The 71,690-nt window shown below is 37.3% G+C and overlaps 5 protein-coding genes and 2 long non-coding RNA genes across 9 annotated transcripts; 2 read left to right on the top strand and 5 right to left on the bottom strand.

Moving 5' to 3' along the window:
* Positions 1-6,597: 6,597 nt before the first annotated feature.
* On the bottom strand, positions 6,598-6,933 carry LOC147508179 (uncharacterized). The gene has a single exon (XM_086596930.1). The coding sequence runs from the start codon at positions 6,931-6,933 to the stop codon at positions 6,598-6,600; it is 336 nt and encodes a 111-aa protein (XP_086453056.1).
* An 8,228-nt stretch (positions 6,934-15,161) lies between these two features.
* LOC147508178 (temperature-induced lipocalin-1-like) lies at positions 15,162-16,702 on the bottom strand. Its single transcript, XM_086600740.1, has 2 exons — positions 16,255-16,702; positions 15,162-15,608 (listed from the first exon to the last, which is right to left on the bottom strand). The coding sequence occupies exons 1-2, from the start codon at positions 16,633-16,635 to the stop codon at positions 15,426-15,428; spliced, it is 564 nt and encodes a 187-aa protein (XP_086456866.1). The 5' UTR covers positions 16,636-16,702; the 3' UTR covers positions 15,162-15,425.
* Positions 16,703-37,136: 20,434 nt separating this feature from the next.
* LOC147508177 (uncharacterized) lies at positions 37,137-44,827 on the bottom strand. The gene is made up of 2 exons (XR_015217947.1): positions 44,506-44,827; positions 37,137-37,445 (listed from the first exon to the last, which is right to left on the bottom strand). It is a non-coding gene; the product is annotated as an uncharacterized LOC147508177 (long non-coding RNA).
* A 6,662-nt stretch (positions 44,828-51,489) lies between these two features.
* Positions 51,490-53,048, top strand: LOC147508176 (uncharacterized). The gene is made up of 4 exons (XM_086596925.1): positions 51,490-51,986; positions 52,090-52,144; positions 52,244-52,372; positions 52,917-53,048. Exons 1-4 carry the CDS (start codon positions 51,490-51,492, stop codon positions 53,046-53,048), a joined length of 813 nt encoding a protein of 270 aa, XP_086453051.1.
* A 947-nt stretch (positions 53,049-53,995) lies between these two features.
* LOC147508175 (uncharacterized) lies at positions 53,996-55,083 on the bottom strand. Its single transcript, XR_015217946.1, has 2 exons — positions 54,576-55,083; positions 53,996-54,423 (listed from the first exon to the last, which is right to left on the bottom strand). It is a non-coding gene; the product is annotated as an uncharacterized LOC147508175 (long non-coding RNA).
* Positions 54,958-59,928, top strand: LOC147508174 (uncharacterized). Of its 2 annotated transcripts, XM_086600738.1 has the most exons (4): positions 54,958-55,090; positions 56,957-57,374; positions 58,274-58,297; positions 59,440-59,928. In XM_086600738.1, exons 2-4 carry the CDS (start codon positions 57,167-57,169, stop codon positions 59,739-59,741), a joined length of 534 nt encoding a protein of 177 aa, XP_086456864.1. In that variant the 5' UTR covers positions 54,958-55,090; positions 56,957-57,166; the 3' UTR covers positions 59,742-59,928. The 2 variants fall into 2 exon arrangements, with proteins under 2 accessions (XP_086456864.1, XP_086456865.1); XM_086600739.1 differs by lacking the exons at positions 54,958-55,090; positions 58,274-58,297 and having other exon boundaries at positions 57,059-57,374.
* Positions 59,929-61,332: 1,404 nt separating this feature from the next.
* On the bottom strand, positions 61,333-68,368 carry RR12 (response regulator 12). Of its 2 annotated transcripts, none has more exons than XM_086600736.1 (6): positions 67,634-68,368; positions 66,901-67,053; positions 66,251-66,646; positions 66,086-66,162; positions 64,616-65,997; positions 61,333-61,560 (listed from the first exon to the last, which is right to left on the bottom strand). In XM_086600736.1, exons 1-5 carry the CDS (start codon positions 67,776-67,778, stop codon positions 64,648-64,650), a joined length of 2,121 nt encoding a protein of 706 aa, XP_086456862.1. In that variant the 5' UTR covers positions 67,779-68,368; the 3' UTR covers positions 61,333-61,560; positions 64,616-64,647. The 2 variants fall into 2 exon arrangements, with proteins under 2 accessions (XP_086456862.1, XP_086456861.1); XM_086600735.1 differs by having other exon boundaries at positions 64,657-65,997.
* Positions 68,369-71,690: the final 3,322 nt, after the last annotated feature.

Genomic DNA, 71,690 nt, shown 5'->3' with positions numbered 1-71,690 from the left:
GGGTCAAAACCTAAGGCACGTGTAAAATTAGAAAAGAATTAATGAGTAATTAATTAGCACAAATAATTCGGCTCCAATAAACCTACATTTCTTTATTCCAATAAACCCTTCGGGTTCTCCAAGTTACTTTTTATCTCTATACGTGTTTACCTTCTTCAACAAAATATCAATGCGCCACAATGTGAGCGAAATTAGCCTGACAATTAATTAATTAAATTCTGAAATGTGAAATAAACGGCAAACCCAATCGTTCTGCCTCTCCCCCTCACATTATATTAACAGTTAAAAAGTAAACCTTACGCTTCAAACTCTTTACATGCACAATGGTTGTCTCCTGATCGATTCTCCTTTAGCTCGAAAAATTATGTACCTTGCTTGGTGATTCATTTCTATTACATCCAATTACCAAACGCTATAGCTCAATCAAATATTAGGCGTTTCAATCGGCTCCTCTTCTTCTCCCATATTTTGGTTTCCTTCCATTAGTTCTATTTGGTACGTCAAGTATCTCTTTCATTATTTATTTTTAAACTTCGGATGTGCTTAGTTGTGAAAACCTCCGGCGTTTTGGTTCTTTACTTAAGTTACTCCTGCTATTTTGCTTACTTGATTGTCGTTATGGAAGATCGGTTGATATCTCGCTCAATTGATCAATTATCGAGTTGATTGTCGAAAGGGATATCGGTTGTTATCTTCTAAGTTCTAACAAAGGAATGTGAACCCTCCAATATTTTTCCTCTGATTTTGCAATTATATTACTAAAAAAAATTGGATAGTGAAATTCGTTTATCATAATTGTTACACAAGTTAAGTTCCTACTATGTCACTTACTTGATTGTCGGAAAGGAAGGTCGATTGATGTCTTGGTCTTTGGTTTTTGAAAAATAAAGAAATGAAAGTAAAATTACTTAATTTGGATTCTCAATTATTTCAAGCATTGACAGACTTGCGCAACTTAAGCCGCTCAGTGTGCTTATGTTATTGTGTGTGTGGTGATAACACCAGTTATTGTTAATTAGCTGTTAAAGACTCATTTATTTCGGGTTTGATTTCTCTTTTTTACTTATTTGTCAGCCCTCCTACATTTTTTTTTTTTTTAGAAGGAATGTGAAAGCTTCTCGACAAGTATCTTTGGAGCAAGTCCAAGCAAACAAGGTGACTGCGGTCGAGGTAATCATATAATTTTTTTTTTTTTATCAAAGTATGTATATTTACGGACAAATGTTAACTCGAGGTTCAAGTATGCATCATCCCTACTAATTCACTTCTTCTTCCTTGAATTCATGTTTAAAAGAAAAAACCCAAACTTATAAAGGAACATGCGGCACCCATAACGGTGTTGGTATGCTTCCAACACCCAATCTACCGAATGAGATTAGGAGTTATTTGTGTCCGAATTATTGAAACCGAATGGACACTCTAATTGTAATTTCAATCACAATACTCTCGAGCTTCATAGTCAAAGTAATTCTGATTTTGACGAAACGTTGACTCTGGAAAAGAGACGTCCACTAAATTCTCAAGGGTTATTCTCCTCATTCCGTTTTTTTTTTGGATTTCGCTCATAACTCAATTTCTTCCTATTTCGTTTTTCTATTTTTCTCAATTTATTTTGTGAAATGGAACTCCTTTCAAGTACACACAGTAGGTAATACAATTGTCATCTTCACCGAGTTATTTTGAACTTGCTCACCCAATTTAATCAATTATTTTCAAATTGGGGCTTCCCCAGTTTAAGTTTCTTTTTTTTTTTCTTTTTTTTGCAACTTTTATTATTTTCATTCCGAAAGTTCGCATAAGCTCATTGTATACTCAAAAAATTACAATCTCTCTCTCTCCTATCTTCCTTTTTCTCTCCCCTCTCTCCTCTTTTTATACTCTCCCTTTTTTTCCCAACTCCCCCTCTCATCAAGTTCGTTCATCTCCTCTCCATCCCTCGTCTTCTAGCTCTCCACCTGTCCCACTCCCTATATGGCAGTTCTCGGTAGTTAGGTTACCGCGGACTTGATCCGCTGTATCAAGTTTTCTCTTCACAATTCTGCGTACGACCCTTTTGTACCTCTGACTCCACATGTCATCAATAGGTCCTATACAGATGCCCCTCTCGGTCCCGTTGACATTTCGCGGTATCATTTATGGTCCGCGGACTGTCTACGGTTCCGAGAATCATCCCAAACCTCCCCCTCCAAATATTCCATCTCTGGCATGCACCCCCTTTGCATGTGCTCCCTCATCCACGTGGCCAAAGTGCACGTGTAGGAAAGCTATCTTTTCGGCGCACGCGCATCGAACCTGCCTTTTCGATTTTCAAGGACCCACGTGTCCTTTTTCCTCTGGTCCTTTTTCCTACTGATATTACGTTTTTACCCCTGCCGCTTAGTATCCCGCTCAAACATCTCTCTTTCTTCTAAACCCTCTCACTTTTCTCACTCTGCTCCTCCTTCTCACTGTTTATCATTTCCGGTGGATTTTTGGCCGCTCAAGGTTCGAGTTTCCTTCACCGTTCTTCATTTTCGTTGCTCTTTGCTGCTTGTTACCTTAGGTTTTTCTTCATCCTCTTTGCTCCTGTCCTTTGTACCCGATTACGCTTATTCGTGTAACTGTTCCTTTATTTCCCTTCGTTGGGGCTCTCCAACTTGTTGGATTCTATCATGTCGGAATCCGAATCTGTGAGTACCTCAGGCACTCACTCCGGGGGATCCGCGTCCTCCACCTCCAGATCTAGCGGTCATACCACGGAACGATCTGAATCCACGGCTTCTGACACTTCTGGACCTGCCGCGGAACCTTCCACTTCAGGAAGGAAAGCCACTCTTCCTCCCCCACCTTCATATCGCTGTAGACCTAACTTAGATGCCGTTAAAACTACTTACGGCATCCCAGCCGACGTGATCCTTGAGCACGTGCCGGGCGTTACCCATTTCCCACATCTAGTCACACTGCGGCTCGGTTGTCTCATCGCTACCATAAGCCCGGATAAGCGCGGTTTCGCGGTTTCCCTTAACTCCTCTAGATGTCGAGGTATGTAACCATTTCAACATCCCCCCATGCCAAGGCATTGACAACTTTTGGCGCATCTTATACGCTGCGAATTTCTACAACAAAACCAATTCCCCCAAAATCCAACTTTGCGACATAATAGCTCATTATTATATAAAGAAAAAGTACCAAATTTGGTAAATGGGATACCAATCCTTTTGTACCCGCCCACAGAAGAAGTCCTTTGTCCTCCACATTACTACTTCTGACAAAGTATGGCATTATTATCCATTATATGTGTCCAGTAGTTTTCTATCCGCGGATCTTTCCTCTGAAGTTTCTCTAAGGCATCTCAGTTTCCTTTCTAGTGGTACGTAACATCTTTTGGTTCGCAGTGCCTTTTCCTAACTTGCTTTTAACTCATCTTTCTTCTGCGGACCGCAGGTTGGAGCCCTGATTCGCGATCTAAAATTTACACCGGCGTCTCATCAGCAATTTTCCAAAGGCTCTGTGATTTGGGAAGTGCCCAGTGTGAAGTTCTTGGTATAGATTCAGACAAGGGCAACCCTCTTCTCCTTAATCCTTCATTGAAAATAATTGGTAACTATCAAGGTCCGCTCTACCGACCAGCACCGCCCAAAGAAAGACTTCCCAAATCATCCCCTCGCCCTAAAAGAAAGGCCTTCAAGTCCTTCAAGTACACCAACAAGTTATCTCACTCCAAAGCCGTTGCCCAACGAGCTGCCGCTCAATCTCATTCCGCTACTCATAATACCGCCCCCTCTTCCTACTCTGCCGCAGCGGATTGGGAAGACAAATTTATTCAACCTTCATCCGCGGTACCTGACGCTGCCATGGCCACTAATAAGCTCAAACTTTGGGAAAGTGACTCGGACGGGGAGGAGGCCCCCAAAGCTGCAGCCAAGAGTCCGCTAGCCAAAAAGGCTAGAACCGCTGCTCCTGTTTTCACTGAACCCACATCTGTACCGTTGCGACCAACTGGTCCTACACGACGTCTTGGTAAAGAACCCTACCTATCTGGGACTTTGCCATCTGGGGCCATTAACATATGGCGCCCTCAATTCAGGGCCAGGGAACGGGATATAACAACCCGTGACTCGGCCCTAGAAAACACCGCTGTTGCGGCCTCTCTTTTCTTCAGCTCGCATCTTCCGAAAGACCAAGCCTATGGAGATTCTAGCTCGTTTGCTTCGCATAGAGCTTCCATCTACCATGGCTGGGAAAAGGTATAAATTTTTCTCCTTGCAACTTATCTTTTCATTTGGATAGTTTAGTAACCAATCATTCTTTTCAGTTGAGTTTGGACATTGGCTACGTGGTTCGCGGCCTAACCAACACACTGGAATCACTGGAGACCGTGAAGCAAGAGATCGAAGGCCCTGATGGCTGGAAGGCCAAGTACGCCAAGTTGGAGAAAGATCGTAACGATCTTCGAATAATAGCCGTGAAGAATCAAAAGGCGCTCCAGCTGGCTGAAGAGAAGCATCGCGACTATGTGTCCGGTGTTACCTCCAAACTCGAGGGCCAAAAAGCGGCGGGTAAGATAGCAACTCAAGCCGCTGTAGACAAGGTTGTGGCGGAGGCTGCAAACCGATTTCGTAGTCTAGCCGAGAAGAAGATTAGCCATGAATTTAAACAACAGCTTGAAGCTCTCACTGCGTCTGGCTTCTTCCCGTTCCCACTCCAGCAGCAGATATTCCAGCCTCTGTTCCCCTGCCCGCTCCCATTCAGGTCCCTTCTCTCACTGATGCTGCTACTCAAGGGATGCCTCTACCCACATCCAGTGTGGTTGCCTCTTCCATTGACTTGGATAACGATCATCCTTCCTCTGGTGAAGGGGATTTGGCGTCCACTCCGAAGGATGCAACTGAAGGGCAGTAGTAACACATTTGAATTCATGTTGTTTTCTAAGCGAAACTTATGTTTTTGTGTTTGTTGTAATCCCTCTACTATGACTTATTGCACTTTTTGTATTATATACTTCGCCTGTATTTCTGGGTAAGCCCAAAGAGGTTTTTAATGTCACCGTTTTCACTTCCAAGTTTCTGTTAGCCAATCTAATTCCCCTTGAATGTACTTTTTACCTCTTTAGCGTTAGAGTTCTTTTCTTTTTTCTTTTTTTTTTTTTACCTAAGTTTGCTGCATTATTGATTTGGATATTCAGTCCGCAAAGGCTCCTCTCCCGCTGTCTTTGATAAGCCGTGGAGCCTAATGGGGCAGCTCATTTTGCCCCAAGCTTGATTCAGATGTTGCGTCCGCGAAGGGCTCGTCCCCCCCGCTTTTTTTTTTTTTTTTAAACGGTCGTGAAGCCTGATAGGGGCAGCTCAATTTGCCCCCAGTTTGATTCGGACGTTGCATCCGCGAAGGGCTCATCCCCACCGCTCTCTTTGAATGGCTGTGAAGCCTGATAGGGGCAGCTCAGTTTGCCCCCAGTTTGATTCGGACGTGGTGTCCGCGAAGGGCTCGTCCCCCCGCTCTCTTTTTTTGAACGGCCGTGAAGCCTGATAGGGGCATCTCAGTTTGCCCCCAGTTTGATTCGGATGTTGAGTCCCGCTGGCTGGCTCGTCCCCCGCTCTTTTTGAACGGCTGTGAAGCCTGATAGGGGTAGCTCAGTTTGCCCCCAGTTTGATTCAGGCGCGCAGGCGTCCGCGGGCGGCTCATCCCCCGCTCTCTTAATGGATGCAAAGCCTGATGGGGGCACTCATTTTACCCCCAGTTTGATTCGGACGTTTCGTCCGCAAAGGGCTCATCCCCCCCGATGTCTTTGAACGGCTGTGAAGCCTCATATGGGGCAGCTCATTTTGCCCTTGATTGATTCAGACGTGAAGTCCGCGAAGGGCTCGTCTCCCCCGCTCATTTTGAACGGCTGTGAAGCCTGATGGGGGCACTTATTTTTCCCCTAGTTTGATTTGAACGTTGTGTCCGCGAAGGGATCATCCCCCCCGCTGTCTTTGATTAACCAGTATTCATGCTATTGCGCCAGGAATGCATTCTTTGTTTCATTGACTTAGAATTCCACACACAATATATATACAAAAAACAAAATTTTCTTGCCCCACCGAAAGCTACACACTACTTCTTTCATGGAATTTCTTCAGCATTCTTATATTCCATTGTTTCTCAATCGTTACCCCTGCCAGCATTTCAATCTTGTAAGTGCGGTTCCTTTTCATTATCCACGACATACGGTCCTTCCCAGTTGGGTCCTAGTTTGCCGTCATGCTCCTTCTTAGTGGCTGGGGTAACCCTTCGCAGCACCAAGTCCCCAATCATGAATCCCCGCGGCTTTACTCGTTTATCATACTGTCTCTGTAGCCTTCTATGATACTCCTCCATTGTGCCATTATCGCGGTAGTATCTTTTCCTCAATTATATTCAACTCAATGGCTAATATCTTTTCATTAAGACCCATTTCCACGGCCCTGGTTCTTGTCGTTTTCTCTATCATTTCCACTGGTATGACAGCCTCTACTCCATATGCCATTCGCGAATGGTGATTCATTCGTCGAAGTCCAGCGATGTGGTGGTGCGATAAGCCCATAAAACATGATTCAATTCATCAGCCCACGCTCGCTTTTACGTCTTCCAACTTTCTCTTTAAATTGTCCATGATGATTTTGTTTGATGCCTCAAATTTTGACCCATTCCCTCCGGATTGTATGATGCCGAGAACCCTTGTTTCACTTTGTAGGCTTGAAGGAATTGATGTACCTTTCCCCCAATAAATTGTGTTCCATTATCTGCAATGATTGTATAGGGCAATCCGAATCTGCATATTATGTTCTCCCAAAGGAACTTCTTCACATTCTCTTCTTTGACTTGCTGTAGTGCCACTCCCTCCACCCACTTGGTGAAATAATCAGTGGCGGCCAACATAAATCTTCTTTTGCCACTTGCCATGGGCAAAGGCCTCACTATATCCAGTGCCCACATAGCGAATGGCCACGGACTAAACACATTATGCAGCGGCTCTGCTGGGGAATGGATGAGTTGTGCAAATCTCTGGCATTTCTCACAACATCGTGACCTGGTTATATCCCATGGATGCATCCATGAAAGAGAACACCTTGAAACCAGCAGTTCTATCTACTAACTCATCCACTCGCGGCATAGGATAATAGTCTTTAAGGCACTCTTTATTCACGTTTGTAAAGTCAACACACATTCTGACATTGCCGTTCTTTTTTGGAACAGTGACAACGTTGGACAGCCATTCCGTACATTCTACATCCCTGATTATCCCCGCACCCTTAAGCCATATAACCTCCTCGCGAATCCCTTCCGCGTATTTGGGTCTTACACTTCTCATCTTCTGTCTTACAGGCTTCGCACCTTCCTTCATATGCAAGTGATGCCAAGCGAACTCTGGATCTATCCCTGTGATATCTTCAATCGCCCATGCAAATATGTCAGCATTCTCGGTCAATAACTGTACCAGTTTGACTTTCCATTCCTCTGGCAAGTCCGATCCGACCGAAGTAAACTTCTCTTCCTCTCCCACCCCCAGGTTCACGATCTCAATCTCATCCAGAGTTTTCGGTCCCTGAGGAGACTCACATCCTTCAGTCAAGTCCGCCTCCTGTAATTGCTACGCTTCTTCTTTCTCGTGTGTCGGTTTTTCACCCCCTATTCCATGGACCATATTTTTTACCGTCACTTGGTGTATATTCTGCAGGCGGACTTGATCCCCCCTTATTTCGTACACTCCCCCCTTTCGCGGGGAAGTGGATCACCTGATAATAGGTCGACGGAATGGCCTTCATTTCATGAATCCATCTTCTCCCTAGAATGGCATTATATTGGGACCCCGTATCTACCACCATAAACCTGGTGAATACCGTCGTCGGACTTGCTGTTACTGGCAACGTTAACTCCCCCATAAGTTCTGTCATGCTACCATTGAAGCCATACAAATTGGTCTTAGAAACCTTCAATTGATCCTTATCTATGTTCATCTTTTCCATGGCCCCTTTAAACAATAGATCTACCGAACTTCCGCAGTCTATCAACACTTGGTTCACTAGATAATTACCCATTGCTATGGTAATCACCAAAGCATCCTCATGCGGCAAAATCACTGATTCCAAGTCTTTCGGTGTGAACATTATGTTTCCTTCGTCAATCGCGGTTCCTGAAACTAACCGCAGCATGCTTGCCACCTCATTTACCTGCTGTAAGCTCGCTGTTCTTCTTATCTTGTCTCGGTGGGCATTTCTTCCGAGTGTCTCTCCACTGTAAATGACATTTATTGTTCCCAAGATCCTAGCAGGAGCCTGCCCTCTCTCCGCATGACGAACCTCTGCGACATATTCTATGAGCATCCCCTTCTCAATCATTCTTTCCACCAGCCACTTCAAAGCATAACATTCGTTAGTGGCGTGGTTCCTAATCTGATGATAGGCACAAAAAGGTTTCCCCTCAATCTCTCCAGGTGTATTCCGCGGTCCTTCATAATGCTACAACCCCTTGATAAGTGGCAAGATTTCCTCTAATGGCCTATTAAGAGGTGTTTGTTTAATCTCACGGTACGGCTTTCTTTCGCGAATACCTCTCCTGTTCCAATCTCCAGTTCTTTTGGGTCCACGACTTTCCCCTCTGTAGGATCCCCCTTCTCTCTCTTCTCTCTTTCCCCTATCTCTTCGATCATCTTTATCCACCGCCTGCACTGCCTTCCCAGATCTCTTTTGTTCTCTCGCATTTCTTTGCATTATGTCCTCGTACCGAATATATTTTTCTACCTTTGGGTATAGAGCGTGCAGAGTGGTGATTTCGATTTTTGACACCGACTCGTGGACCCTAGTCCCCTGCCTCAAGTCGTGCTGAAATGCAATGACCGCGGTATGCTCATCCAGATTCTCCACCCTCAGGGTCTCTTCTTTGAATCTGCACAGAAATTCCCTTAATGATTCCGCTGACCTCTGTTTGATGTTAAATAATGCCGCGATATCCACTACCCTCCGTTTCTGGTGGATGAAATGGTCCACGAAGGCACGCTCTAGCTCTTCAAATCTACTGATGCTCCGCGAAGATAAGCGGTAGTACCAATCCGAGGCTCCCCCCTTAAGGCTTGCAGGGAACATCATGCAGCGCAGTCCATCATACTTATTTTCTTGCCACAATGGCATCTATTGTCTAAAATGATGCAAATGATCAGTTGGGTCACCCTTCCCATCATACCTTTCAAATCTTGGTTGACTAAATCTCTTAGGTACCTCCGAATTCCAAATCGAATCCGCCAGTGGATTCTTATTGAGGTTAGCAACCTCCTTTTGAGCAGCACTTTGGTTCACTTTTTCAACCGCACGGTTCATTTCTCTATCTTTCTTAATCATTGCCTGTACTACTTCCAGCGTGATGCCCTCTACTGGATCTACTCCCCAGGACTGGTATACCTCATTTTCCCCTTCCATCTCACTGCCCCGATGATCCCCCTGTTCCATGTCATCTTGTGCGGTGTCTCTTTCCTTTCTCAACTCGTCGTTCTCGTTCCTTAACCTAACTATTTCTTCTTGCATAAGTCTGGTGGCGTCTGCCGCCACATCAGATATCTCTTCCTCTCCACCCACCTCTCTTTCTTCGCTCACCACTTCCTCTACTACCTCTCGAATAATTTCTTTTCTAGGTCTTCCTACTCCTTTTTTTGTTATGGTGGCCATTTTATCTCACTCTCCCCACAGACGGCGCCAAAATGTATACTCAAAAAATTACAATCTCTCTCTCTCCTATCTTCCTTTTTCTCTCCCCTCTCTCCTCTTTTTATACTCTCCCTTTTTTTCCCAACTCCCCCTCTCATCAGGTTCGTTCATCTCCTATCCATCCCTCGCCTTCTAGCTCTCCACCTGTCCCACTCCCTATATGGCAGTTCTCGGCAGTTAGGTTACCGCGGACTTGATCCGCTGCATCAGGTTTTCTCTTCACAATTCTGCGTACAACCCTTTTGTACCTCTGACTCCACATGTCATCAATAGGTCCTATACACTCATTGAGTTTGAATTGTTACCTGATACTAAATATTCATCAGATAATCATTGATTATTCATACGAAAAAATATGCAGTTCCTCACTAATATTTGTTTTTTGTCGTTTCCAGTGAATTAGGTTCAGAAGCACGTTATAGATCTTTCCCAAATTGTTTTCATCTCTTGAAGTAAAAATTTATCTCCTTCCAATTTGGGATTGTCGGTGAGTCGGCTTTGCTTTTTCACTTGCTATTATCTTGCTTATTTTATATTATATGGATGAATTTGGTCGATTAGAATGTCAATTAAAATGACTCGAATGTAATCTATTCAAATAAAAATTAAAACTATTTGAAGGAGTGCATGTGTTTGCTTACTAATCCTAAGAAGCCACTAACTTTGTGAGTGCCCAAACACGGAGGGGATTTAAAAGGTTTGGCCTATGTGGGGATTATTATTTTATAGCCAACGGTTGGGATTTGATCTAACGGTGGATAAATCAAGGGTTACAATGCAACCAAATAGGATTAGAAATTAATTTGAGTTTTAATTGTGAAAATGAATAAAAAAAACTTTCATTCTCCAAAGCTCACAAAAGCCCTTCAATGCTCAAAGTTCTCAACGAAGAAAAAAAGCGATCTTACTTCTCCACTTTAAAATGGCGCATGATACAATGGTTAATTTTGCAAGTCAATTTCTAATTTCTCTAAAAGGTTTCATCAATTGAGGTCCTTTTTATTTTCAATTTCCAATCAATTGTTTATATCTTCGTTCTTATTTTTCTCCGAAGTTTATGTAATGGTCGTGGTGAATGAAAGACGCTTTTGGCCAAAGAATTCCAATTATTTTTTCTTTATAGAAGTGTGATGATATTCTACTTTTAGTAACATTATGATGGCGTTGAGATTTGGTATTTGCGAGTTTAGCCTAATGATTTCTTAACTTCAATACTACATGTTTATTTTCTTATCGTGCAACTGATTTACAATCTATAATCTTGGGGAGCAGCTTCTTAACATGGGTATAAACGCATTTACGCCAATTTAAGGGGATCATAGTGTTTCAATTAAGATTCTTCATTTAGTTCAGAAAGTCCATAGCCTTCTACAAGTATGAGTTTGTGGATTGAGATATGGCTTTATAGTTGAATCTTAACATTATTCCTTTTGCCATTTTCCTGTAGGCTGCTTTAATGTTTTCCTTCTCTTTCTTTTTGGAAGAATTGTCAGATAAGCAGCCCCCACCACCTCATTTTCGTGTAGGACTATATGATGTGATTTATTCAAATTGCTCAAAGTTTTACTACCCACCCTATCATGAACTCTCTATTATATTTGAAATAATAAGTTTTTGATATGTTGTTTTTGGTTTGTTTACTCTAAATGGAATTATAAATTTACTCATACTAAAAATGGCCTTATATTTGAGCATTATGCATCTTCTACTACTAATGATCACAAGGGGCAAAGACTGAACTAGCTTAGATCATGTACTCCTTACTTGAAAAGGGCTTGGGCATAAAATTGAGGATACACGAGATTAGGTATCAAATAATCCTTATATTTAAAGGACCTCATATTATGTTGTAATGTATATACCATTCTCATTATTTTTAGATTCCTTGGGATTTAGTTATGAGAAAAAATCCAAACAAGAAAAGTATTCACAAGTTTAGAGTAAATTTTAGCTTCATAACATATGTCAAATGATGAATACTTTAAAGATAATCCAGGGGTAGCATGCTGGGGGTGTATTACTCAGAAGTCAGAACAGTTTCTTTTACTGAGGGACTTGGTGTAGACAGTAGCTATGTAACTCAGTGTGCAGCCCTTATCGAAGGGACTGGTGAGGCCAAATGAATTGGAATGGAATTTTATTGTGTTGAGTCTAATTTTGCCGAAGCAGAAAAAAGGCATTCCAAGCAAACAAGGTGAACTAGAAGGTTAGATCAAAATGGATGTATGCAAAGCCAAAGCTAAAGGCCTGATCTTATACTGTCGCTGACTTTTATCAAGTAAAACTATCATTCGATATCAATTTCAGTTTTATGGTCGAATTGATTCGAAATTGAGTCGTTTTGTCGTATAAACAGTTAACATAACATATATGGGCCATATTCTGTAAAACTTCGTTTAGTTGAAATTATCTGTGATACAACTTTTTTATCAATAGAACCCTATCCTATTTCGGCATATGTACAGTCACCATGCTACAACAGAACGCAACAGAAATGCATTGGGGAAGGATGCTGGAGCAGATTTGCACATGGGTGGCTTAGGAATGTACCTGATGTATGTTAATACTCGATCCTTAATTTTTTTTCTCTAGATATAGATTTTTCTTTAGCTCAATTCATCAGTTAAGTATTTTACGGTTTTTGATGGATGAGTGTGGGAATGCCAACTTTAATTAATTATCAATGCCTCGGCATTGGAATTTCGTTATGACCTTAGGATATACTGCTAATCTACACCGTTTACATTCTAGGTGTGTGAAAGGCACAACATCTTGTTGCCAAATGTACATTCAATGTAAACAATTTATGAGGCTCTAGGTGCAAGCCAAACGGTGTGCATACCTAGACCAATATGTAGTTTTAACTATTTTTTGACGGATATCTTACTTTTATACAAAAAAAAAGATTGATGAAAATGTACACACGCAAAATGTCAACTAGGGGTCATTAAGTGATTAAGGTAATACATTATTACTTTTTTGACATTATGTCGGAAAAAATGATAACTCAGTTCAGGTTTTTTTTTTGCTTCAAAATCATGGAGAGTTGTACTAAAGTCTGTCCACCTTGCTGTTGTAATGAAGTCTGCAATCTTATGGATACCTTTTAAAACATGCATAGAGAGTCTACAAGTGACCCTTATACTCACCAGTAACCATATGGATTAGGTGTTCTAAGACCTAATTGGAGTTCTCTTATGTTGAAACGTGTTTCCGCCTCACTTTCCCATATAATTAGTTGCCCCTGACTTTAACAGGTATGCTATGACAATATCTCCCGCAGTTTTCTCCTTTCTTTGGTGAGCTAATGGACATCGCAATGGCTTGGTTGTTGGCGCTAAAGAAAAAATCAAGTTGACGCAATATTAGTATTTCATAATTATAATTCTCTATAAACAAATATATATTTTTTTTTTGGTGACCCACTTTGTGGTTTCATTAATTTAAACACTGGCTTTTACCAGTTACGGATCAGCCTTCAATAGATGATATATCTCTCATATAGCTTTGCACACTAATTGACTTTAGTAGCAAGCAACTGTGTTCAATGCGTTGGTCTGTTTATGTGGTGGAGACTCCTCTTCAATATCAGTTATCAAAGATAGTTTAGACGGTCATTAGACTTCACGAATACATTAATTTATCAAATTTTCTTTTCCATTATTACAATAAATGCATGTGAAATTTTAAATCACACTCGGTAAAATATCTCTTTATAAAATCTATGCCAAAGGCACGGCCATTAACTAGTATATAACATAATAGGACTGTTCTGAGTGGCGGCTAGGATTAAATCTTGTGAAAACTATGTGGTGGTTGAGATCAATTTTTCAGGAAAAGATATATATATATATATAGCTAATCAATACAAAATCAAGTAATTAGGCTCCAAAAGGAAATTCTAGTTTTCGACAAGGAATGTTAGTTTAATTTAGTTGTCATACTCATAGTACAAAATATCAGCATATAGGTATTTATCGATATTCAATTTTTGGATATGTATTGTAGATATATCCCCCTCGTTGGGGATATTAGACATTGTTTCACATGCAAATATCATTGATATATCTAAAATATCGACAAATATCATGGATATTGTGGATATTTTTTGATATATCATGATACATTATTTATATTTATTTGAAATATAATGGTAAATATTAAATAAAATTGTTATATACATAAAATATCATAAAATATCTCTAAATATCACAAATATCATAAATATCGTTGAAATATCATCAATATTTACAGTCGTATATATCTCTGAACATATCGTGATATTTATATATCTTTTTCTAAAATCTGGATAGATATCCCCAAATATCGTGATATATCGGATATTTTGTACTATGGTCATAATACCAACGTGTAAGGAAACTTTTCAGATAAAAAGTTAATAGGATTAAAATGAAACCTGTCTCAATTGAACTATTATTGGAATATTTACCATCACATAATTAATATAATTAATAGGATTAAAAAGAAACCTGTCTCATGGGGCGTAGATTGAGTGCAAGCAATTGGTACAATCTCATATGCAATATTCCACCCTTGCTTTGTTTTATAGGAAAATAGTATAAAGGAAGTACCCCGTGAAAAGAGGAACACAAGTAATGTTGGCGAGAATGTGAATCATGTTTGATGTTAATTAATGGAAAAAAATTAAATAAAGCGAACAACTATGATAATTACAAACAAACTAGTTAACTGGCACGTGTCTATGCCACGTGTGAAGTCAGTAACTTTGGGTCGGGCACTACAAAAATCTAACTTTGAGTATGTGGTAATATCACAAATGTTTGTAAAACGGATGACAATATAATATCGTAAAATAGGGAGAGGCAGTCAAAAAATCTAATTTTCAACAAGTTGATTTGGGCCTAGGAAGAAACGCCCTGAATTTTACATGACAAAAAATCTAATTTTTCAAAGCAAGTAAAAGCATGGAAATGAAATAATGGTAATATTGTAAATGTTTGTAAAATTGAGGGCAATATTGTAAAATTAGGAAGAAACGAAATTACAAGGAGAACATAGAAGCATAGCATTTTCTACAATTTGATAAATTTTGAAAGTAATAACCCCTATATTTTGAACAATTTCAAGTGAGTTGAAAACCCTAGTAAGAGCACCTATATTATTACAAAATATCTTTATAACTCTAATTGTAATAATTGAAACTGGATAGAAATATAATTGAAAAATGCAACTATTCACCGAATAATTCTCTTTAAAATAGTTAGAATATTTAAAAACAATAGAGTGGCATTTGGACCTTTGGTGCAAGAGGGAGAGGATGGCTGTGAAGACTGAAAAGGATTCATGACTGTTTCTATTGTTTCAAAGCAAGTAAAAGCATGGAAATGAAATAATGCGATTGGATAATGGGGGATGCAAAACATCTTCATTGGTGTATGTACCAATGGCATCATTCGTGCAAAACAAAACATAATGAAACAAACGTTTACTAATATAATATATATTCTTTTTTGAAGTCGGTAATTTATGGTGAAAATATATTACAAGAATTTCCAACCCGGGCCCGGGATTAGTCGAAGACTCGAGGTGCGCCTAAACTGGCCCGGACACCCGGTTATCAAACAAACAAAAAAATACATTACAAGAACAGTGACAAAACATCACATCAACAGTAGATCATAAGTTACATCTCAGAGCTTAATAAGATCATTTTAATTTCCCATAAAAGCTAGTATACAGATAACAAAACTATTTTCCAAATATAGATTTGATCCACCAAACGCCCTTTGTGTCCTTGGGGCCTTCTCCCTCTGGTGGAGGTTCAGCTTGTGGTGTTTTATGGAGCTTCTTCACATCATAACCCTCATCAGTGGCCTTCTGAAGGAGTTGATTGTAGACATCTTCATCTAGACGCGTTTGTCTGCACAAGATCTGATCGAACACATATAACATCACAAGTAATCTATTAGACATATGAATGAATTAATTGTATATATGCTTACAATGTAGAGAATATCGACAACACCTAACTCGGAAATTCAGGCCTTCACTTTATTTTATATTTTGGATAAGAACTGCGGATATGCAATCTCGCTCGGTACTTACAGAGTTACAGTAGCTACCAGTCCTTAGAGTTAAAATTAGTCTTTCTAAAACTAACAAAAAAAATACTTGAGTGTTCTTAGTGCTGTGTATGTATCTTAGTTCGATCTCTTAATTTAAACCCAACATGAGATCCTAGAGCAAATATGAGTATATGACTGAGATCGAGAACTATAATCCCACGATCCAAAACCGTTTTGTCTTTGCTAATTTCATCTTAAATAGTTAGTTAAATGTATATGTAGGAAGCTTAATTAAGTTCATTAGGGAGTTGAGTTTTATGTAGGAAGTTAATTAAGTTAATTCTATTGAATTACTTGTTTAGTGAATTTTCAAAAAAGAAATATTGTTTAGTTTGTTCTTATATCTCTTAATCCACACTCAAATGAGATCCTATATTAACAAACAAAAAAATAAGAAACACAACGATTTACCATAAGATCAACAAGAAGCCAAGTATTTGAAAGACACATACCCAAAGAAACTTCTTACGAGGCTCTCCAACCAAAACATATTGATAATCATCATCAATGAACAAAACCCAGTAATCCCCCACAACAGGAATTATAGGCAAGAAAGGAGGAACATAAAACTTCACTTTTAACTTGGCTTCAACACTAGAAGGGTCAGCTTTATATGCTGATCCCTCAATAGAGACTCTCTTTCCACCACTCCAAGTCTCATTGAGTACATGGACGGTTTTACCATCTTCATTCAAAGTGTAAGTAGCTCTTGTATTTACACTATCTTTGGGTTCAAAAAAAGATGGGAATGAAGCAATCTCATACCACCTCCCCATGTATTTTTGCAAGTCTAGGTTCTTCACAACTTCTATAACTTTTTTATTTGTTGCCATTTTTAGTGTTGGAAAACAGATGGTAGATTTATTGTGCTGGGCTTGTTCATATATATATATAGGACTGCTTATAATGTGGAGAAGGAAGGAGATTAAAGCGTGTAGGAGATAAGGTGGGGCAAGGTGGCCTATGTGTTCCGCTCATTGTCGTGTATGAAATGTGATTTTTGTGGTTGAGATTGGAACTCAAAAGTACTTGGCACGGGTATATGGATCTAGAAACTTCTGTTTGCAAGAGGAAACTTGCACTCAAAGTTTGCTATATTAATTTCACAACACACAAACGACGGAAAATAATACACAAAATAAAAAGAAAAGAGTAGAGCCCCCCCCCCTTCCCGACCAGAAAAGGCCATTGTCTAAGGTACCTATCCTAGAATCCAAATAGTTCATTTTGGTTGTGTCACACTCCAAATTTCCAAAAATAAAAAAAATAGGAAATTATCTACACTTTATTCCATCTTCTGAAAATCCAGAATGAAACAAAACCCTAATAACTCCATTAACAATCACGATATTAAAATATGAGATCAAATTAAAACCAAACGAATAACTCTTAATGTGCAAATTCAAGAATCTCATATAACAGTACTCATCATTCCCACTTTTCAAAATAACTCACAATATAAATACCACTTACATTCCATAGTTTTAAATAAAACAATTCAATGAATTAATTAGTAGAAATCAGTTAACAATCCATTAAAAATTTTAGAACAAATTAAAATTAAGACTACTCACTTGTGAATTGATCAGAAAAGCTCTCTCTCTCTCTCTCTCTCTCTCTCTCTCTCTCTCTCTCTCTCTCTCTCTCTTTTTTTTTTTGTTTTCTTTTTCTTTTAAAAAACTCCACCCCAAAAACAAGAACGAGTGTTTGGTAAAACCAAAACACCCGAAACCCCCATCCCTTATTTCCAGCAACTACTCATCCCACTTCCCACGTTTTTATGATTCTATCTTTATCTTATCTTTATTATTTCTTTTTATTATTATTTAATTTTATATATATTTAATAAAAATGGGAATGAAAAATAGGGTTGTTATAATATACACACTGTAAGACCCCTATTTTATTTCTACATTATTTGCGTAACAATATTTTGTATTTTTGTATTTTATTTTATTTTTCTGGTCAACGTGCTAGTATGTGGGTTTGACTTTTGATAGAAAGAGAAAAGAGGGAAGACCAAATAGTAATTTCGAATAATGTTATTATAGGAAACTAGTATTTGAATTTTGAATGTTGGAGTATAGATTATTCTTAATATTTGGAAACTTTTAAATAAAAAGGAAACAAGATATTAACTTAAGGAACATAATATATATAATACTTTTAATAGAAATAATATTCCATAGTTATGATATAAGAATATTTAGTAAAATAGGAAGTTGAGCTAAATATATGGTGTCTCCGGAGAAAGTAGTTTTTCTCCAAAAACACAAACATCACACTCAAGCAAAAACGAAGAAGAACGGCGGATTTTGCGAATTAGCTGGGATTGGTTCTCGCGTTGTCGTATTCGATATTTCTTTTTCCCGATAACACAGGAGGTGAGTAGTTTAGTTTCATTTTTCTCGTATATACAAAGAGATAACTTTACTGTAGTACCATGTTTCATTCATTTTTTTTCTGCTCTTTTCTCTTCAGCCATTATTCATCTTGTTAGTGTTTAAAACTTGTTAGATTATAGGACTGCCTAAACTCTTAGGTGGTTATTAATGGAGGTGCGAGCCCCAAACCTCCTCCTCTGTCCTGTAAAAGTTGGAATGATAATACTGTGATACTGTGGTGGTGTTGTTATTGTATTTTGTTGTATTTTCAAACTGCTATTTTGTATTGTGGGTTGGTGGATTGATGAATGGTGGTAGTGGGGAGTTTGAGCGTGGTTTGAAAGCTTCAAGGCGATGTTAATGGCGGTCGGACTGATGTTGGGGGATGAATTTTCGAAGTTAGGTAGTAAAGTTTTGGCTTTATTAAAGTGGTGGGGTTTTCTCCAGGACCAAAACCGCTGGGTTGAAATGGCATGAAGAGGCGAGATGGTGGTGGCGGATTTTGTGTTGGTGCGCTGGTGAGGATGAAGGGGATCAGTATCCAGTGTTCCTGGTGCTTTGTTTGGGGTTCTATTTTTTTTTTTTTTTTTAAGCTGGGGTTAGGCAGACCCCTACCTGCATTAATCAATTAAATCTTACATATATAGTACCCATTGCATCCTCCTCCTCGACAATCCTATGTAAATCTTTCTCTAGGAGGACCAACATGCAAAATATCCCTTACATGGGAACTAGAGAGTCCCGCAAGGTGGTCTCATGACTTCGATTGGTCTCCCGATATACATGTGTAAAAATACTGACTTTATAAAGTTGGACGATAGTTCTAGGATATGTGTTAGAACATCGAGACAGTTCCACGGAGGCTTAGCCAGTTTTGTTATCATTTGGATTGCTACCGAGAGTCCGACGATACATCTACATTCTCAAAACCCATCTCTATGCATCTACCCAAAATGAACCTCTATAGCTTTCAAATTTCACGGAACAGGGGTGATCGCTCACCCACCACTACCGTAATCTGTTGCGCGAACTTCCCCTTGCAATTCCCCGATTGCTCCACCATGCCCTCAGACCTTCTCCCGCCACGCACCCATCCGTTATCCAAATTTTGACGCGATCTTGTTCTCGGCGGTGTCCATTGACAATCTTTGTTGTGTCGCTCTTTGGAACTTGACCTGGATGCCGATAGCCTGAGCCAATCTTCTGGCTTCATTTGTGTCCTCCATTTCCAGTACTTGTACCTGCGTGTAGGTTTTCATATTCCTTAGAATTCTTCTCAAAACCACTGATGCTGGCCTTTCCTGAATTTGAAACCTTCGCGCATTTCGCTCCTTCCAAATTTCATCAACCGCCGCGCAAATGAAGCTCTTATATATTTTAGCCACCAAACTCGAGCCCCTACACAATCTCAGGATAGACGACCACTCTCTATTGGAATTCCTTCTATCCACATAGTACTCAAGCTTGCTTGATGTACACATCTCTTTGCTTCTGTCCCACTCCAGAGAAAAGTGGTGCATATCTTCTCCACCTGTTCTAGGACCATTAACGGTAAAATGAACGTACGAGCCCAATAGATGTTTAGAGAACTCAAGACCGATAGAATCAGTTGTGTATTAAGCCCGCATGGGATAAAAGTTTCGCTTTCCAATCCCTGATTCTACCAGTTATCCTCTCAATCAAAGGTTGGTAGTCTTTGATACCCAGTCGATCAGAAAACAGTGGGAGCCCAAGATATCTCACTGGTGGTTTCACTAATTCATCTGAGCCAGAACTGTTGCTTCTTGTTGCTCCATGGCACCCTTCATGATTGTGGTCTTTTGAGAATTAATTTTCAGGCCAGACGCTTCACTAAAGATCTGTAAACACTCCCTGAGAGCTTCAATAGAGCCTACTTCCCCTTTGCAGAAAATAAGAACATCGTCTGCGAATGCCAAATGCGTCAACAAAGATCTCTTGCATTTTTCGGTAGTGCATGAGATTTGAAGCAATGCTCTCCCGATTACAATACCCCAGAATTTCCATGACAATCACAAATAGGTATGGCGACATGGGGTCACCCCTGTCGATCCTCTCCTCCAAAAAAAAACCTTCCGTGACCCATTCACCAAGATATAATAGAATGGCGAAATGAAACACATTTGTATCCATCGACGATATTCAAGGGGAAGCAAATCTCTCCGATTAGATAGAGAATTGATTGCCAACCCGTCGTATCATAGGCTTTCGATATCTAGTTTAATAGAACATCCGGCGCATTTCATGTTTTCTATTGTACCCTCTTAACACTTCATGCGCCATGAGGATGTTATCTTGTATAGATCTCCCCGGATAAAAAGCGGTGATTCTCATGAACAAGGTCGAAATCACCAATTGCATTCTAGAAGTGATTACTTTGGATATACACTTGTATATCGTGTTGCATAGTCTGCAATGGGGCGAAAAATCTTCCACTCTTGTAGGTTTCTCACCTTTGGAATGAGGCACAAGAAAGTAGCATTTATACCCCGCTGCATCTTTAAAGTTTCAATACATTCTCGACTGCACTTATGACATCGTCTCCCACTGTTTCCCAGCACTGTTTGAAGAAAAATGGATTAAACCCATCAGGTCCCGACACTTTGTTGTTCTCCATATCAAAAATTGCCTTTCTTATCTCCGTCCCCATCACCTCGGCATCTAGAACATCACACAGATTCGCTGCTATAGTGTTCCGAACTCTCAACTCCATGAAGAACTCTCTTCCCCTAACTGGTGCTGCTGCAGTGCCTAACATCCTGGTGAAGTAGGCAACAATAATCTCTGCCACTTCTGCCTGTCCATGGACTGTCTCCCCATTTTCATTGACAATAGTCCATATACCTTTCTTAGCTATCTTTTCCTTCAATGAATTGAAGAAATAACTTGTGCATCTATCGCCATCAATCATCCACTTTTCCTCAGCTTTCTGGTCCATATCAATCGCTTCTGCTCTAGCGAGATTGATATATTTCTTCATGGCCTCCCTTTCTGCCTCTCCTAGCACAACATCATCAGACTTGTGTTGGAGCAAAACTTGAGCATCTTGTAGTTTCTATCTTGCTACAATTACTCGCTCATGGAGATTGGAGAAGTTTCTCCGAGCCCATGGTCGAATCCTTACCTTTAGCAGCTTGAGTTTCTGCATCAACTTGTACATCGGGTTATTAACAATTTCTGTTTCCCAGACTTCCTCTAGCATACTCTTGAACTCTAGCTGAGTAACCCAAAAGTTGCGAAACCTGAAAGGGGTGGGTTTTTTAGAGAAGTCATTCCAAGTTAGGAGCATAGGTGAGTGATCCGAGACCCCTTGCGGCAAAAATTTAGCTAACGCTTGTGGGTAGTGAGTTAGCCACAAATTATTAACCAGGCATCTATCAATCCTCGACATGATTCTAGCTATTCCAATGGACTTATTCCACCAAGTATAAAAGAATCCCGTAGATTTGATGTCTGACAGCCCCGCATTCTAAAGACATATCTTAAAATCAGCCGCTTTATTCGGATGCATTGGTTCTCCCCCTAATCTTTCATCTGCAATCAGAATGTTATTGAAGTCTCCTGTTACGCACCATGGTTGATGTATCGATTTTGGTATGTCTATCACCTCATTCCACAACTCTCTCCTTTCTTGTAGTGCGTTACTCGCATATACCATAGTGAGTAAGAGTTCTTCAGCTACCTCTACAATGTATGAACTGTTCTGAAACTGTTAAAAGAGCCACTTTGACAACATTCGGATCCCAGCAAACCCAAATTCTGCCTGACTGACTCCAGCCATAAAGTATGCTCTCAGGAAGGGCAGCAAATATTTCTAATGATATCATACTTCGGATACTTAACTTTCGTTTCCAGTAGTCCAAAGATACACAGCTTCTTATCTACCCTCACCTTATTGATTTCCTTTGCTTTTAAAAGATCATTAGCTCCCCTCACATTCCAAATACAAATAGGATCTATCATTTAGAATTTTGGGTGTTTGTTTTTTGACCCCTTGGGTCGCCCCCTGCTCTTCTTTCCTTGTTTTTCCTTTCCACTTGATTCCTTGGTATTCTTTCCTTTGTTCTTTGTCTCAATACCACTCCTTGGAGTAACTGGAGATTGTAATTCAGCCAGTGGAATATTGTTCTTATCCTTAAAGTAGATGGTTTCATCCTCTGATGGCTCCGCATCCTCTAAGTCCCCATTTCTAGTGGCTTCCAAGAGGTTGTTATATTCATTCTGTTCTAAATCATAGTGCATCAGGGGATTTGAGTTTGTCTGGATATCCTCACTCTGTCTATCCTCCACATACGGAACTAGTGCCGCAAACATATTACTCTGACTCATTTCAGTATCACTATCGTTCTCATAACCTTGTGCATTCCCTGTGACAGCTTCTGGTTCTTCTGGGGTTGTGATCACTACTGCCATCTTTGAGCCCTCAATTCTATCCAGAATCATGTTTGTTGCATTGACTACCACCTCAGAGCCCTCTACCAGTTGGGTTATCTCGTCCGTAGCCACTAGTCCTTCTGCATTCTCAGTCACCACTGATGACTCATCAGTGCTCCTTAGAACCCCTTCACTTCCAATTGCTATTACATTCAAGCATAACTCATCTATTGAAACTTCATTAGGATTACCTACTGTGTTGTCCACGCCCTCAGCATAGGCTGTTTCTGCTCTCCTGTTTATGACTACAGCATCACTTTGCCCTCTGTTAATTTCCCCTATCTCATTTATAGTGGTTCCAATGTCCTCCACCTCCACATTAGGGATCACCCCACCTTCCACCCGAGGATCTATCCTTTCATTATTGCCCCTCCTGAAGCATCCATATGTTTTGTGTCCAAATCTCTTACAATTATCGCAGAGTTTTGGGATCCACCCATATTCTACTGCTATCTTTCTTACATCCTCTCCTCCCATATTGATATCAAATGTCTCAGGTAACTCTGAGTCAATTTCTACCAAAACACAAACCCTAGCATACAAGAGTCTTTTCCTAGTTGCTGTAGCTTCATCCATTCTCTGGGGGTCTCCTATTCGACCGGCTAAGAATCCAAAACCTTCCCCATCCATAACTCCTTCCTTCACACATGTTACGCATTTTGCCCAAATTGGTATTGCTTTCACTATATTCTTTCTCTTCTCAATATCCCGTGGTCCACTTTGGATAACAATGAAGCATTTCCCTACAATATAGATAGGAGAATTTTCCAATACTTTCCTCTTATCTTCCTCATTGGAAAACTTAAAGTAAAACAATTCAGAAGATCCGCAACCATCTCAAGTAATCACCCTTTGTTTTCCATTTTTTTTTTCAAGGCTTCCCTTACAACCCGGATATATGCGCCTTTGTTCCAGAAAAACCCACCACATAATCTCTCCACACATTCAATCATTTCCATCGCAGATCAAAATGTACTTGGGTGACACCCTCTATCATATCAAGATCAAATCTTTGGAGAGTCAGATCGGGGACCGACCTTATCTCCCCCGAAAAAGAGAACTACATCTCAGATCTGAATTGGTGGGGTTTTGCTTTGAGTGTTTTCGCTCATTTGTTCACCATCGAAGGATTATTACCTTGCTCTCTAGAGGAATGAATCGCACCATTTGTTACTTGTAGCATCGGAAAAATCTGTAAATTGTCCAACCGAAACCCATTTTTGGTCTCAACTAACAACTGCTAGCTTAGATTCGACTTCTTCCTCTCAACTCACACTGTAATGCGGTGGAGGATTTTACCAGAAAAAGAAGGAAACTAGAAAAGGGACGGATAAGAGAGGGAAACTTGAAATTTTCTTTCTAAAAGAGGAAGGAAAGGTGTGTACACGATCACGAAACCACTTAAGTTATATTGCTACCAAGACCCCAACAAATGGTCCCCATTTTCTATTTTAGTTGGGCCGGACCACACCAGTTTGGTTACTTTGGGCTGGACCACATCAATTTTTGTTTTTGGGCCAATACTATTTATCTTTTGTTTTGGGCCAGTTTAATATGTTTATGTGGGATGGTCCATAGAATATTAAGTGAACCACATAGGCCGGGTTGAATATTTAAAACAAAGTTTGATTTGTTTTAAATATGGGTTTGGGTGAGGACCAATTGGGATGACCACCGATTAGGACTGTTGACTGTTGGGTTTGACTGTTGACTTTTTCAAAATGTTATAGATTGAATTTTACGGACCAATCCAACGATAGGATGTTAGTGACACTTGTATAAACTTGTTTGTCAGTATCTAATATAGATTTGATGTTAATCTTGTGTGAATATTGACATGAAGAGAGGGAAATTTTAAGATGCATAGATGTATACATTTGAATAAATTACGTAACGAAAATCCTAGAACCTAGCTACCACAACTCATGTGATTTGCCCTGTGTAGGGTGTGTGCAATTTGATTGGCCTTTCTGGCGTTTCAGTGAATCTGAATGGCCCTTCCGGCGTAATCGAATAGTGGCTTGACTATCTCGTTCGCAAACTTTAGAGCGAGACGCGCATTATTTTTATGCCAAATAGTGGCATTACTCACAATAATGGCTTCCGTGTGAGAGTTATCCAGTATGTGATATCCCGCTTAGGGTAGTTACGCACGGAGTGGTCCAGTATGTGAGGGGAGGCATGTGGATGTACATATTCGGCGTTGGGTAGTGATTGTGATAGCCAGGGAAACTAGGTAAAATATAGAGACGACGTGTTATTAGGGACACTTGATAAATGTTACTGATATGATACTTTCCTTCGGTGTGGTTATTTATTTTAGACTGTCAAGTTAAGCTTCATTTTATGCTATGATTATTACAAATTGCTTTGCAGGAGAGTGGGTTAAACTAATTATTCTTGCAGAGAGGACCCACTATGCGATAGAGCATGCATAAAGGTAAGTACTAGGATACCATACGTTTGATTTACTTTTAGTTAGAAGCTAAGGTGCCTTTATGAAGGAACTAACTACCTTAAGCTAAGGCGCCTAGGTGGAGGAACTACCTGCCATATAAAGAACGAAATTTTATGTATATCTAAATGGTTTTTCTAAGGCTACTCATACCAACATTATTTATAATGCTGACCCGATTTGCATGTTTGCTAATCGGGTGTGTTCTTATATGAACATAGTCGATCAGCCTGGACAAGGTTAGCGGATGTTCGAGAAGGTGGCGTGCTGCTCGTGATTGATGTTAGCATTTATTTTTAATAAGATGTTGGTTCATTTTTCCTCAGAGATGTAGCGGAATTTGTTGGGGACATATGTTTGAATTTATTTTCTGAATTCTTAAGTGAAGAAGTTTGTAACTTAATTTTGGTTGCAAGTTTTCATAATGATAAGTTATTGTTAACAATATTTTATTATTTAGATTTTTCCGCATGTGTTATTATTTTCTTAAGGGTTATGTAATAGATTGGGTTTTAAGGTTGTTGTCACATCTCGGATATCGAGGAGTCGGATATCATTTATATTATCTGATTTATCGAAATTTGGGGTGTGACACACACCTTAAAGGAATCTCGTCCCGAGATTCTAGGAAATAAAGTAAATTAACCAAGCAAACATATGCCAAACAATAATTCTTCTAAGTTAACTGATCATATCTCAACGTCTGAATTTTATGTGATAATTTAAAACATATCAACAAGATTATATTAATTACACTTCATTTACAGCTTACACCAAAAGGTCGTGATAAACCAATATCATAAATGAGATATATGTGTATACTCAAGTATACACACCTTAAAAGGAATACACATATACAATATAGTATATTCTTACATGTAGAAAAATATAAACACAACTCACATGATGAGAAACACCACCTTTTACAAAAAGGATGAGACCAAAGTCCAAAACAAAACAAACATGAAACCAATAAGGAAGTTCAACACCACAAAGAAGCACTCCTACTACCCATTTCCATAATCCGAAGATCACATAGACCTTCTCATTCTAGACTAACTTGGCTCCGATACCAAACTGTCACATCCCTAAATTTCTAGAAAATTAAAAATAGGAAATTATCCACACCCTATTCCATCTTCTGAAAAACCAGGATGAAACAAAACCCTAATAACCAACCACGATATTAAAATATGAGATCAAATTAAAACCAAACGAACAACTCTTAATGTACAAATTCAAGAATCTCATATAACAGTACTCATCATTCCCACTTTTCAAAATAACTCACAACATAAATACCACTTACATTCCATAGTTCTAAGTAAAACAATTCAATGAATTAATTAGTAGAAATCAGTTAATAATCCATTAAATTTTTTAGAACAAATTAAAATTAAGACTACTCACTTGTGAATTGATTAGAAAAGCGAAAAGAAATGAAACTGAAAGTCACACTGTTGCGCATATATGAAATCTCTCTCTCTCTCTCTCTCTCTCTCTCTCTCTCTCTCTCTCTCTCTCTCTCTCTCTCTCTCTCTCTCTCTCTCTCTCTCTCTCTCTCTCTCTCTCTTTCTCTCTTTCTCTCTCTTCTCTCTTAAAAAAATCTCTCTCTCTCTCTCTCTCTTAAAAAAAAAAAAAAAATAAGAACAAGTGTTTAGTAAAACCAAAACCCCCATCCCTTATTTCGAGCAACTACTCATCCCACTTCCCATGTTTTTATGATTCTATCTTTATCTTTATCTTTATCATTTCTTTTTATTATTATTTAATTTTATATATATTTAATAAAAATGGGAATGAAAAATAGGGTTGTTATAGGTTGAGTGAGTTCTCGGTCTTCATGTGGTTTCAGTTCAAATCCATCATTCATCTTACTAGTATGCAAAACGGTGCGAAGCGAACCGTGCTTCGCACCAGTTTATCGAAAGTAACCGGTGCACACGTAGTATTTTAAGAAAATTCTACTCACGGATCATTCTAAGTTGATGCTTAATAGTTTCACGTTTATATATGATGTATGTATATGCTCTGTAAGACCAGGTCACCTATCTTCAAGTGAGCAATTATTATATACGCTATCTGATAAGAGCCCAAAACTGTAGTTTTAACCCCTTAACAATCGTACTTTTAGACCAATTATGTGAATAATAAGTAAGAGTTAATACTGATTACGTGTTTTTATGCATTTCAGGCTTCAAAGTTCATTATGTGCAGAAATGTGCCACTTTAGCGAGATAAAGGAGCAAAGGTCGGTTGCTAAGGAGTTTTGTGATTAAAGGCCAATTTCCAAGAAGACAAAGCCTCTGTAAAGCCCAGTCAAAAGATGAAAAGTCAAAGTCCACGCGGGCAGAAATAGTGCACAAAGTCAACAGAACTTCCGAAGACCATATCTTTGGACTCAGACCTCGGAATTGGGCCTACCTTATGTCAAAACGACCGTCTCGGAAAGAGCTTTCCAATGGTCCAAGACCTGGCCCAATCAGAGGAGAAAAAGTAGACAAAAAGTCTGTTGAAGTCAACTGCAGCTGAAGAGGCCTTTTGAATTTGAAATTATTGGGTTTTTGGCACGGCTCTGAAGTCAAACGTGGCTCCAAGCCCATGCACGATTTTTGGATCTGAACATATAAAAACAAAATCTTAGCTCTTTGTTAATGGTAGATAGTTAGGTTAGGAAGCTAATGTTAATGGAGTTTAAGGTTAGAAAAAAATAGATCTAGATCTAGTTTTGAGTTTTATCCCATTAATTAATTAGTTTTCATACCTTGTTTTAATATAGATTATTGAATCATTGTTACTTTTCATTAGATTAATAAAGTTAGTTGTTTTTTATAATCTAGCTTCATTTTCCATTAAACATCTATTGCAATTCATTGATTTAGTATTTGTCACTATTAGTTTAAATCAATTCTTACATGAGTAGTTTCCTTTTAAATTCGAACAAGCAAAGTTCAACCCTTTATACCATGTCTTGTTTGATTTGCTTGGGAAATGATAGTATAATGATATTAGAAAATTCACATCACACATTCCTCTTACATTGTTCTTTGTGTCGAGTAGTTGAATTCTAATTAAGTCTTGAGAGTTTAAGAGTGGAACGAATCCTGACTCTCTTATATTACTTCGTTATTGAGAGTAGGAATATTGATATAAACACGTATTTACGTAAATTGATTATTTGTGTTTACGCATATATAGTTAGAATACGTAAAATCACTTTTATCAAATAGCGCCGCTGCCATCTTAATCTCGTTCAAGACAAGAATTCAATTGCTTGAATCCAAGGGGCAATCCCCCATTCTCTACCCACCCACCCTTTTAATTTTTCATTCTTATTTCATGAATTTTCGAACCTGCTTCAATTTGTTTTTAGCATAGGGGCTGCGGATTCACAGAGAAAAACACTGTGGTGAAGGTATTTCTAAATTTTTGAAAATTCTGAAAATTTTCAGACATAATATTTAATGTGTTGTTGATTTACTGGAATATTTTCAGATTTTTCAAAGTTGGTTTACCTTGTGAAAAAAATACGATTTTTACAGTGCTGCATTTCAGTTTTCACACCATATGTTCTTGAAAAACAGACGAGTAAGGTTACTTAGGGAGTTCTAAAAATTCTATAATTTTTACAGAAGTATCTATCCTAAGTTAGGAGTTTGTAGTAAAAATTTGACGAGTGTTTGATTTGTTTTGACCTCCTAAATAGTAGAGTGTTTCCAGTGTGTTTCTGCAGTGTTGCAAACACTTAATATCTAGAACACCAGCTGATAAGGAGAGGTTGTAGAACTCCAATTGCTCTAAATTTTTTACAGGAACAAGTGGGATCTGTCAGGAGTCTCCAGTAAAAATTTGGAAATTTCTGGCTTTGTTTTGATGGGTTAACCATTCGGTTGTTTGTATTGTGTCCGAAAACTGTTTTGTAAACGTTGCAGAGCAGTAGAGGGACTTTCATAGCTCCGATTGATTTGAAATTTTGAATGCTACTTTATATATATCTTAGCAAATTATTGTAAAAATTTCAAATTTTTTGGAGTACGATAAAAGGCCTAAAACAAAAAAACCCTGAAGCGCAGACTCGCCCCCAACTTTAGTGCGACCCGCGCTCAAACACTGGACATCTGAAAAACCTGAGCGCACCCGCACCCAAACCAAGCGCGACCTGCGCTCAAACACTGGACATCTGAAAAACCCTGAGGCGCACCTGTGCCCAAGGAGAGCGCACCCACGCCCTCGAAGGAAAATTCAGCGTGAACAACCCAATTTTCATAGGTTAGTTCAAATTTCTATTTCTTCAAGTTATTCAGTGTTTCTAACTTGTTAAATACACTGAGATTGCGTATACAAGACGATATTCAAACGCGTAGCAAGGAGGCATTCAGGTACTCCTTCTTCCACTCCTCGCCTCTTACGTGGGGAGGAGTTTTAATTCTAGTATAATCGGGCTTGTTTTTCGTAGAAAATAAATACAACACGCCTATCTAGAATTTCACACACTACACTTGCATCAATGGCTAAAGAACAAGAGACTCCTCTCTCGATTTTTATAAAGCCCTAAACGATGGCCCTAAGTCGCATCATTCTTGCAGACCTAGTGGGGATTTTGAATCCCCCAAATATATTTAACTTGTTACCGGTTTTCATGGTTTTAGACCACGAAAGCCTTACCAAAGACACGTGTAGGATAGACCAAGTTCTCACTACATTCCATCATCCTAAGCGTAAGTCTAGATCAAGTTAAACTTTTCCTTTCCTTTCACCCCAGCCGACAAAGGCGTCTTGGTTAACTGCCCCAAACGCCAAACTCTGTGGACTCATGGGCTCAACTTGTTCAATTATTCATGGAACAATTTTACCCACCACTAAAAAACAGGATGAAATGCTTCACAAGATTCATTTCTTCACCCGAAATCCTCATGAATCCTTTTCGAGGCACGGAATCGTTTCACTAATCTTCTCATTGAATGCCCGCATCATAATCTTGCGAAAGACACGCTTGTTCGGGCTTTCTTCAAAGGGCTTTCACATTATCATAAGGAGGTTCTAGATATCATGACCGGGGTAGTTTTCTTAGTAAAGGAGCCTTGAGGCTTATAAATTCTTAGAAGATCAATCTAAGAAGAACAACAATTAGGGGAGGTAATGATTCCTCCCGCTCCTCTCCTTCTTCTTCTTTGAGGTTAAACATGATCCCGAAGCTTAAAACTCTTATCGATGCCCTCACTAAAAAGTAGATGCCATCTCGTTCAACAACAACCCACCTCCACTCATGAACATTAACTCTACTCGTTGTAATGTGCGTCAGTAGTCTTGAGCATTCCGACTTCTATTGTCCTCTTGTCTATGCACAAACACCACCACAACCATCACACTTTAACCCGGTTAACTCAACATCAAGGACAAGGGAACTTAGGTGACCGAATAGAGGTTTAATACCCATAACCCGGAACTATCAAAATCAAGACATGAACGCCAACAAGCTTTAATTCCAATACAACCATCTACGACAAAGTAGTAGTGACCTTGTTGGAGAAACAAAATCAAATTATGCAACAAAACTCCAACTTGATGAAAGATCGGATGATCAAAACTCTAATATGATGAAACAAACGATGCAAATGATGCAGTCTTTGTGCCAAAAGGTTATTGACATGTCTTCTAACCAAAATAATAACCAAACCGACGTGTTTCCAAGTCAAGCAGTGCCTAATCCTAAGTTAACAAACACAGCCTTCGAAATAAAAAGTATTCATTGTAATGGTAATATAAATCAAGGGGACCTACAGGCAGTCACTACCCTTCGTTCAGGGAAAGTAGTTGATAACCAAGTGATTATGCCTAAAGATCACCCGCAAACTATAAATGATACCATACCAAATACTGTCATAGAAATTGAAGACCCTACACCTGTAGAGGTTCCAATATGGAAACCTAGTTAGAAAGTGATAAAAGATAAAGCAACGGTTAACAAATATGTTCCCCCTCATATTAGGTATAGGGATAAAACACCGCATGAACAACTAGATTTTCCTGTAGAAGGTGAAGTTAAGTCTATTGAGAGTTTTGTATATCACATTAGTGCTTCCGACGATGTCGTCCCTACACTAGTACATATCCCTCTTATGGAAGAAGACAAAGATCACAATTTTGACTCTTTGAACATAACTGAACTAGAGAAAAAAATTTCAACCCTGCCTTCTGACCATAGAAGAGATGGACTAAACCTCACAATAGACGAGATAGATGAATTCCTCAAAGATGGAGATGAATACCATAATTATATGGATGCAAACAACCTAGATGAGGAATTCGACGAGTTTCTAAGAGCCTGTGATGATCCACCTTCTCAAGCAGTACCTAGAGCACCACCCTACCACCATCCATCTGAGTTAATCCCTCATAAAATCCAATCATTCTTCCCACCCTTTTCTTCTAACACTTATCCACATTCCAAGTATTTTCCAAAATCATTCATTTACTCACGATCATTCACTTGGACACCTTCTTATTCAACTAAGTTGCGTCGTAGAAAGTTTTGGAGCTTGATTCTGTTTGGTGGTGCATTCCATGTTAACTATTTATAGAAAGATCCACAATTGTTTAGATTATTGATATATTGGAAACTGCATATAAATACATATATATCACTTTAAGTCTAGGGAATCTGACTTTAAAATACCCACGTTTTAAAACAAATTTTTACAAACCTGTTTTCAAATATTTGTTTGGGGGTGGGGTGTTTGGTTTTTCCATGCTTGATCCCTAAACTTCCTATTCTTATCCCCACCTCACTCCCTTTAAGAGTAGCTAGATTTCTCCTTGTTTGTTGTTTTGATGTTGTTTTTTATTATTTTTAGTAGATAGGATGTTACGTTGTTAAATTCCGTAGTTAACTTTGAATTTGGTAGTTAAATATTGTTTGAATTTCAATTTTAATATAATGTTGTTCTTTTCAAATTGTGCATGGATTTTATTGTTAATTCCACATTTCCGAATTGTTTGGGGGTAGTATTATTTATTCTATCATGATTTGTAGAAGATCCTCCATTTTAGAGTTTGTTTTGGAGTGAAGGTTGAGAATATTGTCGTAATTGGCATACCTATGATTAGATGTGGTGGTAGGATGAAATCTAAGAAAGTTTAGAAGTTACTATTCTAAATCCAAAGATAAAAAGATACCAGGGTTGTTATAAAATCAAAAATATGGTTTGTTTCCGTTTTCGGATTTGGAAATTTTCTATTTCCGGAAATTACCTTAAACAATTTGGAAACTTGCCGATTCATTTTGGAAGCTCAGAACCTATTTAAACTTCCTTCATTCTACACTCACAACTCACACTACACCCCCACCATCATCTCTCACCTTTCACTCCAAGCTTTCCGCTTCTTTTTCCTCTTAAACTTCGCCAAAGATTCTACGAAAGCACTTGTGCCTCGGTGAAGCGCACCTGCGCCCTAGACAATTTTTAGAAAGTTTACTTTCGAGTCGACCGCCCCAACTTGAAGCACGACTTCGGCCTGAACACTGTAACTCCAAAACCTCGGAGCGCGACCAGCGAAATTAAGCGCACCAGCGCCCTGCTTTTGTGAACACGGAAAATTCCAGTTTTCTGCGGGTTGTTCCCGGGTGATTTGCAACTATTCCAAAGCGTAGTTTTGAGATGACATCTCCTACAATAATACCGGAACAGTCTTTCAAAGATTTGTTTCAAAGCACTACTTATGGTGCTTGGTTTCACGAGGTGATCACACATGTAGGCTGGGAACCGCTTATGGTTCTTGCTAGCATTTGTTCTTGGACTTGCCATGCCCGCTGAAATACAAGACCCATGATGCTATTGGGTAGATAATATGCATGTCTACACTTATAACTTTTTGCATGAGGCTTAGGGGGCAGGCATTTTCCGTATCGAGGACCAAGGCAAATATAACGTCGCCCTTGGTAGCCTGTCCATGAACATAGGAACTGTTATGTTTTGGATCATGTTAAACATTTTAGGGAATGGCATTTTTCTTACGTGAATGATGCCACTTGCGGCGTCTTCCTTGCTTTAGCCAAGGGGGCGTATGTGCCATGACCTTCCCGAACCTTGATGTCTAGTTTAGCACGAGCCCATAGCATGAGGCATAAGTATCTTCTTATGCCTGTTTTAGTTTGTCGTATTATGCTATGTTTCTTCCCTATTTTTTGTGCCCGTTTCACGGATTGGGTTGGGGTCGAAATTGTGAGACCCACCAATTGTATTATCCGATCTTTCCGTGCAATGACTTGGCAAGGGTGGAGGATACAACCTCATCAGGTTGCACCTTACACCCCATCCGACCAAGTAGCGCTTAACAGGTTAGCATCCGTAGATGATAAATGGCGGCAAGCTTAGCAAATTATAATGGCATGGCAGGATGTGAAGGAACCTCACTTCTTTATAGAAGAGGAGGATGACGAGTAAACGCTAGAGTGGAGGTAAGTTTTTAGTTTCAGTTAGTGTCTACTTATGTCCCAAGCAATTTAATTCTGTTACCCCATAATAGGTGGAACTCTTATAGAGTTGCGTCAGTTTTTTTTATTTCCTATATTAATATGTTCTAACCTTGTTTTGCAGATGTTCCAAAATTTCACGCGTTTCCATGGTATTTTTCTACCCTCTTTATTTAAATGCTTTGAGGACAAAGCATGCTTCTTGTTTGGGGGCATAGAAACACGTGTAATTAAGGCATCTGTTAGGATATAGATATGTATAATATGCATTTGTTTTCAAGTTAAAAATTTCAAAAATATAAATAAATAAGTTTATGCTATACACTTAGGAATATTGGTATTGTTTTTCTTTCTCTATGCTCTTAACAATCTAGAAGTCTCAATGAGTAGCTTTTGCATCGAATAATTGTTAGAAACTTAGGTTAATATGTAGGTAATAATCTTTGCATCTATCTATAAATATATTACATGAGTATCTATGATTGTTAGCGATAAGTTTCTGAAATCTAGGCTAGAATACTTATTCTACAAATCCTGTGAGAATATAGCCTAAAGCCTTTATATGAGCAAAACATTTGAGAAATGACACAAGGGAGAAGTAAAATCCGATAGAGAAATCACACGTCCACTTGCTTGATCACTATGCCATATCCTAAGCGAGAATTTAGGCCCTCTTTGGATCGATATAGCCAGAAATTCAAACCTATGAATTATTTTCCGCTAGTCGCCCCTCTGAACCTTTCTTTAGCCTTCCATAAACCATAATTCCTTTATCCTGTTACAAAAACAAAACAAAATAAAAAATTCAACTTACCCAATCTAGAATAAGTCTGAGAATAGAATGAGTGAAGAAAGAAGAAGAGAAAAATCTGTGTAAACAAAAATTAGTTAGTTGCTTCAGAAAAAGAAAAGAAGTTTCCATCCAAGGAAAAAAAAAATATAAATATATATATATATATATATATATATATATATATATATATATATATATATATATATATATATATATAAATAAATAAAACTCCAAAAATAGAATAAAAAATGGAGTCAAAAGCCAAAGAAAAAAAAAGAAAAATATGGCTAAGGATGGAAACAAAGTATAGAAAAAAGAAAATAACAAGGTTTTCTCTAAGTTACATAATATGAAGACTCTATTATCTCGGACTTTTCCTTTTGAATATCCATTTCCTTCATACAAAACCATCTCCTAATCCCCGCATGACACCTAATAAAGACCTCTAGCTCAATTAGGAATAGGTTAGTGTGATAGTAAGTGGCGATGTGTGTTTGATCGACTCGGCTTCCTTGTTTGTCATTAAGATTGTAAGGTAAAGTGTGCCCACCGCATTAATCGGAGTAATGAAACTTGAGCGGAAAAATCGAGTGGTTTTGTCTTGACATTTATGTGATGACCTACTTAAGGACGCTATTCGAAGTTTTTGAAACGAACACGCTAGGCATTTCATAATATTACTCATAGTATATATATTTGTATCATAGATGATTGATTATTATGCATATATTAGTTTAGGTTTTGACTTGGTTATTCTTATTCAATTGCTAGTGAGATGTATAGATAGTTGAGACATGAATGAGGAAACAATAGTTTTATTTCTTAATCGTTGTAGTATAGATGAAGTTTGTGAGTACCTTCACTGGAAAACTCTCACGAGGCTATAACTTCGTCCACTAGGAATTCCTAGTGGTTTAAAAGCCTTGTTGCGATATGGTCAATGCAATCGCTTTTCGATTGAAACGAGTAGTTAGAACTCCATTTTTGGTCACTTATTCTAATTTCTCATATTTGCTTGAGGACAAGCAAAATGCTGTTTGGGGGGGTTTGATAAGAGCCCAAAACTGTAGTTTTAACCCCTTAACAATCGTACTTTTAGACCAATTATGTGAATAATAAGTAAAAGTTAATCTTGCGATTCGTGTTTTATGCATTTCGGGCTTCAAAGTTCATTATGTGCGAAATGTGCCACTTTAAGCGAGATAAAGGAGCAAAGGTCGGTTGCTAAGGAGTTCTGTGATTAAAGGCCAATTTCCAAGAAGACAAAGCCTCTGTAAAGCCCGGTCCAAAGATGAAAAGTCAAAGTCCACGCGGGCGTGAAACAATTGCAAAGTCAACAGAACTTCCGAAGACCATATCTTTGGACTCAGACCTCGGAATTGGGCCTACCTTACCTCAAAACGACCAGCTCGGAAAGAGCTTTCCAATGGTCCAAGCCTTGGCCCAATCAGAGAAGCAAAAGTGGACAAAAATTTTGTCGAAGTCAACTGCAGCTGAAGAGGCCTTTTTGGATTGAAAGTATTGGGTTTTGGGCCTGATTCTCTGGCCCAAAACGTGGCTCCAAGCCCATGCACGATTTTTGGATCTGAACATATAAAAACAAAAGCTTAGCTCTTTGTTAATGGTAGATAGTTAGGTTAGAAAATAAGTTAGGTTAGGAAGCTAATGTTAATGGAGTTTAAGGTTAGAAAAAGATAGATCTAGATCTAGTTTTGAGTTTTATCCCATTAATTAATTAGTTTTCATACCTTATTTTAATATAGATTATTGAATCATTATTACTTTTCATTAGATTAATAAAGTTAGTTGTTTTTTATAATCTAGCTTCATTTTCCATTAAACATCTATTGCAATTCATTGATTTAGTATTTGTCACTATTAGTTTAAATCAATTCTTACATGAGTAGTTTCCTTTTAAATTCGAACAAGCAAAGTTCAACCCTTTATACCATGTCTTGTTTGATTTGCTTGGGAAATGATAGTATAATGATATTAGAAAATTCACATCACACATTACTCTCACATTGTTCTTTGTGTCGAGTAGTTGAATTCTAATTAAGTCTTGAGGGTTTAAGAGTGGAACGAATCCTGACTCTCTTATATTACTTCGTTATTGAGAGTAGGAATATTGATATAAACACGTATTTATGTAAATTGATTATTTGTGTTTACGCATAGATAGTTAGAATACGTAAAATCACTTTTATCACTACCCTGTCCCATGGTATATGGTTGGGCCAGAGAATTGAAATTTGATTCGGACTAAAGCTTCTTTCCTGTGGGATCGACTATTGACCTGAAGTGTCATTACAGAAAATAACAACACGCGTTTTTTCATGCTGAAAAGTTGGAACCACTTACAACACTTTTCTCCAAACTGTATGCCTTCATGAACGCAATGTTAGAAAAGTATATCCATGATGCTTTAGAGGCTTTTTACAATCTCTCTTCTCTATCAAAATTTAAACTGGATTAATTAATAAAAAGAAGCCACTAATTTCAAGTAAGATTTTTTGTAACTTTGGTATGTACATGACTTCTAAGCCTTTAAGACGCTTAGAAATCAATGATAGGTTCTCCAATCATCAAATTTCGTTCTACAGTCCATGGCAAGTTAAAGAGCTTTGTTGTGATGAACTTGAAAATATTATTGACGTTTATATTGTGGATTGCACTCGAAAAGAAGAGTGTTGCTTTCATGGCCTTTGCGTACGTTCTTGCCTATTCAATTCAGATAAATTTATATTAGTGTTTCCGCATGTTAATGTTAACAGATGTTGATCAAAAAAATAAATAAAAGCCATATTTTTTAGTCAACAGATGTATCATAATTCATACATACTCTGTTTGGTCTAAACTTCATGACATATAGGCAGATGGCTTCAAATAATTGTTCAAATCCTTGAGTAGCATACTTGATCAACTTCAAGGACTGCCCTGTAGGCACCGTCCTGTTCCTCCCTCAATCTTGAGTTGTTCCTCCTTTCTTCTGCATCAAGCCTAGCTGTGACCAAAACTGGATCGCTCTCTTCTACTACCTTCTGAAGGATTGCAAGCATTTGTTCAGGAGACTTTGGTCCTTCAATCTGCAAGATACAGCAATATATAAAAACTAATAATAATAACAATAATAATAAAGAAAGAAATATTGAATGGTTGACATCTTTATCCTCTACCTAGCAGCTTAATACATCAAACAATGGTTACAATGACAAAACGCCTTCTTAAGAACTTGTCAAATTTAATGTTTTATACATGGAAGCTGCCCGCTAGAATTCTACAAACAATAGAAGCAGTGCATATAAATTTCTAGTCTATATTAATGAGCTTCACCAGGATTTAGCAAACAACGATAAAAAAGAGTGGCAACCTAACTATGCATATATAGACGTAAGAGAATGAAATTAATATGATTCCACTTCCAAACACTCCTACCACCTCTCCCATGAGAAATTTTATGTTAATGAGTTCAACTTGTTTATACTTTATACAGCTCCTCAATCTCCCAACCTTTAAAATTCCTTTCCAACAAATATTCCGAGATGTGATGCCACCTACCACTTGAATAATGTGTTCGGAGAAGTGTGTTTCTTCTCTGTTGCAATTGATGGCAGGGAAGGGAGATTACCAACCCAGCCACTGAAGTAAAGTGACACAGTATAAGAGCAGTAACATGTAGGCCCTGCAAGGTGATGCGATCAATTCTCCAGAGTCCAGACCAGTAATGGCGCTAAGATAGGAAGTCGTGAACGCATGCCCACCTGCACCCCTAGAGGTGTTGTAAGTGTGAAATTACAACTTCTGAATTAAGCTGAAGAAGAACTCCTCAGGACTTGGCTTTTGGTGTTTCTCAAAATCTAGCAGAATACAGACGTTAAGCATATTTGTATGAACATTTATAAATTTTGTTAGATGTTTAAATAAGCAAACCTGCAACAGTACCACTGGCCGACCAACCAACGAATTTTCCCTGTGATTATTTTGGCCATCCTTTAGAAATAGTCAATACTCGCAATCCACCAATAGTTTCCCTATTACTGCATGTCCCAGCCAAGCGTACATTATAATTTTTTTATAGTAGTTAAGGAAGTCCAAAATGCTAATGTGTGTAGATAACACGACGTCATATACAATGCCACCCAATTTCTCTAAAGGTAAGCGCTCAGGCTAAGGGGCTATCTTACAGTTGCAGAATGAAATTTAATGACCTAAAACAGATAGCCAGATTAAAAGGAAGTTTCTGTCAGTCCAACTCAAAAGCACGTTGTAAATACTAAAAAAAAAAAAGTACCAAACTGGATTAGGTTTCATGTCCTATAGATAACGTAATGTGAAGTTTTCGTTGTTTAAATCATGCAAATATCTGCCAAAAACAAAATACCAAACTACACCATAATCGAATTATAACTTAATAAGATCTCTGCATAAAAGAATCGACAATACATACCTCCCATTTTCTCCCCAAGCCCCAAAGCAGAAGTGAGTTTAGGCATATCCCTTCTCAAAGGATTCTCCATTACCAACTTTCTCAAAAATTCCGGATCAAACTTAGAAACAATTCCAAACCCAACCACCACCTGCAAAAAAGTAGCAGGCTCAACATGCCCAACTCCACCACTACCTTCCTCACTCTCAATCTTTGCCTTCCACTTTTCCGCAACACTCAAAGCTCTCTTCGTTATCTTCCCAACAACAGGCATTGTCTTCTCCTCATTAGGAAACAAAGCTGAAATAACCGCCCCACACACCCACCTTCCATCCGAAAGCCCAACTTTAATAACATCCTTCTTATCAATATACTCCTCCACAACATCCAAAACCAATCTCGGCGAATCCACCGCTTCCCCAACTGCGGAACCAATCTTACTCCTTAACGTCAACCCGTCTTTCCTTTTCGTAGTTATAAACTTCAACAAACCCTCAGAATCCATTTTTCTACATAAAGATTTAACAATTTCACCTAACTCAATTTTCCCACTAACATTTTTCTCAAATCATCAAATGATATTCCATGATCCCGAACAATGTCCAGGTTACGTGGCACACCTATACAAAACATATATACATATGCACACACTAAATCTCCTGAAACCTATATACAGACTATGAAGAAAAGTAGTCTTAAGACTTATTTTCTTGAAACCCTCCTATATAATGAAACAATGTTCTTAACATATTGGTACACAGTAGTTAACATCCTGTATAATGAGATCGCAAAGAACTTTCAATTAAGTGGAAGACAATGAGCAAATAATGAGTTTAATATATGTATAATATCCTTTTAAATAACAAAAATATATAAGTAAAGCAACTTCAACATATAACTTGAGTGTATTTTCGTATGTCGTCTCGCACTCCTTCGTTTACGTCATGATTCTATTTATGAGAAGCCTTATGAATTCAATCAATCCTGTAGTAAGAATAATTTTAAATCTCATAATTAGTTATTATTTCAATATTTTATTTCCAAGTATTAGGGAATATAATGAGTATGTTACCTGAATTTCTACACATTGTTTTTTGGCATTTGGTTCTTCATCCTCTTGTTTGATTTTGATCCTCTTATTATTCTCATGTCAATAATGATAAGAGACCATGACTGATGACTCTCAAGTCAATACTATGAACATATCCAATGGTGCAAAAGAGCAATCATGCAACACATACTAATTATTAGCTAGTAACATAGATTATAGTGTTACTATTGTCTTATTGTTTGTCATCATACCTTATGCTTTATAGTAAGTAATACACATCAAACTTTTATGATAATAAAAAAAAAAAAAAAAGGCAAAATTCTAACTTTATATGACTCTTCCTCCCATCTATCCTTATTCGCAGCAACCCACTCTTGATACTGCTTCAAAAAAAATCTTATACCTCTCAAGAATATATATAGAGACATTGAGGAATTGGTGTTTGATTTCGATTGCAAGACATAAAGGGTGTGCTGCAAGACATAAAGGGTGTGGAGTTGGTGCGGAGTTGGACGTTGACGAATTGGTGTTTGATTTCGATTGGAAGACATAAAGGAGGAATGGTTAAATAATAACAAAAGAAAAGGAGGAATGGCTAAATAATAACAAAAAAGATATTGCAATTTGCCTACTCGAGAGTTGAGGAGGCTTCCGAAAGACCCGGCTATCATATAGTGTAGAGAAGTCTTAACTAGTCTTTTAAAGTTGTGCTAAATAGGTGTGGGCTATGCTTTGAATTTTTAATTTCTCGGGCTCATAAATCTTCAGAGAACAGGCCCATAAGACAGAATGGGGGATTAATTTAGCTTCTAGTTTGGGCCGGGCAGATAATTATAGCTTAAAGACAGATCGGGTTGACCACTACTGAAAGATGATATTACCCTCATTTAAGTTTTTATCAGTTAAATCAAAATCCCAACACACTCACATTTTATGTTATGACTAACATGAGAAATTTCATTTATTTCATGTTGTACACATGCATAGTTGTGTTTGCATATTTGTTGGACACATACATACTGGTGTGTACATATGTAGTAGTATTGGTTGCATGTTTATTGCACACATGCATAATGGTGTGTGCATGTGTGGTAGTAGTGTTTGCATGTTTGTTGCACACATGCATAATGGTGTGTGCATGTGTGTATACCACACATACATAGTAATGTTTGTATGTGTGTTATACATATGCATAATAATGTTTGCATGTGTGTATAACATATGCATAATGACGTGTGCATGTTGGTGTACACATGTAGTGCATCTATAATACAAAACAACTCAGTTTTTAAGCAAGTTATAAGGGTTTAAGTGGTGGTGAAGAATCTTATTTACCTAATACTCTAATGCTTGAAGAGTCATATTTACTTGATAAAATATTAAAATAAACAAAACCTCCAAAACATTTTTGGTTTCTATGTTACTTAACCTCCAAAACCCCTCGATGTAAAAAAATATTTTATAAAAATCTTCAAGCCAAAAAAAATGGACTTCTCCTTTTCTTTTTTTCATGGGTAGCATAAAAATCTTCATATAAAACAACCGAAACTCAATAAAGATTCCCAAAGGACAATTCTTCATGCAAAATCTTTAACAGAAACAATTATGGTATGTGTATTTATAACAAAACAGGGGTGCTTCTTCAATCTATGTTTTAGAACTAGAAACTCAACAAGGGTGCTGATTTTTTGTGAGGGTTTATAGGGCTTCTTCAATCTTTAGGAGAACCGGCCAAATTCAACAAGGGTGTTTCTTCTCCATCGTTTCAAGTTATAAGGGCTTAAGTGGTGGTCCTGATTTCCTCAAGATCTGTACTAATGCTTGAAGAATCCTATTTACCTAATACTCTAATGTTGAAGAGTCCTATTTACCTGATACTCTAATCTATAATACAAAACAACTTTATAAGGGTTTAAGTTTTTAAGCAAAATTCATATTTAAAATCTTCAAAACCAAAAAAAAATTCCCCAAAGTTTTTCTTCTTCAAAAATCTTCATAGAACCAGAAACTCAACAAGGATTCCCCTTTTCGTCACGCAAAATCTTAAGAGAACTAGAAACTCAACAAGGGTGCTTCTTCAATCTTCAGAGAACCAAAACTCGACAAGAGTGCTGATTTTTAAGGGTGCTTCTTCAATCTTCAGAGAACCAGAAAATCAACAAGGGTGTTTCTTCTCCACCGCTCCAAGTTATAAGGGATTAAGTGGTGGTCCGGATTTCCTCGGGATATGTGCTAATGCTTGAAGAATCCTATTTACCAAATACTCGATCTAATGCTTGAAAAGTCCTATTTACCTTATACTCTAATCTATAATACAAAACATCTCAGTTTTTAACCAAGTTATAGGGCTTAATTGGTGGTCCTGATTTCCTCGGGATCTGTGCAAATGCTTGAAGAATCTTATTTACCTAATACTCTTATGCTTGAAGAGTCTTATTTACCTGATACTCTAAATTAGACAAAAACCTCCAAAACCCCGACTAAACCTTCAAAACCCCTTTCTTCACCCAAAAAAAACTTCACGAAAATCTTCAAGCCAAAAAATTCTCCTTTTCTTCACGCAAAATCTTCATAGAACCAGAAACTCAATAAGGATTCCCCTTTTCTTCACGCAAAATCTTCAGAGAACCAGAAACTCAACCAGGGTGCTTCTTCAATTTTCAAAGAACCAGAAACTCAACAAGGGTGTTTCTTCTTCACCGCTCCAAGCCTCTTCAACAGGTGTAGTTATTTCACATATTAAATTATATAATTGTTTCATTGTTTACGAAATAAATATTACATAGGGGTCAACTTTTCAACTTTTGAAATTGAGATTAAATAGACACTTTTAATTGCTATGCAGTTGCGTACAAATATTTAGTGGTGTAAAATGGTGTGTTTAAACATATGTTTCATTCAATAAATTCACCCATTATAACAATCGAGTGGCATCGCCACGGGTTAAATTCTAGTATCATACATGCATAGTGGTGTTTGCATGTATATTAGAAAAGGTCATAATTGGTATTAATAAAAATACTTGCTGACATCAGCCCGAAAATATCAAACCGTTTTAGTCCTAAAACCGTAATTATTGGTCAATTTATGTGTTTAGACCTAAATTAATGATAAACCGAATTTTTTTTAGTACAATTCGGCCCATCTATAAATAAGTGAGGGGGCAACTTATTTTGGGCCAGTTACCGAAAAAAACACTTATTTTGGCCCAGTGCTCACTTCTTCAAAAGTTTAAAGGAACACTAATGGGAGTTCTCACACATTTACACTTCATGCCATATATGCAAGGAGCCAGGGAGAGCATGCATATAGAACAATTGCGATATTGCATAAAGCCCCTTCTTAAAAAGTGCCAAAAAAAACTTTAACGACGGGAACTACTTGACATTATTTTTTATATCGATGTGAAATATTGAGAAGCTGATAGACACGAAAAACACTAACTATCATCATCTTCAGTAGAAAACCAACTTCTTTTGCTGCCTCAAAAACAACTTTCTGTTCTCTCGTGAACACAAGAATTGGGTTTTGCATTGGGTAAAAGCAAACACAAACCCTAGAGGGAGTTACATGCTTTAGAAGGCACTTCTCTCTTTCAAGTTAATTGATTGATTTTGACTCTGATTTGTCATCGTACATATTTACTTCCGGGTTCCAACATTAAACAATCTCCAATTAAGTAGTACCAATTAGAAACTTGCAACACTATCAACAAACAAAAAGCGAAGTTGTGCATTTCTTGAAGCATAACTTTCAAAACATAAACCTTCGTCCTTCTTTAGGATTGAACGAGACACTTCGGAATAACCAACAAGGAAGGCGAATTAAATGAGGTAGAATTTGGAGTATAATGTGGGCTTGATTAATCTCCTTTTAAATCAAATACTTCCATATCATATCATTACATCGGTCCTTATCAGTTCCAATATACTCTGTCGCATTATCATCTGTAAAGTAGATGCAGTTTCTTCTGAAAGTCGAGGTATCTGAAGCCAACATTGACACTGAAGTATTAAAACCCAAGAATAACAAATGTTGTCCCAAATCCTTCACCTCCTCCCATTCTTTCTTATTAAAAGTGATCTTGTAAACTTCAAATCTCTCTGTTTTATAGCCCGGCTCATCTTGAATAATGCGGATATACTTTGCAGCCAACAACAGTTCACCCAACCATTCCACCAAATAATACTTGGTAACGCGGCAGGCACACTTAAAATCACCTGAAACTTGTGTGGCTTGAGGAGAATTACAATAAATATCACATACTGACATAGTGACATACGGCAACTTTCCCACAACGATTAACATTATAGAATTGGTTTTTGAAATAGATAACATCGTCAACTGCAGCAACTGCAGGGATTCGAGTTTGTATAGGGCTCCATGAGTTGTCTCCAGGTCTAGCAATGGCTAGTTTTCTTTGGAAACCATAAATAACCATTGCAACCACACCATCTTCTAAATATGTGGTATTGAAACTAGGTGTATAGGATAATATAGCTTTTCTAAGAAAACTAGTACGGATACTTTCTATAGTGTAGTCTTCATCAAACTCAAGAGGCCACTGATCTGGCAGCGTAAACAATGAAGGAAGAAGGAACTTAATCCATAGTGATTGGATTAATTGAAAATATGTGTTTCTATGTTCTTATTGTAATAAGCCAATTACCTGTTGACCCTCTGATGGAGTTCAGGAAGATGAAGCTTGTACACTTTGTCACAAGAGTTTAGTCCAACAAAGCCACGGCGAGGAGCAACTCCTTTTTCTTCGGCCAACATGAGGAATGGAGGTTGTGGAATTAAGAGGTTAAAGGGATTGGAAGTAGTGATTGATTTCCATGACTTGGCAAAGTAATCAACTGCTGTTGGGACTGTTGGGAGATGTTTAGAAATGGGAACAAGTATATCTTCTTCGACCTCTGACCATCAACACATTTGGAAATTGGTACATTTTATTCTCTTTGTGCTCCGCCAGAATAGTATTTGTGTGTGTTTATATGAGGGGTTATTTGGGGTTTGGTCCGCACTAATCAGTTTATTAGCTTTTGGTCCTCCTAAATCTTCTTGACCAGTCCGTCCCCAAAGCCCACCAAGTTGACTGAGTGTAGGCTGTTGGTATTTTCGTAATACCCATCATACCTTTGGATGTGCGAGGAGGCACGTGGGTCACAACTTGACCACAATCTGACGGCAACTGATGAAACATGTGGTGATATTTAATGGTTAAGATTAAATTGATCTAAGCTATTGTTGTACAGGCACGTGTAACATCAAAATCTCGAAGATATGTTAGGAAGAAAAACTAACTAAAATCCCTCCATTTTTTTTTAAAATTCTCTCTCTCACACACACACACACTCTCTCTCTCTCTCTCTCTCTCTCTCTCTCTCTCTCATACATAGTCACTCTCAAATGTAAAGGAACTTAATTGGCTTATTTGGTTAGGTATGATATGATTTAATCAATGAATGCATGCTTTTATGAACTTTTTTTTTATCGTTGTTTAATTTGCATGCTTGCATATTTTGATTCTCGATTAACATTAGAATTAAAAATTAGGGTTTTATACAGTAAAAAATTAAGTATGTTTGATTGTTTATTGCTATTGCATGTTATTGAATAAAAAATAAGGTTTTTGGATGTTGGTCATGTACTTAGATAATCTACACAATAATTGTTTATTTTAAATTAGGGATTTTGTGTTTGACATTTCGATTTCATAATTGTTTACATGATTTGGTATATTATTTGATGGTAATGTTGATTATCTTGTTTTTTTTTTTATTAGTAATGTGGTTTGGCAAAAGGAAGTTTGTTGTTCATTTGGGTGGTTTATGGAAGGATGCTACACCTGGTTTGATATGTTTGGCTGACTACTCTGGTGGATTGAGGAGAATATTAACTCTAGAAGGTGATGAGTTGAATTGGATAGATTTTATCAAGGAAGTTCAAATGTTTGTGTCTAGGAAGAAGGTGTCATCTGTCCAGTGTATCTTAGCAGGGCATTTGTGTGTACTTGGGACTGACCAAGAACTTATGTTGATGTGGGAGAACATTATGGTAGAAAGTGATTATAGATTCCATTTGTTTGTTTCTTATGACCACCAGATAGTGCAGGGGACCACTAATAATTGGGAGAAAGACTCTAGGATCATGGGTATAGTACCCACACATGACTCCAATCCAATGCCCACAACACAGTCCAATCCAATGCCCACATTTCAGTGCAATCCAATGCCCACACCTCATTCCAATCCAATGCCCACATTTCAGTCCAATCTAATGCCCACACCACAATCCAATCTAATGCCCACACCTCAGTCCAATCCAATGCACTCACCTGACTCAAGTTCAGTTAACATTTTTGGCTTGACTAAGCCAATTAATGAGTCAACTCTAGATAACTATGTAGACTTAACCAAAGAGATTCCTAAAAAGCCAAAGAGAAAGAGAAAGCCTTTAAGAAGAAATAGTGTAATGTGAAGGACTTTGAAAGTCAAAGTGAAGATGAATATATTGTGGAGCCAACCATGGATCCACATTTGGAATCAACTGGTGAAGTATATGTTATTGATATTGATGGTGAAACAATTCATGTTGAAGAAGAGATTGAGTTTCAAAGTCAGAGTGAAGATGCACATGATATAGGAGCAAATGATGTTGATGTTGATGTTGATCAAGTAATTGATGTTGATAGAGAAATAACATTTGAACATAATATAGTGAATAATGATGATGGCTGCAATATATTTCATAATGATGCCATGGATGATGCCACTAATGATGAGCAGGATAGATGCTTTGATGTAAATAATGGTGTTAGGCTCCATATGACTTAGGAAACATGTTATGTGAGTGAGAAAGAATATGATGAAGAAGATGAGGACTGGGATTATGATGAGGAAGAAGCTAGTGAAGCTAGTGATGATGATATTTCAAAACTTGAACTGGTGTTAGAGGGTGAGATGGATGTAGATCTTTAGATAGATGAGTTTGTAAAATCTACTAGAAACTTGTATGAAGCAGAAGAGAATGAAAGGATTGAAGATCCAGCATTAGGTACAACAAACTTCAGCCTTACAAAAGGTATGGCCTGGATAACTATTTTGGAGTGTAGAAAGTTTATGAAAGACATGACAATTGCTCAGAAATTTAGTTTCAAACATAAGAATAATGATAAGACAAGATATAAGTTGGTTTGTAAGGACCCTGGATGCAAGTGGTTTGTGAACTACAGCAGAAAAGTTGATGGGCATACATTGAAGCTAAGGTTATTTAATCCCACCCATACCTGTGAAGGTGATAAGAATAACAAGAATGTGCAAGCCAAAGCTCCTTGGGTTGCAAATGAACTAGAAGACTTTGGTAGGGCTCATCCAACTTTTGCACCAGTAGACTTGCATAATGAGATCTATAATGAGTATGGTGTACTTATATCTTACAAAACTGCCTGGAAGAACTAGAGTTCTGTTGCTAGAGAGAATCAATGGTAATTATGAAAAGAGCTACATGGTGGTGTCAGAATTGAAGAATCAATTTTTGAAAAGGAATCTATGAAGCATTGTCAAATGGTATAAGGATTCAGTAGATGAGTTTGTGGGTTTCTTTGTTGCATTCAAACAATCATTGGATGGGTTTGTGAATGGGTGTAGGCCAATCATTGTACTTGATTGCTGTTGTCACACCCCGAATTTCGACAGAATTCGAAAAAACAATATTTGTTCCCGACTCTTCGATCTTCGAGGTGTGACGCACTCTCAACTCCCAAAAACCCATAAACAGTTTAAATATGCGGAAAATTAGAAACCAATAAGAATTTAACATTAAACAAAAGTCCTCTTCATTACAAAAATTCACAAAACTGATTAAGTTATAAATCTCCTTTCAACCCTCTTTAGTTATAAATACAACTGAAAATATAAAACAACATTTGTCTCAACTAAAAATCTATTACACTTTAAGAGAAAACAAAACATATCCTGAATGCGACGCTAATGCAAACCACAAGCAGCAACCAACCTTCTTCAACATGAAACCTGTCAAGACTTATCAACTATGTTCATTTAATGAACACACCCGATAAGCAAACATGCAAATCGGGTCAGCATTATAAACAATGCTGGTGTGAGTAGCTCTAAAATACAACATATACTTATACATATACATACACAATCCATAAAGTAGTTAGTTCCTCCACCGAGGCGCCTTAACTCCCAACAACTAATACGACATTCTTAACTACAATAAGTAAGGCAGGTAGTTCCTCCACTGAGGCGCCTTAACTTCCCACTAACCACACAACAAACCATATGCATAATAAAAGGCATTTAGTTCCTCCACGAGGTGCTTTAGGTTATAACTAAACTAATAACCAGCCAAGCATATTCTATACTTACCGCATTTCATGCTCAATTACAGAGTGGGTCGTCTCTGCACAAGTAATTAGTTTGACCCACCCTTCTGCAAAACCATATATGATCATCTATCTAAAGATATATCATTAAACAATATACTACCATAATTATATTAATTAAGGCTTTCTTTGTGTGTCCCTAAAATCACGTCGTATCTATATCTTACCTAGTTTCCCTGGCTACCACTATCGCTTCCCAACGCCGAACATGTACATCCACATGTCTCCCCTTACATAATGAACCACTCCGTGAGTAACTACCCTGAGTGGGATGCCGCACACCAGGTAACCCTCACACAAAAGCCATTATATAAGTACTGCCACTATTCGGCATAAAATATCGCGCGTCTCGTTCTAATTTTGAGAACGGAATAATCAAGCCACTATTCGGCTACGCCAGAAGGGCCAATCACATTACTTTACGCCCGGAAGGGCCATTCAGATTCATCAAACGCCGGAGGCCAATCATATCATATCATCACATCGCCCATCACAAAGGCAAATCACATGAGTTGTGGTAGCTAGGTTCTAGGATTTTCGTTATGTAATTTATTCAGGTGTCATACCTTTATATCTAAGAATAATTCTTATTCTATCTCCTGCCAGTATACTTAATTGTACTGAAGCTCAACGTTTCTCGTTATAATACAATCCATATTATCACGTGCCAATACTATTCATTGCACGATATCCAAATATCTCTATATCAAATCTCGAAACTTATTATTTCACGTGCCAATTATATATTGCACTACGGAATATCTCAAGCCTTCATAAATACTACAATTCATTTAAGTAGCAACTCATAATAGTAATCCATCATGTAATGTATTTGTTCAATATATTTATGTGAACTCAAGTCACCATCAAAGGCACACATTATTTCCATTTGTGCACAATATAAATAGTATATAAATAACCAAAATATATGTCCATTCTACCAATGTCAGAATGAAACGACTTTAAAAAGGAAGAATAACTCAAGTCCAAATATCACACATAATTATTCGAGTCTAAATCACAAGTCAAGTCAAACTGATCAATCGTCACAAGCCCAAAACTAAAGTCCATGAATCTAAGTCCGTATATAATTCAATTCTCATAAAAAAATGTATATATCTAAGTCTTATAAGAATTTCCCTCTTGTTACGTGCCAATATTTATATGTTTTACATACTACTTACGTCAAATCTTAATTAGATAATGACAAACAAAGTTATACAATTTTCGACAATATTTTATTACTACATTTGTCCATATTCTTAAATATGTGAAAAACTGGAAAAAGTCAACATTCCACAGTCAACGGTCAACAATCAATGGTCAACAGTCAAAGTCAAAGTCAACACGTCATTTCCATGTTCAACAAGTTCAAGGTCATAGCCCTGGTTCATGGCTAAGGGCAAAAGTGCATGGCTCATGGGCTCATGACTAAGGTCATGGTTCGGACCCAACTAGCCAAGACCAAACCCAAACCTTAGAACCTAAAAGTCTAAATGTTGAAAGACCCATTTGGATCTCTATTTTAAATCCTATGGACTGGCCCCAAACAATATTAGAAACTGGCCCAAAAACTTTAAACTGAACTGGCCCAAAACTAAATAATAGAATCTGGCCCAACCACTAACTCATGTTTAGGCCCAAAACAATAGGAATGAATCCGGCCCAACTAACAAAACCAAAAGGCTTTGGCCCAAAGCCCAAGCCCAGCCGGTCATCTCCCTCACCAGCTTTCTTCCTCCACCGCCAACCACCACTAATCAGCCACCCTCAAAATTCCAAACCTAATCAAAATGAGCAGGGGAAAACCCCAACCACTTTAACAAAAGCAAAAACTTCAATTCTTAAATTCCCAGTCTTCACCAAAACTAGATCTGGGAAATTTCTAGCCGCCATTAATGGCTTCTACAACCTCCGACAGCCCCATCCGACCCAACATTCAATCACCCATCACTAATCAAAATGTAATTCACACATCAAGATTTAAAATATATATATTACTAATCCTAACTGGCGATCTCGCCGCCATTAATAGTTGTTCAAGATTTTACCAAGCTTCAACAGCCCACCCAACTCTCCAATACTCCAACACCCACCAATACAAACAACATAATAAAAGGCAGTACGATCCATAGGGCTCGCGCCTCCATTAACAAAGCTCCAGAGTTTGAACCGTTCCAACAGTTCAATATAATTTACAGACAATACTATCGGTGGGGCTTTAGCCACCATGAACAACGCATAAGCTTCCCCCAAATTGCGACCACCAATAATCTATACATCGACCTACCAATCTATTAACAGTAGACCTGAAATCAATTGAGTACTCGCTTGCTATCAAGGGGTCGGGACAAGATTTTCGGAGACAGTGTTTTCTTCAAACCATCAAAGCGAATATAAACACAGTTAACACTAAATAGAATATAGTGCTAAAACTAAACCAATATTGAATCAAAACACAACACAGACCATTTTCTAGCATCGTAAAATCGACCAATAATGAGAATTTTTTATATAAAAGAAATTCAATAAAATATCTACTCACCTTAATTAACAGCTCGACGAATTCCTCCTAGTCCGAGTCGTCGCACTCCAACGCTCGAGCAAATAAGCCGCCTCCATTTTTATTATTTTATTATCTAAGAACTCTGTTCTCCAGAACAATACGAATATATACTTGGGTTTGAAACCCAAGCCCAACACAGACTTGGACCCAGAAACCAGGCCCACATATCCCAAATCCAATCCAATCAAATTTTAAATAAATAAATAAATTAATTAATAAATAGATAAATACATATTTTAAATACGGGCGTTACAGCTGTTTCCTTAAATGCAAGTATGGAGGATGTTATCTTAGTGCTATTGGACTTAATGCTATGAATGCTATTTTCCCTCTTGCTATCTTCATTTGTAGGGGTGAGGTGTTGGAGTTGTTGAAGCCTCACTTGAACAAGTATCTATCAGGGCAGCTGGCATTCATATCTGACAGGTAGAAAGGTCTCATTGAGGTAGTAAACAATAACTTCACATATGCTCACCACAGGTAAAATTAACTTGTTTATTTTGAATTACATTTGTAATTATACTTATTATCTTTTAACATGTCATACCCTATTTTTTACAGGTTCTGCTTTAAACATATGTACAAGAACTTTAAAAGTGTTTTTAAGGGTGATTACTTGAAGAGTCTATGTTGGGGGCAGCTAAAGCTTACATGATAATTACACATGAATTTTTATGGAAACACTAGAGCAGGATGAAAAGAATGCCAAAATATGGTTAGAGAAGCAACCTAAGAGGACATGGGCTAGGGCATACTTTGATCTAACATCAAAGTGTGATGATGTCACTAGTAATTTTAGTGAATCCTTCAATGCTTGGATCCTAAAGATAAGAGGCAAGCCTCTATTTCAGTTCGTGGATAAGTACACTATCACTGCTATGGCACTTACGCATGATAGAAGAGAACTAGGTTTGAAACTAACTTATGGTGATTTGGTACCAGCTATGAAAGATGTAATTAAAAGGTTGGAAAAGAAGTATCATAAGTATAAGGTTTTAGGGGTTGGACCAAATCAATTCTTGTCAACCAATACCAAGAATGGTAAAAGGTTTATTGTGGACTTAAATCTTTTGGCTTGTGATTGCATTGTGTGGCAGATGACAGGGATACCTTGTGTCCATGCTATATCTGTCATAAGGCCAAGAAGACCTAGTAGGGAGAGTTGGGCCAAGTGAGTTGTTACTTTGGCACTTAATTTATTGTGACTTATAAATTTTACTTTCCTTTCACTTATTGATTTTTATTTTTTTTCACTTAATTTGTACATATTGCAGTCACTACTACAATGTGGAGTCATTTAGAGCAACCTATGCAGGTTATATCTATCCAGTAGCCAACCAAGAAGATTGAGACAAGGTCAATTCCTTTTACCCTTAATTCCAATTTCTTTCTCATTTAATTTGATTCCAATGTCTTCTTTGTGATCAGATTAAACCTACAAATATTGTATTACCTCCTCCCAATAACAGAAATCCTGGAAGACCAAAGAAACAAAGAATAAGAGGAAAAGATGAAGAAAAATCAAGTGGCAAAAGGAAGTGCAGGAGATGTGGTCAGGTAGGACATAACACAAGGACTTGTAAGCAAGAAGTAGGGGAAACAAGCTCAGCACCACCAAGTCAGCAAAGAGCAAGTGGTTCCAGTTCAAATAATATAGGTAACCATTTTGTTTGTATTCAATTATGTTGTGTTTTGACTAGAGCACATTGACTGACTGAAGCATTCAATAATGCCGCACTTTCCAAGTACAAATTTGTTTGTATTGTAAATGTGTTTTCAACTCAATTATTAAATATTTGGACTGTGATTCAGTCATGCTTTAAATGGTACAACACCCCTATTAATTTCTTATATGCATGTTTTTGCTATGAAAACAACACATCTCTGCACTCATCTCCCACACAACAGACATATCTGCACTTATCTCTTTTCTACACTTATCTCTTCAGTCAAATAAAATGGGGAGGGGTATCAGATATCCTAGACATATATATCTGGAGTTTAGTGTGAAAGGGATATAATAATTTTTCTAAAAAAGAAATGGAGGTTGTCATGGCCTATTTTGATTAACATAATAATGCAAGTTATGCTGAATGTATAGAATATTTGCAAGAATGGAGGTATCTTACAGGAAGGGGTGTTGGAGGTTCTTCAACTCATGCTTGGGGAGGAAAGTGATGATTCCATTGTGGACTTAACTAGGGAGATTTCTGACAATTCAACTGAAGCATAAATTGGGGAGGGAAGTAATAGTTTAACTCAAGCACAAACTAGAGAGGTAGTGCAAACACTAATGTGTGTTGAGAGCTTTAAGGATTTGCATATTTCTCTAAAGAATAAGAAAAAGGATAACAGAGAAAGAAAAATAAGAATATATAAGCAAACTTTTGTGTTTGTTGTTGTCTTTATGTTTATGTGTTTGTCTTTGTCTTTGTTTAGGGTCTATGCTTCTGTCTTTGTCTTTGTTTAGGGTCTTTGTCTATCAATAAAAATGTTTGCTTTATTATGTTTCAACTGACTTGTTTATAAATTTTTATATTTGTTTTGCTTTGCTTTGTCTTACTATTATATATATTGGGTGACTCTACCAAAGAAATGGAGCAAGAGAACCATGGTCAGCAGGAAAGGCATCAACCTCAGCAGCATGAAGGGCATCAACCTCAGAACAATGAAGGACATCAACCTCAGCAACAATAAGGGCATCAACCTTAGCAACAATAAGGGCATCAACCTCAGCAGCAGCAAAACCATGCTCCTCAACAACAGAACAATGCTTAACAACAAGGTCTAAATAATGTGAATGATGCAGAGCAACACCAAGTGCCATGAGCTAAAAGAGGAGGAAGAGCAACAAGGGGAGCAATAGGAGGACGCACACCAAGGGGAGGAAGGAACAACAATGGGTTTCAATATTGGCTTGGAATTGGTGCTAATGATGGTGTTGATACACCAAGTACCCCAACAATTTCAGCAGTTGCACCTTGCTTAAGTCACTATTTAACTTAGACCCAGTGAATACATTGGTGTTTTTTTTTTGTTATTTTGTGGATAGTCATTTTTTGGGAGAGTCATTTTGGATGACAGTGCTATGGTTTAGGAGTGCTAGTTTGTAATGACATTATGTAATGACAGTGTTAATATAGTTGTTATGACAAGTTTTATGTAATGCAGTTCTACTTACCAAATTATTATTTATTTATACAATACTTGATAAACATAGCACTAATCAGGCACATCTCGCACAATTGTCACATACAGAACAACAATTTCTCTCATCTCACACTCTTCTCACTATTCTGACCTCTCTTCTCACTCTTCTCACAAATAGTTGAAAGATGGCAGCCCTTGCATAAGCCACAACCTTCACAGACTGGGAATTCTTCCTTGCATAGATTACATACTTGGTTGTCTACTTTTTTGTCGAAGTATAACCAAATCACAACACTACAACCTTCTCTAGAACACTTGAGATACTTGGATTGTAAAGTACCTTCTTCCATATGACCTAGAACAACTCATAAATCTACAACACCAAGCATGAGGGCAGTGAATACCAAGATATTGACATTCTGAAGCATAGTGACCTCTTCATAGCACAATTGGCAAACCTACAATAGAATATACAAACACCACATAATTTAAATTAAGGGTTTAGTCCTACTGTAATTACTTTCGTTTCAGACTTAGCCTTTCTAAATAATGTTTAATTAGGTTTTGGCCCTTCCGCCATTACAGACAAAATCAAACGTAAACCAGTTACCTTTGGCGCAGCAACAACTACAAGATGACCACTTCCACCCATTATACTCTTTCTTTATCTTCTTTCTTTCAAATTTCGATTTTGTATAGCCAGCCAGCAATAACACCAATATTTATAGGGTAAGTACCAATAGTAACAACGGATATATCACACTAACCGTTGAGTTGAAGTGTGGAGATCTTGACACGTGTCTTGAATAAAGTCAACTCTTGATCAACATTTGACTCTTGACCCACATGCCTCGCACACCCAAGGGTATGATGGGTATTATGAAAATACCAACAGCCTACAAACAGTGAATTTGGTGGACTGACCGGTCAAGAGGATTTAGGAGGACCAAAAGCTAATAAACCGATTAGTGAAGACCAAACCCCAAATACATATTATCTGTACAACTTCATAGTCCTCAATCAGACGATGGATCAGAGAATTACTGTGTTTTTGTTCTTCTCCTCACATATGATGAATACTCGAATTAAGTTACGGACCTACTTATCTGGGCTGGGTCAAAAGAAGTTAGGGTTATATTGACATACCCCCCACCAGTAGTTGCAATTAGGATTACCCCCCATAATAATTGAAATTAGGATTCCCCCCCAACTTGACAGTCAATAGGAGTCAACTAACAGTTGCCATCAGTTGACTGGTCAAGGATCATGAATTGTCCTAAATACTCTTTTTCTGTGGAAATTACGAAATTAGCCATTGACACTGTTCAAAGCCCACAACTCAAAGCCCAAAATCGAAATTAGACACTGTTCAAAACCAGTCTCCCAAAATCGAAATTGAGATTTTGAACACTTGTTGCAAGTTTTGAAAACCAGTCTCCCTTCCAGCAAAAAGGAGGTTAATCCTTAAACCCTATACTAATTCTTTCAATTTTCAAATTTCAATTCACACTTCACACTTCAGACAATGCTTAGAACCATTCATTTCCGTCCTAAAAACCTCAAACAGGCAAGCAATAGAGTAAACAATCTCTTCATTTTACTACAAAAGCCCTCACCCTAAAACCCTTCTCTTAATAACACTTCACATCATGATTTTTGCATAAAGAACATATTTTTAAGCAATTTGGTTACACCAAGTATAGGAAAAAGTGGTTTAACAAGAAATTTCTCTTGTGGAGATAATGGTGATAAGGTTTCAGCTGAATTTACTGAGGAAATAGTGTATTTGGATGAATCAGGGGTGTGATATTTAAGGGAAGGGTGTTAGGTCTGTGGAACCGGGTGTAGATGATCATATTATGGTTGGGGAGTGAAAAAGCCGTTTTCGAATGCTTCTGCTGTTTCGAAAGTAGTTGAGATTGTTAAGAGATGGAAATGGGGACCTGAAATGGAGACTCAATTGGATAAACTTCATTTTGTGCCTAATATGTCTCATTGAATCAGGCATTCAAGGAAATTGGAGAAACTGATGGTTCTTTGAGTTTGTTTCGATGGGCTAAAAGACAATCGTGGTATGTACCGAATGATGATATTTATGTGTTATTGTTTGATAGGTTGAATCTTATTAGAGACTATGATGGAATTCAGTCGTTGTTTGAGGAAATGATTAAGGAATGTAGTAACAATGACAGGATGTCGTTTATGTCTGCACATAGTCGGGTGATTCAGCATTTAGCTAGAGCTGAGAAATTGGAGGTTTCGTTTTGTTGTTTTAAGAAAATTCGGGATTCGGGATGTCAGATTGATACTCCAACGTATAATTCACTCATAACGCTTTTCCTTAACAAGGGTCTGCCTTATAAGGCGTTTGAGATATATGAGACGATGGAAGAGGCTCATTGTTCTTTGGATGTGTCGACCTATGAGTTGATGATACCATGCTTGGCGAAGTCGGGACGTTTAGATTCTGCTTTAAAGTTTTTCCAAGAGATGAAAGAGAAGGGGTTTAGACCGAACTTTCCCATTTTTTCATCACTTGTTGATTCAATGGGGAAAGCTGGGAGGTTGGATACGTCAATGAAGGTGTACAAAATGCAGGGTTTTGGGCTCAGGCCATCAAACCCTGTTTGTTTCTTTGATCGAGTCATTTGCTAAGGCAGTTCCTCTTAAATGAGATTCCTTCCAGGGGTGACCTCCTTATGCATAAAATTCTTTCGATTAGTATGAGTTTGAGTTTTCACAATAAAATTTCCAGTGTCTAATTTCGATTTTGGGCTTTGAGTTGGAACAGTGTCAATGGCTAATTTCGTAATTTCCACAGACAAAGGGTATTTAGGACAATTCATGATCCTTGACCAGTCAACTGACGGAAACTGTTAGTTGACTCCTATTGACTGTCAAATTGGGGGGAAATCCTAATTTCAATTATTTTGGGGGGGTAATCCTAATTGCAACTACTGGTGGGGGGGTATGTCAATATAACCCAAGAAGTTATGCATCTACTTGTGACTTGTGAGTACCTCCTGCATGAAATTTGTTGGTACAGATATTTCGGCACTTAGCTTACAGGAATCACGGGAAGGATAAAGAGACGACAAAGTCGTGTAAAAGTAAAAGAGTAAATGTCAAGACGGTGATAGTGACTCGTGAGTGAGCTTGTGACTATATATTTCAATAAAAGAGAAAAAGGAAAACTAAATAATGTCAAATGGTTCACGTCGTTCACCATCAACTTGTTTGAGGTGTTGTTTACTAGTTTTTGCACTAACTTCAGCTATCTATATCTCTGAACCTGATTTATTTTCAAGGTTTAAGAAGGGCTTTACATTGGATAACAAAAGTGCTGTTTCTTGTGCTCCTTGCTCATGTAACTGTCCTCCTCCTTTGTCTCTCCTGAAGATAGCACCTGGTAAGTTCTCTACCGTTTTGCTCTACTTGGTCATGCTTGTTTTCTTGTATGTAGAATTATTTAAGGATGCCCATCATACAGTATTGTGTTTTTTTGTGTCATTGTTTTGTATTTCGTTTGTTGCTATTTGTTTTTGCATTTTGTGTTTCTGTTGATTCTTCATTTACTGTGATTATATCAAGATAGAATTGAAATTTTATGGAATACTCATCATTTCCTTCTTTTTTATATTTTTGTTGAATTTTCCCGTTTTAAGTTGGGTTTGCGTGGTATTAGGGCCATACCCATTCCAGAGATTATGAAACATTGCTTTGCTGATTTTGCTAGTATGATATTGCTATTACCTTGATACTCATGGATATTCTGTTTATAAATTTTCATTTAAGGACTATTTTATCTTATTATTATAAATTAGTACAAATCAAACCAAAGGATGCCCATTTCAATGTGTTCGTCGATCTTGTCATGTATGGAGTTTGATCCCCCAGTATCACAAACAAACTCAGATTCTTAAGTTGCTATAAAGTCTAGTTAGTGCTTCGATCGTGCTTCTTTATATTATCAGAAGAATCTTTCTAATGGTTCCCATTTCTGGTGTTAGATGTAAATGATGATTATAACACTATATACGGCATCCATAAAATAAGATGATTAATTGGATAAAGTAACTGATTGAGTGTTTCTTAATAGGATGATACTTCACCTTGTTGCGAGTCATTGAGTTTTGAACCAAGTATAGCCAGCCATAAAAAAAAATAATAATAATAATCCTTTTTGTTTCCACATACTTTTCTGTTTATAGGTCAATGTATAGAACAATTACTAATAAGTTTAAAATTCAATTATATTTTTTTAAAAGCTAAACATTTGCCATCTTTTTATTCTGTTTCTGTGTGCAGGGCTTGTTAACCTTACTGTTACAGGTTAGAGATTACCTGACACTCTATCTACCATTTTCTGAAGAACTTAAGATATTTTGTTCTTTCTCTTTTGTAATTATCTAATGCATTTACAATACAGAATTTTGGTATAAACTCAGGAATATAAGTTTTGAATGGTTATATAAATTAATTGTGTCATGATTGGTAGTAGTCTAATAGATGCTCATGAGTTTTGAGAATTTTTGCTGAAAGATTTGTAAAATTCTCAAATTTTTTTTTTCTTGTTTAATCACACAGTAGTTTTGAAACGTGAATAAATTTGTTAATGTGCAAAGTATGCTAAGCATATGTTGTTTCAGTTCTCAAGGATGCTAAAGAAACTGAAGGTTACAGCTAGTTACATACGTACTGAAGATCTGCAGAACAGATCCTCATTTTAATAGGAAACCTTGTTTTATCTATTAAAGTTAGCTATTTCCTTGCCTAGAGTTCATTGAAACTTCTAGATTTCTGCTACGTCAACACACATCTTTAGATGAAAGTTCAATTGCAGATCCGTAGTTTGTCAGATCCTACCACTTGAAAAGAACTATTATTTATGAACATTACCCCCCCCCTACATGAGCCAATTAGGATTTTCCCCTTATTAGATGGGGAAATTAGGGTCTCCCCTCTAAGTACACACAAAAAAAAATTCACCACTTTTTTTTTTTTGTGTACTTAGGGGGCAGTCCCTAATTTCCCCATCTAGTAATGGGGAAATCCTAATTGGCTCATCTAGTGGGGGTAATACTAGTTAACCCAAAGGAAAGTCTACTAGTAGATAAACAAGAAGCTAAAAAGAAACTCTAAGAAATCCAGCAGTGAATCAAGTGTTGGATTTAGCTGACGTTTAACTCGAGGATTCATAGTGTTTTGAATGAGGTAGAATGTATTGTTTATACAATGATGAGTAGTATAATCATTTCTGGTGAATGGAGACACTGTGTAGGCTATGAAATAAAATTAAGACCTATATGAAAAACAAGTCTTTGGTACTGCTAGGCTGTCTAACTCTTCCAGTGCCAATTTTCGTTCTGATACAGTATATGACTCGTGAGTGATTCATTTAACTGCACTCACTTATCAGGTTGCTTGTGTTTACACACTTTTCATTGAATGGAATTTTCTGATCAACTATACAGAATGTGGGAAGAATGATCCTGAACTTAACAATGAGATGGAGAAACAGTTTGTGGACCGTTTGACTGAGGAGTTGAAGCTGCAGAAGGCCGTTGCTGAAGAACACACCAGGCACATGAACGTGACTTACATAGCAGCAAGGAGGCTGGGCTCCCAGTACCAAAAAGAGACTGAGAAGTGCAATACTGCTACAGAGACATGTGAGGAGGCCAGAGAGCAGGTTGAAGCCTTGTTGATCAAGGAAAGGAAAGTGACATCGGTCTGGGAGCGACGAGCTCGACAGTCGGGCTGGGAAGCATCATAGATCAGTTGCACATATTTCTTTTAGGTAATATTTCGTTGTCTTTAGCATCTTCAAGTTAATGTGTAAGCTAATAATAAGTAGCCAAAAATGTGCTTAGAATGAAGTATCTGTATAGCAACTTTATTTCTACAATGTTCGGAATCTTTCTCCTGGTAGGTAAATAATTCAACACTTTTCTGAAAACAAATGGTTCCAAACCCAAAATTTGGATAATCGTAGTTAACCAAACAGATTCTTGTCAACATAATGTTTTTAGGACTCGCTAATCAGTGGATGTGCGATTGCAGCTTGCTATATACATAATCCGTTTCAGTGGTTAAATTTGAAGCATCACAAAGTTTTGATGATTATCTGACATTACACCTATACCTATACTAAAGCGCTGAGGATATGTACCCTACTAGTTTGATTTGGTTGTTTATTTGAGATGAGATGGCCTCGACACTTTTATGAATCAGATTCAAGTGTCATATCTAACACTTATCTGCTTAGCCTTTTATAACATTCATGAGGGTTAAATCTGTGGTCCAATCACATCGCTGTTTGGTGTACACCACCTAAACCCCCGCAAGAGGTCACTGATTTTAAAATCTCTTGGGTCTTGCTGGAATGCTGGTGACAAATTAGACGGGCAAGGGTGCCTAGCCATTGGAACATATTGCCATATTACTTTTCGGTAACAGTGTCTGCTATTCATTGGCTCTACATGGAAGTGGGAGAACACGCACTAAAAGTGATGTGGATTTGCTCAAATAAGAATTCTCGCGTATATTCCTTTACTTTTTCCACTTTACGTATGGCATGCTTGTGATTGTTGAGGCATTCAACATAATGGGGCATTGAAGCAGGCATCCTATTCATCTCTGTTGTCTTCTTCTTCCTACGGAGGAATATTTCATACACAACTCAAATGAGTGTGAGATTAAGTGTTTAGTCCCTAGTCCCCACAACTTCAAGCTTCCACACCCTTTCCTGCTCAAGTTACAATAAAGTTCCCAACCAGCTGGAATTATACATTCTGAACATGCACCATTTCTGGGGTTCATATAACAGTACAAGTTTATTTTGCGCCAGCTTCCCCAGCCCAAAGAAAAACTTGGAAAAAAACACCCTTAATGTTAGTTGTCTCAAGCATATTTTGGAAAACACAAAACTGTGTTCTGGTGAGCTCACCTCCGAGAACCTGATGACTAAGGTAATAAATCCGATAGTCGTAAGCAGGTGCGTCGCGGAAAAGCTTTTACCACATAAGGTTTACTTCCCTCTCAAAGTTTCAAGACAAAATAAAACCTTGTGAATTTATATGAAGCACTAAAATCATCTTTGAACTAAAAAAACATCTTTTCTATTTAATTTCAACTTGTTGGTTTTCTTTTGTCATCAGCTCTATCTAAAAAGGAACAATTTATAAAGGAAATATAAATATAACTTATAGAGTGGTCAACCTCATATTCAAAGAAGAGACAGAAATATAAAGGAAACTCAAGTAACTATAGATGTTGAAAGTCCACTGACAATTTTTTTTTATATAGAGAACGCAATGAGGGGGTTAAGGAGGAAAAAGGTAACACATTGAATGGATGATAATTATAAAAAAAAAGATAAATTTAATTAGAAAAGGAATATAAGTAGGACACTTGCACAAATAAACAATAGATAGATGCAGCAGAAATTACATGAAGATACACACCGAACATTTTATGTTGTTACCACCACCTTTTTTTTTAAGTTAGTAGCTCCCAAAGTTTCACATACATGTTCTGACGGGGTAAACGTTGCATCCGAGATCTCCATCCATTAATACAACATCCTGCTGTTCCTGCATTAATACAACATCCTGCTGTTAACAAATGCCTTAGAGAAGAAAACACATATTGAACCAAGAAAACTACCTCTTAGATAACTGGAGAAAGCTAAAGAATAAGACAAACAAAAATACATCTAAAGTGTAGGAGTATTTCAAAGTTAAATGAATAACCACGCATCCAAACCGAACTTGAAAATGAAAATGAAATGACATTACTCCCACTGCCAGAAATTGAGGCTTGATATAAGTTGTGAATTTTAGGTTTTTTCAGTACTAAGCCATTCTATCGATCCAAACTACCCATCATATAATTTTCCAATTGTTAAAATGGACTGCTGGTACAATTGCAGCATACTAGCAAAAACAATATAATCATGTAGGAACAGATCCCGATGTATCTCATAAGCAGCACTAGGTACATTAAATGTTAATCCTAATTTAGGTCGCATTAAAAAAATTATTCTGGTACCTGACCAAACAACATTTCAAATCCAGGCCTCCAAGGTCATGTATTAACCTAAACCTAAGTTTCTTTTTTCCTATGTTACATGGACACGCCATATTTCAAAAAAAATCCATGTCGGATACGTATCCACGTGTCCGTGTCGGACATACATGGACACATCGTATGTAATATACCTCAATTTTTTATATCTTGCCGTGTCAGACACTTCATATCCCGTGTCGGATACGGACACACATGTCTGTGTCAATGTAACTTAGCTTTTTTTTCATATATTATTGACAGCTATTGAGTGGTCAGCAAATATACGCTGTCAGACCCGAGAATATAGCAAAAAAATATAAGATGAACTTTTTATGTAGCTAGCAGGGTTTTACAGGGTCTTCTGAAGATCAAACTTTCAGTAAAAACTCATATCTTACATTACCATGCAACTGAATTTATGAGTGCTTCTAAACGTCTTTACCCGTAGTTTTTTCTTGAAAACAAGAAATGATATCTAAAATATCTGATTTCACAAGTGCTCCCAAGTTCTTAACATCTTGATCCATGTGGTTCGTTGAAGGAAATATATCCAGAACCATGCTTGCAGAGAATGGTTATAAAGCAAAGAACATGCCCAAGCACCAACCTTTTCTACTAAGCACGAAATGTTGAACAGAAAACTTCACTGCTACCAAGAAGGCAAGTACAAGACTAACCCATATGGTACAGGAAAGTACCCCTTTTTCTGAAATGCATGACTTCATGAGTGCATCTACACAAGGGCAAAGTGGCACTATGTCCACACAGGACTTAAACTACACAGTAACCCTCTCCACACACTAAGTACCACAGGAAAGATTATCCCCTCAAAAGAAGATCCAACATACCTGCACCAAAACAAGATTTCCTCTATCCTTCGCAAATGTCCATAACTAATTGTCCAGAAGTCTCTAATGTGCAAAGAAACCAATTCGCACCAATCAATCCTATATAAGTATGCAGTAACCCCATCACTAATGTCTTCTTGTATAGACATTAGCCTCCTTAAGTTAATTAATTAACCACCTCTTGGTATTCAGAGTACATATATATATATATATAGAATGCATGGGATAGCAAATTCGTCAATGGAAAACCTGTATAAGTATGAAGTGAAACCCTAAATAAATACCGTATGCATCAAGACCACGCCAAGACTATATCTGGACAAGGAATAGGTGAAAGGAAAGAAGTAGAAGGGATATTTCTAAGCTGAGATTCATGCCAAACATCTGTGTCCAATCCCCAGAGGACGATAAACCCAAAATGGAACCAGGTGCTTCAGAAAATGTTGGGAGAGGCATTAAAAGAGAAACTACTTATATCTACCTGTCTACACCTTGCACTCTTTCACTAACTTGTTTACAATTCAAGATAGAAACTCATGTAACAACTAACAAGTTAATACTGTTATCTAACAACCAAGTTACTAAGCATAGTATATAATCATATAATGAAGCTAATAAAGTTCACTATTAAGTCAATGATTTACTATCAGCTAATAAGTTGTCTCTGTTTAATATAAATGTGTGGAGATAACTACAGTCAACAAATATCTTTACACAGACACACACAGAAACCAGGAATGACTAACTGCTTCGTAAGAACTCATTACCTACACTACTGAACATATCCTAAGTTGTTATTTGTAGCACTCCTGTGCAAAGTATTTTGTTATTTGCATCATAAGACTGTAACAACGGATAAATTAAGCATACTGAATTATTCGGATTTCTTATTTTCATTCGCAACAAATCTTCAATATACACAGGAACATACAGGGACAGATGGACACACAATTTTGCCTTTTGCTAGAGAAGAACTCGTTTCAGGCCGGCCAACTGCTACATGCATTATAAAAATATAGGACATGATTGATGTACATCATGTATAATAGCGTAATAGAGTCCTAGATCTCCTAAACCAATATATGCCACATTAGCTCCTAACGATTAGAGAACTTTCAAATCTTATTTGGGCCAACTGTTGGACAGTTGGAGAGTATATCTCCCAAGGGGAAACAGAAAATTCATTTATAAACATAATTATCTCATTATCTGACCATAGAATATGGAAACAATGATAGGATGGAAGATATATAGTTGTTTGCATATGTAATGATACAAATACGTGGTTTAACACAATTGCTGACCAGCTCCTCAATCAATATTTGTCCATTTGATTCCACGGTTACTTTGATACACGAAATGCACTCAGATCGAGTTTTCAGTACTTCACTCAGGCTTCAAAAATACTACAGAATGGAATTAGTGAATTAGGGGTACAATTTGCAGCGTTTAATATTCATACAGAATAATCACTCATTTTCAGCCTTTGTGCCGAATTCCCAATGAAAATTCTAAATCATGCTTAATTTCATTGTATTCTAAAAGCAAGATCTACAAATCAGACATCTGACATTTTTATCTGGTTGCATTACCAGACAACCTCCCACAAGTACGTTTCGATAGATCATTCATCACTAATATGCAAAGAAGATGTTTAAACTTAGATATTTGATCTTATAGGAATGTATGAGTTCACTAAAATATGATTGATTATATAAAATAGAAAACATACCAAAGATCAACACAAATGACATATCAAGATAGTCATATTACCCTTTTGATCATTGCATTCATTAGGTCTTCCAAGGATCCAGAAGTATTGCTCGTGAACCCATTTTGAGGCTTGGTCTGATCGAAATGGTAGTCTCCCTTCATCCTCATCATAGGGTCAGTTAATGAATTTTCAAACCCGTTCTGCTGCATGAGAAATGGATTACTGGAATTTGACTGACTGATCAGAGTTGAATCCATCTTCCTATTAGAGACAGCATTTTCTTGACCCAAATTCTGGCCAAAGGAACCCAAACCACCATGTACAGACACCGAAGAGTTTGCAGAATTGAAAAGAATATTTGGATTGTGCATGTAATCCCGTCTGCTCTCTTCTCTATTTTGTTGCATGGTGTAGTTTATATTCCGGCTTACCCTATTACTGATGCTTCCGTAACCTGGCGCTTTCAGGTTATCATGCTGAACACTGTTGCCAACTGAGCCACCTTGGCAGTGTGCGTCCCTCCTTGGATCGTGCAAAGATGATGATACAACACTTGTGGAGGAAGCATCAAGTGAGTGGTTCCTCATATTGGACGCAATCGTAGTGATATTATCTCTCATGTTACTAGCAGACAAATCAGCGTGATCAAAAGGGTCACTCAATGGTAGAGGATTCGATGCAAACCCAGTTAAGGGGACAGCTCCATGCCAGTTTTGACTACATCTACTATGATCAGGCATATGAGTTGAGACACCAGCACCCATCTCGAAAGGCTCACAGTTGTCTGCTGGCAAACTAAGAGAAGATTGACTACCCAAAGCTCCCGTATTTTGGACCTGTTGTAGGTTTCCTTGTGACAGCAAAGGGTTGTTTGAGGCATTCATAAAAGAGTTGCCTGAGCTACCAATGGTCACTCCGGACTCTGCAAAGCCACTACTAGAAAGCGGAAAAATCGTTCGGTCACTAATGGGAGTGGAGAAATCGCCAGATCGTGAAATACATTTGTTTTGTTGCAAATGATTGAGTTCCAATGACGTTGGTACTCCTTTAAGTAAATTCCCATTATGATTTCCAGGCAAGATGCCTGCTTGCAATTTCGCAATGTCATTGAAGGAATTGTTGGAGTTTGGGGCATGGCCAAGTTGTATCATTCCAGAAGACGCAAGCCCGCGGAGGCCCAAACTAGCAGGGGAATTTAATCTTCCAAGCATCCCACCAGGTGGGAAGGAGCCAAAAGAACCATTTGGAAGCTGGCCTGATCCTGTCAAGGCATGGAAATCGCCCATACCATCAAATGAACCCATGCGCAAATACGAGGCATCTTTACCCCCTAATGCAGCCACCATATTAGCTTGCTGACTTGCAACACTGCTGATCCTCTTAAGGTAAAGCCTGTATTTCTGTGAACAAAGTATCAAAAGTAAGATTGTAGAAAAGAAATTGACAACATATTTCAAAGTTCAGTTGCACAGAAAGAGAGAATTTTACCTGTAGATGACTTGCAACATTTTCTCGAGTAAGTCTCTCTACATTCATAAGGTCTAGTATTTTCTTTGGTACAGCCTCTGCAATAAAACAAGAAATAAAAACATGACGTGATACCACATGATTAAAACAGAAAAAGATTCTGAGCAATAGGATAAAAGAACCCACTTTCAATGCCTAATTGGTTAACAGCAGCAACGAATTTGCGGTGCAGCTCCACAGACCAAACAACCCTTGGCTTCTTTTGGGCCGAGGGGTCATCATTCTCCTGCCCACTATCCTCAAAGTCATCATCCTCATCTTCATCCTGGTCTTTCCGTTTCTTATTCAGTTTTCCATTCCGGTCAGCATGTCCAGCTGCTGAAGATGCTTGACCACCGTCACTTGTTCCTTGACGAGGCTTCTCAGAATTGTCAGAATTATTTGGGTCGAACTTCTTTTTCCTGATTACGTGTTGCCAGATGTTTTTAAGCTCTTCAATTCGAATAGGCTTTATCAGGTAATCACAAGCACCATGAGTAATTCCCCTCATCACATTTTTAGTGTCTCCATTCGCCGACATCACTGAAATAGTAAAGGTCGAAAGTTGAAGTTAAATACCAACTGGTGGTTGCATTTTGCATAAGATCTAAAAATGTCTAACCAAAATGAAATTAAATACCAAAGATCTTATCTAGAAATTGTCTCTCTGAGGATTACAAGTTTAATACTAAACTCTGTGAACTTTGAAATATATCCATATTCTCTTCTCTAATTAAAAATGTGAATCCAAAATTTAAACATTGTGAGAAAGAACTAAGGAAAGATTCCATGCTTACTTATGACAGGCAAGTCCATCTCAAGCCCCACTAGCTCAAGAAGCTTAAATCCATCCATGTCTGGCATTTGAACATCACTTAGAACCAGGTCGAACCTGTTCCTATTCTCTCGCAACATCTTCAGTGCAGTAATTGCGGTAGTTGTCGTCGTGACTGCAAAAGACCAAGGATCAGAGGAACTCAATGTTGTTAAGAAAAATACCAAGGTAGATCAGATCAAGCACACCATAAAACAAGCTGGATTGTTAGGAATTATATAATAAGATCATAGTACAAAGCTAAAACTACTCAAATTATTTCATTTATAAACAGACAATGCTAAAATAACAATCTAGAAATTAATTACAAACAAATCTGGAAAACTCTTTTCTGACAAAAAAGAAATGAACAATGAACAAAAATAGGAACTGTGAGAGAATAAACACAATATTAAAGTGAGAAACATCAAGTAATTCCATGAACATTAAGAGAATAGGAACCATTTAAGTCCAAAAAAAAAAACTGTTTGGGAAACTCTACTAGGCTACTAGCAAAAACATGTAACAAAACCTACAACCATCTCCTAGAGAAAAAAATTAAAATCTGATGATTAGTCGAAAAAGACAGAAACTTTAACCAAATCCAACAAAAGAAAACATATATCTTACAAACCATCACACACAAATAACACAACTTAATTCACAGAACAGTAAACAAAATAAAAAAATTAAAAAATGAGAGAAATGAATCATACCATGATATTGGCATTGCTGCAGCATTTTCTCCAAAACACTAAGACAAATGCGATCATCATCAACAGCTAGAACACGCATACCAATAGGAAATTGATCATTATATTCATTCCCACTAAAACTCTTTCTTCTTTCTTCAACTGTCATTTTTTTTCTCAGTACTCAAATAATCTCCACAAATAACACAAATTTATTGATACTATAACACTTTTGAAAAACTCCCAGAGTTTTTTTTCCACTTACAAATCTCTTTAACAAAGTCAAACTCTAGCCTCACCACTGCCCCAAGAGCAAAAAATGAAGGAAAAACTCAACTTGTTAAAGAAATAATCAATTTTGAAGAATACCCAGTGATTAGAATCACTCATAAGTGAGTTAAACAAACTCAGAATCAAGTTTCATCAGTTCCTGAACATGAACCAAAAAACAAGGAAGAACAAAGAGAAAGTGAAGAGTGAAAACAGAAATGAAATAGTGAAAGATTTAGTCCACTGATTCTTCTAAACTAAAAGCAAGAGAAGAAGCTATGCGAGGATTTGAGAGAGAAGACAAACAGAGAGCAAAGACTATAAAAAAAAAAAAAAAAAAAAAAAAAGTAAGATTTGCAGTGGTTATTTTTGGCTTGTTAGCAAAAAAATAAACAGGAAATATTAACTAATACAGCTTTCCAGGTAATTAATTATAATTAATTATGATTAAATTCTGTAAGAATATTTTCTTTTTTTATTGGACTTACTGAAAATGAAGGACAAGGCTGTTTTTGCCTTTTTGGAGGGTTATTTGGTGGGCCCCAATTCAATATTTACTTTTACATATACATGGGCCTACAAACTCTTTAATCTTAACCATTGAATTGGGCGGGTCACCACATGAATGATGGTAAAAGTCAACAGATTGTTATAAATTAAAGGTAATTTGCTAATCATAGTGCAATAAGGAACAATATTATCAGAGATGATCCAATAATTGAATGGACCTGATTAATGCATTTTGTGGGCCATTTTCTGACTGATCTCTAGTGGAAATTAGTTGGCATTAAAAAATCCAGGTTAGATTCTATAGTGGATTGAAGGATAATTACCTTTAGATCCCTAATTACTAATTACTACTTTTTCCATCTCATTGTAATTAACCTCTAATCTACTCTTAATGGGTCAGTTTCAATGTTGTAGGAATTCGGAAATGGTATCATCTACTAATTGCTTCTTGCTCAAATTGCTTTGACAGTACCTTTTTTTTCAGTGAGTTTACAGATAAATTAGTACATGATTTAAGAAGAATGCTAACAAGCAATGCACAAGCTGACTCACATAGTCACATTTTTGCCTTTTTCCTGTTTGGGAGTCATAATCCTGAATTTATAAGGTTGCCTTTCTTGCGATGTTGGAAATATGCAACTCACCTTGTGTGTTGCTTGTGAACGTTTCTCCTAGTGTAAATAACATTAAACATAATCTTGCTTACTTATGCGACCATAAACGTTTCTCCTATTGGTAAATTACATTATACATAATCCTGCCTGCTTAAGCTAATAGAGTTGACTCAAATCAAAGTCAATTTTAAATTTATCGATAGAGCCAAAAGTGATATGAGTTTGCATTAAGTCAACTAGATTGGCATCAAGAGTTTCCTTGGCCAATCAATAAACGCATTGAGTTGACCAAAATTAGTTTCAGCTTAAACCTTGCAATTAAATCATCGTCTAAACCAAGCACTTGTTGACCTTAAAGAAAAGGTTAAATTATCTGACATATGTTTCGAACTCAAATACTTTGGAATAATCCACAAAATGTTTCGGGGTCTATAAAATTAGAAATAGGCAACCACTTACAGCCTTTTTTATACATATTTTGCAAAATCTTAGTCATTAATTTGGTTATTAAGACTAATTATTTTCTCATGATCTTTTCATGGAGACGGAAAGTTAATTAAAATTTCCAGCAATGTTGTCACATGTTCATGAAAATAGGGACAAAAAGAGACAGATCATTAAGACCAATAATTTACGTGGTCAAATCGTAAATAGTACAAACCCTTACGGTACATTTCGTACATTTACAGTCATACCACGTTTCGATATCTAATTGGCTGAAAAAGAGAATCCAGAAAGACACGCAGCTTTTATAAGCGAATCAATCGTAGATATTATGGTATACGTGTAAGCTAATACGAAGACGGTGTTATGAGTGTTTCGTGGGACTATGTGTACTCTATCATAGTGGGACCACCTAATTTAACACTGTCGACGAGTACGGGCGCTGAAACACGCTTGCGCGTGCTGAGGGACTTATGGTGCAGTCTTAAGTGAACTACAGAAAAAGATATTGCTTGTTTTCTTACTTTTTCTACTCCTTCTGACTTTGCCTTTTTAGGATTTCTTTTAAGCTTTTTTATATTCACATTTTTTTCAGCTTTTTTCTTTGAAAGCAGATTATTTTTAAATTCTTTAACTATTTTATGTACTGAAGCAGTGAAGCCAGTAAGTATTGGGTCCTATGGAGATTCTTTTTAGTTACTGTTTATCCACTGAATATTCTTAATTTCCTATTAAGATTATTGATTGTAATTAAACAGATTTGCAATATAATATGGGTAAATAATAACCTTTACTAGTGGAAGTGGATTAAGATTTTGGGCGTGGTCACACTCAATGTGTTCATGTTTAATTTATAATCGTATTATCATTGTTGAATTTTTTACGAGATTTTACAATATATATATTTAAGTTTCTAATTCTTCGATGAGCTGTGGTATATAGTTATTATCGAAAAAAAAAAAGAGTTGTGGCATAATATAAAATATCTCGATATATCGTGATATTTGGAAATATCTATTCAGATTTCAGAAAAAGATATATAAATATTATGATATGTTCAGAGATATATACGACTGTAAATATCGGTGATATTTCGATTGTGATATTTGAAGATATTTTATGAAATTTAGAGATATTTAGCGATATTTTGTGTATATAACAATTTTATTTAATATTTACCATTACATTTCAAATAAATATAAATAATGTATCATGATATATCAAAAAATATCTACAATATTCACGATATTTATCGATATTTTGGATATATCCACGATATTTGCATGTGAAACAATTAAATATCTCCAAAAAGATAATATATTTACCATACATATCTAAAAATTGAATATCGAGAAATACCCATATCTTAATATTTTGTACTATGAGCTGAGGTATATAGTGGATATATTGACGTTCCTATGAGTTTTGAATAAGACAAAGAAGAAGAAAGAGATCACTTTGCTCCTGACAAACAAAGCTAACAACTTAACTAGTTACTACCAAAAAAAAAAAAAAACTTAACTTAACTAGTTAAGTACATAGGATTTCGTTAGAATGCCAAATTCAGTAGCAAAATGAAACTCAAATGAATAAGGACAATAATAGAGAAGCACGATTGGCCTAAGTTAGTGCAGGGGTTACACTGTTATGAGTTATGAGTTATGAGTTTATGACAGGCCGGGATTCTGTCCAGTAACAAAACAAGGGCACAAGGCTATGGCTATGCCCTCCCTCTAAAACCCTCTTGTTGGACACTTGTAGAGACAACAGCATACACCACTATGTGCAACTTGAAAAGTTGAAAGAGACCAAAAATGCTGAAAATAGTCTCTTCTCACATTTCACTTTCATTTTCAGTATTTGGTAGTACTAAGGCATCCTCGTTCCTCTAGCTCTAAGTAGGTTTGACAATGAAAGGTGATCATGATTCGGAATTCATTATTATCCCTACACACAGAACAAATTGGACCTACACCAATCCCTATTTCACTTTACGTGATTTATAGGTGTAACAAACACATTTAAAATAACTTTTTAAAAAGGGTTTTAAAAACGTCAATTCATTTGTGTATAACTGTATATATAAAAGAGAAATTGAGGCCGGAACTAAATTGAGGAGATTTGGCCCACCATTACTTCGTTCCACTTCCATTTGAGCCTGCGACAAAAAGACTGTGATAAACGAAGAAACAAGGGACTCATTGCCACAAGCAGTAGGAACAAAAGCAGTAGCAACCTTACTT

This window comes from Coptis chinensis, chromosome 3, assembly GCF_015680905.1.
Source record: "Coptis chinensis isolate HL-2020 chromosome 3, ASM1568090v1, whole genome shotgun sequence".
Lineage (NCBI taxonomy): Eukaryota > Viridiplantae > Streptophyta > Magnoliopsida > Ranunculales > Ranunculaceae > Coptis > Coptis chinensis.
This window is presented reverse-complemented; position numbering and strand designations above follow the sequence as displayed.

What these genes read in the sequence shown, in the direction of transcription:
- RR12 (XM_086600735.1), bottom strand. Translation starts at nt 67,778, where the DNA reads ATGACAGTTGAAGAAAGAAGAAAGAGTTTTAGTGGGAATGAATATAAT. An exon ending in GCAGCAATGCCAATATCATG is followed by an intron (nt 67,054 to 67,633) that starts GTATGATTCATT and finishes GGTCTTTTGCAG; the next exon opens with TCACGACGACAACTACCGCA. An exon ending in ATGTTGCAAGTCATCTACAG is followed by an intron (nt 65,998 to 66,085) that starts GTAAAATTCTCT and finishes CTTTGTTCACAG; the next exon opens with AAATACAGGCTTTACCTTAA.
- LOC147508179 (XM_086596930.1), bottom strand. Translation starts at nt 6,933, where the DNA reads ATGTGGGCACTGGATATAGTGAGGCCTTTGCCCATGGCAAGTGGCAAA.
- LOC147508174 (XM_086600738.1), top strand. Translation starts at nt 57,167, where the DNA reads ATGTCAAATGGTTCACGTCGTTCACCATCAACTTGTTTGAGGTGTTGT. An exon ending in TCTCCTGAAGATAGCACCTG is followed by an intron (nt 57,375 to 58,273) that starts GTAAGTTCTCTA and finishes TTCTGTGTGCAG; the next exon opens with GGCTTGTTAACCTTACTGTT. An exon ending in TGTTAACCTTACTGTTACAG is followed by an intron (nt 58,298 to 59,439) that starts GTTAGAGATTAC and finishes TCAACTATACAG; the next exon opens with AATGTGGGAAGAATGATCCT.
- LOC147508178 (XM_086600740.1), bottom strand. Translation starts at nt 16,635, where the DNA reads ATGGCAACAAATAAAAAAGTTATAGAAGTTGTGAAGAACCTAGACTTG. An exon ending in CTCGTAAGAAGTTTCTTTGG is followed by an intron (nt 15,609 to 16,254) that starts GTATGTGTCTTT and finishes GTGTTCGATCAG; the next exon opens with ATCTTGTGCAGACAAACGCG.
- LOC147508176 (XM_086596925.1), top strand. Translation starts at nt 51,490, where the DNA reads ATGGAAACACTAGAGCAGGATGAAAAGAATGCCAAAATATGGTTAGAG. An exon ending in AGTAGGGAGAGTTGGGCCAA is followed by an intron (nt 51,987 to 52,089) that starts GTGAGTTGTTAC and finishes TACATATTGCAG; the next exon opens with TCACTACTACAATGTGGAGT. An exon ending in ATGCAGGTTATATCTATCCA is followed by an intron (nt 52,145 to 52,243) that starts GTAGCCAACCAA and finishes CTTTGTGATCAG; the next exon opens with ATTAAACCTACAAATATTGT.